General features: G+C 41.9%; 2 protein-coding genes across 2 annotated transcripts; one reads left to right on the forward strand and one right to left on the reverse strand.

Moving 5' to 3' along the window:
* Nucleotides 1-18,514: 18,514 nt before the first annotated feature.
* LOC105492905 (lactalbumin alpha) lies at nucleotides 18,515-20,919 on the forward strand. Its single transcript, XM_011760279.2, has 4 exons — nucleotides 18,515-18,726; nucleotides 19,353-19,511; nucleotides 20,001-20,076; nucleotides 20,587-20,919. Exons 1-4 carry the CDS (start codon nucleotides 18,594-18,596, stop codon nucleotides 20,645-20,647), a joined length of 429 nt encoding a protein of 142 aa, XP_011758581.2. The 5' UTR covers nucleotides 18,515-18,593; the 3' UTR covers nucleotides 20,648-20,919.
* A 5,003-nt stretch (nucleotides 20,920-25,922) lies between these two features.
* LOC105492906 (olfactory receptor family 5 subfamily BS member 1) lies at nucleotides 25,923-29,028 on the reverse strand. Its single transcript, XM_011760280.2, has 2 exons — nucleotides 28,256-29,028; nucleotides 25,923-26,085 (listed from the first exon to the last, which is right to left on the reverse strand). Exons 1-2 carry the CDS (start codon nucleotides 29,026-29,028, stop codon nucleotides 25,923-25,925), a joined length of 936 nt encoding a protein of 311 aa, XP_011758582.2.
* Nucleotides 29,029-69,625: the final 40,597 nt, after the last annotated feature.

Genomic DNA, 69,625 nt, shown 5'->3' on the forward strand with positions numbered 1-69,625 from the left:
TTTCTCTGCAACCTCACTACCATCTGTTATTTTTTTGACTTTTTATTAATAGCCCTTCTGACTGGTGTGAGATGGTATCTCATTTTGGTTTTGACTTGCATTTATTTGATGATTTGTTGCGGGAAGTCAGGGACTCCGAATGGAGGGACCGGCTGGAGCCATGGCAGAGGAACATAAATTGTGAAGATTTCATTTTAATATGGACATATATCAGTTCCCAAAATTAATACTTTTAAAATTTCTTATGCCTGTCTTTACTGCAATCTCTGAACATAAATTGTGAAGATTTCATTTTAATATGGACATTTATCAGTTCCCAAAATTAATACTTTTATAATTTCTTATACCTATATTTAATCTCTTAATCCTGTTATCTTCATAAGCTGAGAATGTACATCACTTCAGGACCACTATTGTGTTAAACTGTACAAATTGATTGTAAAACATGTGTGTTTGAACACTATGAAATCAGTGCACCTTGAAAAAGAACAGAATAACAGTGATTTTCAGGGAAACAAGGGAAGACAACCATAAGGTCTGACTGCCTGCAGGGTTGGGCAGAATATAGCCATATTTTTCTTCTTGCAGAGAGCCTATAAATGGACATGCAAGTAGGGAAGATAACACTAAATTCTTTTCCTACCAAGGAATATTAATAATTAAGACCCTGGGAAAGGAATTGCATTCCTGGGGGGAGGTCTATAAATGGCCACTCTGGGAGTGTCTGTCTTATGCAGTTGAGATGAGGACTGAAATACGCCCTGGTCTCCTGTAGTACCCTCAGGCTTACTAGGATTGGGAAACCCTGCCCTGGTAAATTTGAGCTCAGGCCAGTTATCTGCTCTCAAACCCTGTTTTCTGTTGTTTAAGATGTTTATCAACACAATATGTGCACAGCTGAACATAGACCCTTATCAGGAGTTTTTGATTTCGCCCTTTGCCTTGTGATCTTTGCTTTGCCCTTTGCCTTGTGATCTTTATTGGCCTCAGAATCGTGTGATCTTTGTTCTCCTTTTTGCCATTTGAAGCATGTGATCTTTGTGACCTACTCCCTGTTTGTACACCTCTTCCCCTTTTGAAGTCCTTAATAAAAACCTGCTGGTTTTGTGGCTCAGGTGGGCATCACAGTCCTACTGATATGTGATGTCACCCCCGGAGAACCAGCTCTAAAATTCTTCTCTTTGTACTCTTTCTCTGTATTTCTCAGACTGGCCAACACTTAGGGAAAATAGAAAGAACCTATGTTGAAATACTGGGGGTTGGATCCCCCCGAAAATGATTAGTGATGATGAGCATTTTATCATGTTTGTTGGCTGCTTGTATATATTCTTTCAAGAAGTGTCTGTTCATGTCCTTTGCCCACTTTTTAATGGGGTTGTTTTTTCCTTGTAAATTTGTTTAGGTTTCTTATAGATGCTGGATATTAGACCTTTGTCAGGTGCATAGTTTGCAAAAATTCTCTCCCATTCTGTAGGTTGTCTCTTTAATCTGTTGATAGTTTCTTTTGCTCTGAAGAAGCTCTTTAGTTTAATTAGGTTCCACTTGTCAATTTTTGGTTTTGTGGCAATTGCTTTTGGGAACTCAGTCAAAAATTGTTTTTCAAGGCCAATGCCACAAATGGTATCTCTTAGGTTTTCTTTTAGGATTTTTATAATTTAAGGTCTTACATTTAAATTTTTAATCCATTTGAGTTAATTTTTATATATTGTGAAAAATGTTATATATTGTTAATTTTTATATATTGTGAATAAGGGCCTGGTTTTATTCTTCTGCATATGGCTAGCCAGTTATCTCACCACCATTTGTTGAACAGTGACTCCTTTCTCCTTGGCTTGTTTTTGTTAACCTTGTTGAAGAAAAGATGGTTGTAGGTGTGCAGTTGTATTCCTGAGTTCTCTCTTCTGTTCCATTTGTGTACGTATCTGTTTTGTATCAGTACGGTGCTATTTTGGTTGCTGTAGCCTTATTGTATAGGCTGAAGTTGGGTACAGTGATGTCTCTGGCTTTATTCTTTTTGCATAGGATTGCTTTGACTATTTGGGCTCTTTCTTGGTTTCCATATGAATTTTAGAATAGTTTCTTCTAATTCTGTGAAGAATGTTAGTAGTTTTTTTTTTTTGTTTTGAGATGGCGTCTCATTCTGTGACCCAGGCTGGAGTGCAGTGGCATGATCTTGGCTCACTGAAACCTCTGCCTCCTGGGTTCAAGTGATTCTCCTGTCTCAGCCTCCCAAGTAGCTGGGACTACAGACACAGGCCACCACACCGAGCTAATTTTTGTATTTTTAGTAGAGACAGGGTTTTACCATATTGGTCAGGCTGGTCTCGAATTCCTGACCTCAGGTGATCCACCTGCCTTGGCTTCCCAAAGTGCTGGGATTACAGGCATGAGCCACTGCACCTGGCCTGAATGTTAGTAGTTTGATAGAAATAGCCTTCAATCTGTAAATTGCTTTGGGCAGTATGGTCATTTTCACGATATTGATTCTTCCAATCTGGGATCATGGAATGTTTTTTGTGTTGTCTCTGATACCTTCTAGCAGTGTTTTGTAGTCTTCTTGCAGAGATCTTTCACCGCCTTGGTTAGCTGTATTCCTAGGTATTTCATTTTCTTTGTGGTTATTGTAAATGGGATTGTGTTCTTGATTTACTCTCAGCCTGGGCATTATTGGGTGCAGAGATGCTACTGATTTTTGTACATTGATTTTGTGTCCTGAAACCTTGCTAAAATTGTCTGTCAGTTCCAGGAGCCTTTTGGCAGAGTCTCTAGGATTTTCTTTTTTCTTTTTTTTCTTTCTCTCTTTCCTTCCTTCCTTCCTTCCTTCCTTCCTTCCTTCCTTCCTTCCTTCCTTCCTTCCTTCCTTCCTTCCTTCCTTCCTTCCTTCCTTCCTTCTTTCTTTCTTTCTTTCTTTCTTTCTTTTTGAGACAGAGTCTCTCTCTGTTGCCAAGGCTGGAGTGCAGTGGTGCGATCTCGGCTCACTCCAAGCTCTGCCTCCTGGGTTCACACCATTCTCCTGCCTCAGCCTCCTGAGTAGCTGGGACTATGGGTGCCCGCCACCATGCCTGGCAAATCTTTTGAATTTTTAGTAGAGATGGGGTTTCACCAAGTTAGCCAGGATGGTCTCGATTTCCTGACCTCGTGATCTGCCAGACTTGGCCTCCCAAAGTGCTGGGATTACAGGCATGAGCCACCACGCCCAGCCCCTCTAGGATTTTTTAAAGATAGACTCAGTCATCAGCAAAGAGAGATAGTTTGACTTCTTCTCCAATTTGGATGTCTTTTATTTCTTTCTCTCGCCTGATTGCTCTGGCTAGGATAGTACTATGTTGAATAGGAGTAGTGAGAGTAGGCATCCTCATTCTGTTCCAGTTCTCAGGGGAATGGTTCCAGCTTCTACCTGTTCAGCATGATGTTGGCTGTGGGTTTGTCATAGGTGGCTCTTACTATTTTGGGGTATGTTCCTTTGACGCCTAGTCTGCTGAGGGTTTTTTTTTTTTAAATCATGAAGTGATGTTGGATTTTACTGAAAGCTTTTTCTGTGTCTATTGAGTTGATCATATAGTTTTTGCTTTTAATTATGTTTATGTGATGAATAACATTTATTTATGTATGCTGAACCAACCTTGCATCCCAGGAATAAAGCCTACTTGGTTGTGGCTTTAACTAAACCACAAGGGTTTAGTTAAAACTCACCATAGCGGTGAATTAACTCTTTGATGTGCGGCTGGATTCAGTTTGCTAGTATTTTGTTGATGATTTTCGCATCTATTTTCAACAGAGGCATTGGCCTGGCATTTTCTTTTTTTGTTGTGTCACTACCAGATTTTGGTATTATGCTGATGGGTGGCTTCAAAGAATGAGAGAAGTCCCTCCACCTTGATTTTTAGAAATAGTTTCAGTAGTATTGGTACCAGTTCTTCTTTATATATCTGGTAGAATTCGTATGTGAATCCATGTGGTCCAGGGAATTTTTTGGTTGGTAGGTTTATTTTTATTACTGATTCAATTTCAGAGCTTCATACTGGTCTGCTCAGGGGTTCAGTCTCTTCCTGACTTAATCCTGGCAGATTGTGTGTTTCCAGGAATTTATCCATTCCTCTAGATTTTCTAATTTGTGTGCATAGAGTTGTTCATAGTATTATCTGAGGATCTTTTGTGTTTCTGTGGCATCAGTTGTAAAATGTCATCTTTGTCAGTTCTGATTATACTTATTTGGATCTTCTTTTCTATTTTTCTTTGTTAGTCTAGCTAGTTGAAACATTTTCTCAGCGTTTACTTGTCTGAGAAGGATTTTATTTTTCTTTCATGTATGAAGCTCAGTTTGGTGAGATATGAAATTCTTGGTTGAATTTCTTCTCTTTAACAATGCTGAGAATAGGCCCCCTTCTCTTCAGGCATTTAAAGTTTCTACTGAGAAATCTGCTCCTAGCCTGATGGGATTCCCTTTGTATGTGACTTGACTCTTCTCTCTAGCTGCCTTTAAAATTGTTTCTTTTGTGTTGACCTTGGTGAATCTGATGACTATGTACCTTGGGGATTGTAATTTTTTATAGTATCTATCTGGGGTTCCCTGTGTTTCTTGGACTTGCACGTCAACTTCTCTATCAAGATTAGGTAAATTTTCATGGACTGTATCCTCAAATATACTTTTCAAGTTGCTTATTCTCTCTCCTTAGGAATGCCAATGAGTCATAGATTTGGTGTCTTTACATAATCCCATATTTCTCAGAGGTTTTGTTCATTTTTCTTAATTCTTTTTTCTTTATTTTTGTGTTAGTTGATTCAAGGAATTGGTCTTTGGGCAATGAAATTCTTTCTCCAGCTTGGTCTATTCTGCTGTTACTACTTTTCATTATATTATGAAATTATTGTAGCGAGTGTTTCAACTCTAGAAGTTCAGTTTGATCCTTTCTTAAAATGGCTATTTCATTTTTACCTCTTGGATTGCTTTACTGGATTCCTTGGATTGGGTTTCAACTTTCTCCTGAATGTTGAGGAGCTTCCTTGCCATCCAGATTCTGAATTCCATGTTTCTATGTTTGTCAATTCAGTTATTTCAGACTGCTTAAGAACCATTGCTGGGGAGTTAGTGGACTCATTTGGAGATAAGGGAGTACTCTGGCTTTTTGAATTGCTAGAGTTCTTGCTCTGATTATTTTTCATATAGGAGGGTTGATGTTCCTTTAATTGTGGCATAGAGTATATTTAGTTGGTTTCATTTCTGGATGCTTCCAGAAGGCCAGGGCTCTCTGTACAGGATCTTTATGTGTGGGTGAATTCTTGGGCTTGGTTTCACAGGTAGATATTGGAAGGATAATTTTTCTTGTTGTAGTTTGGGCTGCAAACCAGTAGATGACGCCTAAGAGTAATGGCGGGTAGCTAGGCTAATAACCAGGCATATGAGTTTTGTACTTCCTCACGTTTGCAGGCCTGCTCTGTGTAGCTGGCAAGAAGTGATGACCCCCTCACCAGGTCTGCTCCTGGGCTGTGGGGGAGTTCCCTCTGATCACCAGCGCAGCACTCATGTTTATTTTGTTAGGTGTTTTGGGTCTAGGGGGCCCCCTTGGCCAGAGCCTGTGACAGGGAGATATGTTACACCCCTTCTGGACCGGCCTTGTGGAGGGAGGTACACCCTGCTCCCACCCACCCCTGGAACCTACGTGTCTTGCCCGTCTCAGTGCACTGCGAGTGGGGGCTCGTACCTCACTCCAGTGTGGGCCACAGATCTTGGCTTTGTACTCTCGAGCTGCTCTGGAAGCACCAGATGTCCCACAGCTTGGGGTTGGCTTCTGGCTGCGCTGAAAGATCTGATGTGCTCCTGGTTTACCAGGAATTTACTCAGGTGGAGCAATGCATTGAGGCGGGGCTGTGGTGGCTGCACTGCCCCACCCCTGTGGGGCAGCTGGGCTTGGGCCCTGGGAGGGGCTGGAGAGCAGGAGGGCTTGTGGAACAGACTTGCCTTACTCCCATGGGGAAGCTAACCCTATCCTCTCTAGGCTAGAAGTCAGTGGGAGCCAGTGCCTCCTAGAGGGGGATGGGGAGCCCTAGGAGATGGGTGTCTATGACTGATCTCTGCTGGAGCTGCCCAGCACACAAAAATTCCCAGGCTCCACACTATCTGAAGATCTGTCTCTTCCTGTTCCCTGGGGAGATCCCCCTGCCAGCTCACACATCCATGGGGGATGCGAGGTCCCCTGTAGCTAGGATCCCAGATGTCCACGGCAAGAGTGAGCCGTTCCTCACCTCTTTACCAGGAGCCTTTCAGGGGTGGAACTAGCCCTAGCATTTAGGTCCCCTGTGCAGGGTTCCCAGCTTCCTCCCTCTTCAGTCTTGGCATCAATGCTGCCTCTCCATCTACTCTTGGCTTTTTCTCTCCAGAGATCTGTCCAAATTATGATGGTTTTCTTGATAATTAGGTCTCTCTTGTGGGAGCAGCACTTCTTGGCTGCATCTAGTTGGCCATCTTGTCCGCCCTCCTGTAGGAAAAAAAATCTATACCTGTTTTCTGTTCTCATTATTTTCTGCTTTTTATTAGTTCCTCCGTCTTCATACTTGAGTTCATTTTCTTCTTTTTAAAAATTTATTGAGATGGGTGCTTAGCTCATTAACTTTCAGACTTTCTTTTTTAGTATCCTCTGCATCTGGGGCTGTATATTTTCTTATATATCCTGTTTGAACTGCTGTGTTATTCTGAATATTTCATTACCCCTTAAAAAAAAAAAAAAAAGAGGAATCAACAGGTCAGAAGCAAATAAGCATTTACTCAGAAATGAGGGTTGCAACCCAGGTGGCAGTTAGAGGCTGCATCACCTGAGAGGAGTAAGGAGGTTCACATTTATAGGAATTCATTTAGATTACATAAATGTTCAAATTATTTTATTGGCGGATTAAACAAAGAAGTCTTTAACCATTAGTAGAAGGGTGCATTTGCATCAGTTAGGAAAAACCTATATGCATGCTACAGCCTGATGATTTCTTTTTGCCCAGAAAAGTCAATGCACTGAGAACAGCAGGTGTTACAGCAAAGAGGTTACTAATCCCAGGGCCAGCCAAGTGAGAAGGACAAAGATAATTCTCAAATTTGCCTCCCTGAGAATTTGGAGGGGAGGGATTTTCAGGGATAGTTTGGTAGGCAAGGGGTTAGGGAATGGAGAATGCTTATTGATTGAGTCAGGGGTGAAATCACAGGGGGTTTAAGCTGTCTCCTTGCATTGAGTTAGTTCCCTGGTGGAGGTCACAGGACTAGTTGAATCAGTTTCTTGATACGGGTAACAGTTTGGGTGGTGCCAGCTGGTCCATTAGAATGCAAGGTCTGAAAAATACCTCAAACAACAGTCCTGATGTTATCTATTGGAGCAATTGGGGAGGTTACATCTTGTGACCTCCAGCTACATGACTCCTGAACCATAATTCTAAACTTATGGCCAATTTGTTAGTTTTATACAGGTAGTTTCAGTCTCCAAGCAAGGAGGGGCTTAGTTTTGGGAAAGGATTGTTATAATCTTTGCTTTAAAGGTAAACGGTAGGCCAGGTGTGGTTCTCACACCTGTAATCTCAGCACTTTGGGATTATATCTGTGTGCTGCTTGGATTCTCTTGCTTTGTATAGGTTCTGGGAGCAGCTCCTCTAGAATTTTGGTGATTTATTTTATTTTATTTATTTATTTTTTTAGTGGAGTCTTGCTCTGTGCACTCAGTGCACTCAGGCTGGAGTGCAGCGGTGTGACCTCAGCTCACTGCAACCTCTGCCTCCAGGGTTCAAGTGATTCTCCTGCCTCAGCCTTCCAAGTAGCTGGGATTACAGGTACGCACCACCATGCCTGACTAATTTTTGTATTTTTAGTAGAGACGGGGTTTCACCATGTTGGCCAGGCTGGTCTCGAACTTCTGACCTGAAGTGATCTGCCCACCTCGGCCTCCCAAAGTGCTGGAATTACAGGCATGAGCCACCATGTCCGGCCCTGGAGATGTTTCTGTTTTTTCATGGGGAAACTTAAAAGAAGTTTAGTGGTGTCAAAGTTGTCAGAAAGAGTTCTCATGTTTGTATACCTGATAACAAAACCATCCACTATCAGAGGCAGGAAGATCTCTTGAGCCCAGGAGTTTGAGCCCAGCTTGGGTAACATAGTGAGCCTTTGTCTCAACAAAAAATAAAAAAAATTAGTCAGGTACGATGGCATGCATTTGTGGTCCCAGCTACTTGGGAGGCTGAAGTGGGAGGACTACTTGAGCCCAGGAGGTCAAGGCTGCAGTGAGCAGTGATTGTGCCATAGTACTCAAGCCTGGGTGACAGAGCAACCCTCTCTCTTTCTGTGCATGTGTCTCTAAAGTTAAACTATAACTTTCAGCCTTTCTTTTTAAATATCCTCTGCATTTAAGGATATATATATATTTAGCTCCCATAGTTAGCTTGGCCTACACCAGGAATGAACAAAGAGAGCTTGTGAGGTTAGAGGCAGGATTGAGTCAGCTATGTCAGATTTCTCTCACTGTCATAATTTTAGCAAAGGTGATTTCATGGAGTGTTCCTAAAGATAAGGACCAGTTTCCTTGTCTTGTATATTGTTAAGAGTATGGTTGTTTGTGAAGGAAATGTTTTTCATAGTTCCTTTGTGGTCTCAACATTCATCAAACAGTTCAACATGGAGTCAGTAGCCTAAGATGGAGTCACTGATGTTAAGTCTGAAACATTGCTAAGTTCACAGTTTCTAATGTCCTGGTCGTGTTAAAAAAATATGTATTCTGCAGTTATTTGATGTAATGTTGTATATACATCTATTAGGTCAAGTTTATTAATTATATTGTTAAAATACTGACTGGTTTGATCTTATCAATTATTGAACGATTAAACCCTTGCTTTGAGTTCAATTTTCTCTTCTTTTTTTTCTAGTTTCCTAAGGCAGAAGCTTAGATTTCTGATTTGATACTTTTCTTCTTTCATATAGGAATTTAATGTTACAAATTTCCTTTTAAGCACAGCTTTAGCTGCAGCCCACAAATTTTGATATATTTTCATTTTCATTCCACTTAAAATAGTTCTTAATTTCCCTTGAGGTTTCCTCCTTGACAATTAGTTATTTAGAAGTATGTCCTTTAACTTCACAATATTTGGGGGGGATTTTCCAGATCTCTTTCTGTTATTGTTTTTTACTTCAATTCTTTTGTGATATTTTAGTCCTATTTTTTATTTGTTATTTTCTTATTCTATTTTGTTTCTATATGGGTTTGGAATCTTTGTTTTTCTATTATTTTACTAGTTTACCTGAAAATTTTAATAATGCATTTTTAATAAACTCTGAAGTTAATTAGTATCTTAACTATTTTCCTGTAGAATGTAAGGCCTTAGGAAACTTTTACGCTAAATATTCCCCAGCTTACTTACTTCTATTTTCCATCATTTTAATTTTGAATATCTAACTCCACAAAGCAGTGATTATCTTTTGTTATAGGTCAGGCTCCCCTGAGAAACATTCTGCAATGGAGACTGGTGTGCAAGTTGATTAGACAGTGGTTTTGGAAGCAATATCTGCGTGTGTTTGTGGGGTGGGATGGTGGCAGGCTGAAGGAAGTAGGACTGGTGACAGGGACAACCTGCACTCTGGTGCAGTCACAACAAAGTGCTCAGCCGATCTTGTGGGAAGTTGTGGAGCTGAGATGACCCTGCAGACTTGTCTCTCACTGAGGCAAAGGGGCGCTCCCTGTGAGAGTAATTCTCAGAGAGGGATTCATTTGAGTGTTATCAGCAGATAGCTCTCCCAGCAGCCGGGGGAACCACTGCTTTAATCCTGAGACGGGTGGAGGGAATCTGGTTGGTGCACCATAGCATCCACTGGAATCCATTTGTGTGCTGCTTTGACCCACTTGCTTTGCATAAGTTCTGGGAGCAACTCTTCCAGGATTTTGGTGGTCTTTTCATGGGAAAAAGTAAAAGAAGTTTACTGGTGTGCAAGTTGTCAGAAAGGTTCTCATGTTTGTATGCCTGATAACAAAACTATCACAAGAGATGGCAACAATCACAACCTTGCAAAGTCCATTGCAACCTTACACAAAAAATACTTCTGCAAAGGCATTGCCCAGCAACCGTCTGTTCAGCCTCGAACTGGCGTCACCCTTGTTATTGACCCTGATAGCCAAGGATAATCATCTCATTTCTGTTTTTGTTTGCTTGAGATGAGGTCTTGCTCTGTCACCCAGGCTGGAGTGCAGTGGCATGATCTTGGCTCACTGCAACTTCCACCTCCTGGGCTCAAGAAATTCTCCCACCTCAGCTTCCTAAGTAGCTGGGACTACAGGCACGCACCACCACGCCTGCATAATGTTTTGTATTTTGGTAGAGATGGGATTTCGCCATGTTGCCCAGGCTGGTCTCAAACTCCTGAGCTCAAGCAATCCGCCTGAACCTTGGCCTCTCAAAGTGCTGGGATTACAGGCATCAGCCACCATGCCCTGCCAATAACTTCAAAACAATTGTGTAATCCTCCTCATTTTTTCTTTAAAAATTTTTATCTTCCTTACCTCCCTGAATATATACATAGTTTATTATGGCATATGTATTCCCATTGCAAAGCCTTATTGCCAAATAAATACCTTTTTCTTTTAGAAGGTCTCTCTCTGTTATTTCGTTTAACAGTGGGATAAATTACAGCTCCCACTGCTACAACTGGTCTCTAGGCTTCACTTGTCCCTTACCACTCATTCTAGCCTCCTCTTATTCTAGAGTAGTATTGCTGCTAGTCTAGTGACTTACCTTGTAGTCTGATTCAGATCTTCATTCTTAAAGTTCTGAAAGCCTGGTTACCTTTCCCTTCTCAGGTTGTAATTGCTGAGTTTGTAATTTACAATAAAAGTTGGGCCGGTTGCGTTGGCTCACGCCTGTAATCCCAGCACTTTGGGAGGCCGAGGCGGGTGGATCACGAGGTCAGGAGATTGAGACCATCCTGGCTAATACAGTGAAACCCCGTTTCTACTAAAAGTACAAAAAAATTAGCGGCGGGTGGTGGCGGGCGCCTGTAGTCCCAGCTACTCTGCAGGCTAAGGCAGGAGAACGGCGTGAACCCGGGAGGCGGAGCTTGCAGTGAGCCGAGATCGCTCCACTGCACTCCAGCCTGGGCTACAGAGTGAGACTACGTCTCAAAAAAAAAAAAAAAAGTTGGGCAAGGAGGCCAGGCACAGTGGCTCACGCCTGTAATCTTAGCACTTTGGGAGGCCAAGGTGGGTGGATCACTTGAGGTCAGACATTCGAGACCAGCCTGGCCCAAACATGATGAAAATACAGAATATTTTGTATTCTACTAAAAAACAAAAATTAGCTGGGCTTGGTGGCGTTCGCCTGTAATCCAAGCTTCTTGGGTGACTGAGGCACAAGAATCGCTTGAACCCAGAAGGTGTAGGTTGCAGTGAGCTGAGATCACGCCACTGCACTCCAGCCTGGGTGACAGAGCGAGATTCTGTCTTAAAAAAAAAAAAAAAAAAAAAAAAAAAAAAATTGGGCAACGAAGTGCCAAGAGACACCACAATGGATCATCTGGATGCCAAACATATTCTTGATCCCTAATCTTGATGATTAGGGTTAGTCATCCCTCCCAGGATAGTGAGTCTTTCATGCTTGTTAGTCTCTTAGCATGAGAAATGTGAAGCTGCAGCTGTAGCTTAAAGTTTAATGGGACACCCACTATGTTTCCTAGAACTGAGAACTAATATCTCTTAGCTATAGAGCTCAATGTGACAGGGACAGGAAGTATAGATTCCCAAAATGGGTCATTAGGAGTGATGGTGAACAGGGCAGTTTTATGTGTACCCCTGGGTTCCCCAGGTTCATGTATTCTGTGTATCAGAGATAACACCATACCATGGTCATGTGTACTGTCATGGAGAATGGCAGCCCATTTCCACAGGGTTTCCAAATCCCATTTTAGAGCTTGCTGCCTGGAACCACTTCCAACACCAACTGTTTCAGGTCAGATTTCCTGGATAACAGACTCTGAGATGGAGATTTGCGTGCAGGAAGTTTACTGGGAAATGCATGTGGTCTCAACACCTGTGAGGTGAAGGATTGAAGAGAGCAGGACTAGCCAGAAGAAGGTGAATTGTGATGTAGCCATAACAGAGCTTCAGTTGATTTCATAAGAGCCTCTGGAGCTGGGATGGCTGTGAAAAATTGTTCTCCATTGAGGTAAAGGGGCCAAGTTTCTCTACCCACATCAACCAGCCACTGGATGTGAACTGCTTCTGGGAAGTAAATGTGCCCCTTGGGCAAGGTGGCTCTTTTCAATGGATGGGAGTTGGTTCTCCTCACTTGGATTCATAATGGTTCATTTTGTGTTTGGTAATTTTCTTTTTAGGGACAGAGTTTCACTCTGTTGCCCAGGCTGGAGTGCTGTAGCATGATCGTGGCTCATTGTAACCTGGGCTCAAATGATCCTCTCATATCAACCTCCTGAGTAGCTGGGGCTGCAGGCATGTGCCACCATGCCTGGCTAACTTTTAAATTTTTGGGAAATAAGGATGGGGTCTCACTATGCTGTCCAGGTTGGCCTTTAACTACTGGCCTCAAGCAATCCTCCTGCCTTGGCTTCCCAAAGCACTGGGGTTACAGGCGTGAGTCAATGCATCTGGTTGATGTGTTTGGTATTGTTTTCTGAGCTCCTAGTTAGTTAACTTAATCTGTGGAAATTTCAAGGACCTCCGAGGAGGATTGCTTATGCTTCTTCCACATCTCAATTTAGTTTATTTTCTCAGCTTGGGATTTCCTTGACTAGATGTGGTTATGTTAGCATGAACTTCAGGCCTGAGTGAGAACAGGCCAGTGATTTTACACTCTTATGGGAGAATATTACTATTACACTATTATTATTGTCGTTAATTATTTTCTGGCCTGAGCTGTGGCAGAGGCAGATAGCTTTTGTGGTGGCTTCCCTTTGCTCGAAGACAAATAATGAAAAGAAAGAGCCTACCTATCACTTTCTTAGATTGTAGGATTATAAACCTAGAAACTCCCAAATGCTAGTGAAAAAATACTAGAATTTATAATATTTTGGCAAGATGGCTGTGTAGAAGATACATTTGCAAAAAGTATCTGTTCTCTGTACTATTTATAAGCACTTAGAAGTCGAAAGGGGAAAATATCTCATTCACATTAACAACTGAAAGTGCCAAATATTTAGAAAACAATATAATAAAAAAGGCATTGAATCATATGAAGAACACTATAAAATTTTAGTGAAATGTACAAAATAGAATCTGAACAAAGGAAAACTACATACACCCTGAGATTTAAAATGTAATATTACAAAAGGTTAGTTTTCCAAAAATTATTATGTATATTGACTGTATGATTATGTATGTTGTAATCCCAGTTCAAGTCTCAACAGACTTTTGGTGAAAATTGATTAAAATATATTAAAAATTTCATGAAAGAATAAATTGGAATAGGTTTATGAGACAGAACATACAAATGTGGCAAAACATTGACAGTGAGTGGTTAGATAGGAAAGATACATGTGAGCTTATGATAATATTCTACAACTTTTCTGTAAGTTTAAATAACTTTTTTTTCCCTCTTTTTATGAGAAGGAGTCTCGCTTTTTTGCCCAGTACAATGGCAGGATCTCGCCTCACTGCAACCTCTGCTTCCTAGTTCAAGCGATTCCCCTGCCCGAGTAGCTGGGATTACAGGCATGTGCCACCACGCCTGGCTGATTTTCCTAGTTTTAGTAGACACAGGGTTTCGCCATGTTTGTCAGGCTAGTCTCAAACTCCTGACCTCAGGTGATCCACCTACCTTGGCCTCCCAAATTACTTTTGAAAATAAAAAGTTTAATTAATCTTTTCTTAAAAAGAGGATAACAAGGAAGACTTGTTATATCAGACAGCAGAACATAGCAAAAAGCTGCCGCAATGAAATCAATAAGGTATTTGTGTCAGAATAGACAAATATGACAAGTTGAAGAGAAGACGAAACCCAGACAGAATTGCAGATGGATTAAAAATTAAAAATGAATAGCAAAACAATATGTATTTATATAAATACAACAATGGATAAAAATATGGACTAAGATACGGTAGATTTTTTTCCCTTGTTTGTTTTTTAAATTTTGGAGGGTACATCATAGTGTATATTTATGGAGTACATAAGTTGTTTTGATACAGGCACGCAGTGTGAAATAAACACATTATGGGGAATGGGGTGGTAGATTGTTAATATGAGTTGCCAGGATGATGTTTGGTAGGGAAGAAATGAGGAGGAAGAAAGGGAAACCACTCCTAAAAGGAAAGGAAAAACTACCACGTTAACAAAAAATACGATGTAGGATTCTATCAAAGGTGTTGATGTAAAATTATGTAAATATATGTTTATTTAAAAATAAACATTTTATAAATTAAAAATGAAAAATCAATTAAAATTTGCATAGAAATTTTGTTAGCTTCTTGGTAATTACATGTGTATCGGTTTTTTTTTTTGCTAATATTCAGTTAAAAAGGTAAAATTTAGTATCTTTTAAAATCATTTTTGTGTTATAATTTATATTTCCATGATTGCATTTTTTGGCTGATACTATCCCCAATTCACACAAATGAATCTATGGTTCAGTTAAGTATAAAAGCAGTGATATAAATAGTAATGCAAATATAGCAACCCAAAATAAGCCCATATAATTGCAAGCAGGCCTTTCCTGTGGGATATAGAATGTGAATCTATAATGCTAAGTAACTTTGTAGGGACTTTTGGACAAGCAGCTGAAAAAGAAAAATGCCAATAAAAATCACTCCCTCTCTAAATCTTAATTGCTTTAATTAACTCTTTAATTTGGTTAAACATTTGCATGAAATTTGGGTTTCAAGATCTAGCATCATTGTCTATCTAGTGATAATTTTCCTGAATTATGAGAGAAAGTAGAACAAGATGAGGACATAAAAGTATTTCAAAATAGAGACAGGGTCTTGCTCTATTGCCCAGGCTAGAGTGAGTGGCACAATCAAAGCCCACTGCATTCTTGAACTCCTGGGCTCACGCAATCCTCCCACCTCAGTAGCTAGGAGTATAGGCATGTGCCACTCCTGAGTAGCTAGGGCTATAGGCACGTGCCACTATGCCTGGCTAATTTTTATATTTTTGTAGTGACAGAGTCTTGCTATGTTGCCCAGGCTGGTCTCCAACTCCTGGCCTCAAGTGATCCTCCTGCCTCAGCCTCCCAAAGTGTTGGCAGTATAGGCATGAGCCACTGCAGGCACAAGGTGAGGATATTAACTGTAAGATGTAATGGCCATTATTACTGTGGATCTCAGGGTGTTCCTTCTAAATGGTAGGCCTCAGCTCTGTCTAGAAATGCCAACTCACCTACAGACTACAGTTTCACATGGAAAACGTGCCTTGAAACACATGCTTTCAATTTTTTTATTTTTAGAAATAAAGACTTTTATTATTATTATTATTATTATTATTATTATTTGAGATGGAGTCTTGCTCTGTTTCCCAGGCTGGAGTGCAATGGCGCGGTCTTGGCTCATTGCAACCTCCACTTCCTGGGTTCAGGTGATTCTCCTGCCTCAGCCTCCTGAGTAGCTGGGATTACAGACTCCTGCCAGCTTGCTCGGCTAATTTTTGTATTTTTAGTAGAGATGGGGTTTTGCCATGTTGGTCAGGCTGGTCTCGAACTCCTGACCTCAAGTAATCCGCCTGCCTTGGCCTCTCAAAGTGCTGGGATTACAGGCGCGACCCCACCATGCCTGGCCTGAAATTTTTATTTTATAAATAAAGAAATTTATTTTTAGAAATAACGTTTTTATTTTGTTCATCTCCAAAAAGGTGATTTCTGGTTTAAGAAACCTGGGTTTTTTCCCACAGCATCTGAGAGAATGAACGTAATTTTTAGTTTATTTTTAACAAAACCCAGGTAAGTTTACTGTAAATGCCTCGTCACCATCTTGATTCAGCTCTCGACCTCCATGCAGAGCACCCTGAGTAAACCTCTCTGGAAAGGGAGATTTTGGCAGGAGCTTTCTTCCTGGACAGGGAGAGCTGAGTGGGAGCTTTCTTCCACGAGCTGTGCTTAACCTCTTTCCACATACTTCCTCTTTCAGTGCTGTGATCATTGTGTATTGTTCTCCTTTGGACAATCTCCAAGAGGCTGCATCTTTCTCTGGATGTTTGCAGTTGTTTCCATTAGACACTTTCTATCCTCTTTTTCAGATGACTCCCAGGTATCCTATTTTACAAACATTTCTAGGGAAATAATGGTTCCTTTTGCCGGAGGCATGTTTATTTTCTTTTCTGCACTTAGTTGTGATTCTTGACCTGTATGCTGATTTTTATTGCTTACAGCGAAGGGCCGAGGTATAATCAAATTACAGGCAAGCAGGCAGCTGCCTTAGGTCTTGACTTGGCTGAAAGTGTAGAAAACCCCTGTGATTCTTGAGACCCTGGCCCACCATTTTACTCTGTCACAGGTACTTAGTCCATAGCCTAGGGCAGGAGGCATTTTACACAAGACTCCACTATTGGAAGGACTAGTCCTCAGCACAAGCTTTTCTTATCTGTCCCTCTCCCATATGGTTCAAGGTCACCCTCAGCCATATTCTCAACAAAGCTTAGCGTGATAGAATTCCCATTCCTGTCGTGTACCCTTGCAGTGCCTCTAGGTGGAATGTGGAGAAATGGAGTGGCTCCACTTTTGCTGTGTTTCTGAACATGTATCTCTTGCTATCAGGACTTTCTGCTCATCCCTCCTGGCACACCAAGATCCTCCACCTTCCCTTCACTCCTGCCACTTCATATACTGGTTATCCATGGTATAGAAGACAGGATTAAACTGAGAGGACTTTTCCCTGACTCTGAATACATGTAGGAGATAATGATATGGAAGACCATCAGTTTGTAAGTCTTAAACAGATTGACTGAGATAAATGTTCCCTGACACATAAGAAATCAAGTTGCTGGGCGCAGTGGCTCATGTCTTAATCCTAGCACTTTGGGAGGCCGAGGAAGGCAGATTGCCTGAGCTCAGAAGTTCGAGACCATCCTGGCCAACACGGAAAAACTCCGTCTCTACTAAAAATACTAAAATTAGCCGGGCATGGTTACACATGCCTGTAGTCCCAGCTACTTGGGAGGCTGAGGCAGGAGAATCACTTGAGCCTGGGAGGCAGAGGTTGCAGTGAGCCAAGACCGCGCCACTGCATTCCAACCTGGGTGACAGAGTGAGACTTGGTCTAAAAAAAAAAAAAAAAAAAGGAAGAAGAAAGAAGAAATCAGGTCAGGTTTAGAGATGAGGATAAAGAAGATGAATGGTGGCATGAAGGAGCTAACAGCTACTTGTCACCATAACATGAAGCTTGATGCCAGCAAATTAAAGGAACTATTCAGAACTAGTATCCTTAGCTCTACTTACTTAGGGGCACTGACCTTATAGAGGTTCCAGACATAAGCTTGTTCAGCCTTGAAGTCCAATCTTTCCACTGGCTTGCATCTTTCCCACTTTCCGTGGCCAACTCTGAGGTTGTCTACAAGTTATTAGTCTTAGATTTATGTAATGTCTCAATGCCAATGTAGTATTTGGTTATTTATCGTAGAAGTGGTTAGGGGTGGGGAATCTGATAATAGCTAGATTCTTTTTTCTTTTAAAAAAAGGCAGGGTCTCACTTTGTCTCCCAGGATGGATAGAGCGCAATGGAGTGAACATGGCTCACTGCAGCCTCGACTTCCTGTGCTCAAATGTTCCTCCTGCTTTAGTCCCTGAAGAAGCTGGGACTACAGGCACATGCCACCATGCCCAGCTAATTTTTGTATTTATTTATCCTTTTTTTTTTTTTGTAGAGATGGGGTTTTACCATGTTGCCCAGGCTGATCTCAAACTCCTGGGCTCAAGTGATCCACCAGCCTCAGCCTCCCAAAGTGCTGGGGTTACAAGTGTGAGACATTGTGCCTGGCCTAGATGCTTTCATACAGGCTTTTCAATTATGCATTTTCCTTAACTAGGAAGTCTTAGGATCCAAGTTATATCTGATTGTTGTAGTCTACATTCCCATATTCTATTTCTATTTCTGAGCCTTCAGTCATGAGCTCAGAACTCATTCTGGGCTTTGTTACATGGCTGCGTTGGTTGGAGAAGTGCCAGCTTTGATCCTGGGACTGCGGCATGTGATGACATACACCCTCTCTCCACATTCTGTGTGTCTCTAGCGGGGAGGGGGAAGCTGGCCATAGAACTTTATTGTATTTTCTGATTACTCACTTATATTGCCCCCTATGGCCTTCTTTGTTCCTAAAGTAACCAGAGACAGTGCTTCCTAGAACCAACCCTACAAAAAACAAAGGGATAAACAAAGCCAAATGGGAAGCTGGATCAAGGTTTGAACTCTTTCTGGGCAGAGAACAATACCTGGTATGGACTAGATACTGGGAGAGGGAAAGGAAAAGTAGGGTGAATTATGGAAGGAAGCTGGCAGGCTCAGCGTTTCTGTCTTGGCATGACCAGTCTCTCTTCATTCTCTTCCTAGATGTAGGGCTTGGTGCCAGAGCCCCTGAGGCTTTCTGCATGAATATAAAGAAATGAAACGGAGTGATGCTTCCATTTCAGGTTCTTGGGGGCAGCCAAAATGAGGTCATTTGTCCCTCTGTTCCTGGTGAGCATCCTGTTCCCTGCCATCCCGGCCAAGCAATTTACAAAATGTGAGCTGTCCCAGCTGCTGAAAGACATAGATGGTTATGGAGGCATCGCTTTGCCTGAATGTGAGTTCCCTGCTTCCTTGTTTCATCTGTTCCTCATGTGATTCTCGCCTCCATTCCCTCTTTCCTCCACTTCGTTCCTCCGCTTTTACTTAATTATCTAATCATCCTCTTTTCTGCTCATTTGCATACTCTTATTTCATGTATGTATGTATGCATGTATTTATTTATTTATTTTTGAGATGGAGTTTCACTCTTGTGGCCCAGGCTGGAGTGCAATGGTGTAATCTCGGCTCACTGCAACCTCTGCTTCCTCGGTTCAAGTGATTCTCCTGCCTCAGCCTCCCAAGTAGCTGGAATTACAGGCACCCACCACCATGCCTGGCTAATTTTGTACTTTTTGTAGAGACAGGGTTTCACCGTGTTGGCCAGGCTGGTCTCAAAGTCCTGACCTTGTGATCCACCTGCCTCAGCCTCCCAAAGTGCTGGGATTACAGGTGTGAGCCATTGCGCCTGGCCCCATTTATTTTCCTACCCTTTCTTTCTCTTATTGTCTGATTTTTTTGGGAATTCTCCTTTGCCATCTTTGGAGATTGGCTGGAAACCATTTTTATGTCTTAGAATTACAATTCCTCCTGTATGCGGATCCTGGACATCTCTGTGGTATCTCTTTCTCATCTTTCCCTCAGTCATCTGTACCATGTTTCACACCAGTGGTTATGACACACAAGCCATAGTTGAAAGCAATGGAAGCACAGAATATGGACTCTTCCAGATCAGTAATAAGCTTTGGTGCAAGAGCAGCCAGGTCCCTCAGTCAAGGAATATCTGCGACATCTCCTGTGACAGTGAGTAGCCTCTATAACCCTCTTTCTCTGTTTTTCTGAGGCCTGCCCTTGGGATAATCTCCTTTTTAGTGCCAAGCAGACCTCGGGCTTCGTTGCCTTGGCTGGGCTCTACAAAAATTGTGGGACTTGAATTGGCAGTACTGGGTAAGAAGCTGTTTGGATTCTTCATGGTCATCAAATCCCCAGACAGTTCCCTGAGGTTCGGGGGTAGACAATCTGAGCAGTCTGAGAGTCTTGGAATCTTATTCTCTGCATTTTCAGGGTAAGTCAGTTGATGAAGCTGATGATTCCTCCAGAGATATCCCAGGGAAACGAAGGAAGTCCCTACCCAGGGTTAGACATTACCACATTGGTCCTTTCATATAAAAAGACAACAGGCACAAGCCTTGAGTTTAGAGAACCCACTGGATCCAGGGGTTAGGGGAACTCAGTGAATTTCTGGGTAATACTTCTCAGCTCTCTCATTCCTTTCCCTGTAACTCCTGCCAGAGTTCCTGGACGATGACATTACTGATGACATAATGTGTGCCAAGAAGATCCTGGATATTAAAGGAATTGACTACTGGTGAATCCTTATTCTATTATTTCCCCATCCTCCTCCTTACCCCGTTAGCCCAGCACCCCTTTCCTCTTACCCTATCTCTTGGTCATTTAATCTAGAATACAGTCTCTGAAACAAAACTTACCTAGAGACTCAGGTTTCTGTTATTAAGCCTCTCTTGCTCCACTCCTTGGTAGCAACTTTCCTAATAAGGGGTTGCCTAACGGAGGGCTCAGACCCAGGCCTCCTTTCACTTAGATTTGGACATCTAATTCCACTTGCTTAGTTCTATGCCCTCAAGCAAGCTGTTGGTCTCATTGCATCTCTTTTTTTAACCCTACAATTTTCTTGGATTATTTTTTTATGGACTGTATTCCACTTGATGGCTTGTGTCCCTTGACATCAGGTCAGGAATGTCTTTCTGTAATTCTCATCCACACTCTTTTACTTCAGCCTTCCTGGGAATGAATCTAGATGGAAATTCAAGCCAAGATTCAGTCAGCTAACTCACCTTGTCCCTTTCTCCATTATCAGGTTGGCCCATAAAGCCCTCTGCACTGAGAAGCTGGAACAGTGGCTTTGTGAGAAGTTGTGAGCATCTGCTGTCCTTGGCATCCCTGCCCACTCCACATTCCTGGAATGCCTCTTTCCTAATGCCACCTCGGTTTGCTTCTTTCTGTTGCCCCAAAGCTTATCTGTCTCTGAGCCTTGGGTGCTGTAGTGACATCACTGAACTCTTGAGGACTATTTTCCGGAGATGCCTGAGTGGTGCACTGAGCTCTAGAACCTTGCTCAGTGCCCCGATGGCGCTTTCACTACAGCACAGATTTCACCTCTGTCTTGAATAAAGATCCCAATTTGAAGTCACTGGCTGTGTTTTTTTTTCCCCCTGGAGGGAAGGGGAAGAAATAGGATGAGTAGGTGGACACCAAAGCCGTAGGTCATAGCCACCTTCTGTCTCTACTGAAGAAGTAGACTGAATTTACAATAGAAAGGTGAAGGTTACTTTCTGCACCAACTCAATGTGACAAACTTTTATTGATCACCTAATCTATTCAAGGAACTGTAGAGGGATCCAAAGTTGGCTGAATACTGGCCGGGTGTGGTGCTCCCTCCTGTAATTCCAGCACTTTGGGAGGCTGAGGTGGGCAGATCGCTTGAGGTCAGGAGTTTGAGACCAGCTTGGCCAACAGCGAAACCCTGTCCCTACCCAAAATACAAAAATTATCCAGGTGTGGTGGCAGGTGCCTGTAATTCCAGCTACTCAGGAGGCTGAGGCAGGAGAATTGTTTGAATCTGGGAGGCAGAGGTTGCAACGAGTTGAGATCATGTCATTGCACTCCAGCCTGAGTGCTCCATCTCAAAAAACTAAAACAACAACAAAAAACAAAAACACAAAGTTGGCTGAATGGCCTTTTCCCTCAAGGATTAATGCAAGAGATAAGATAAACATTAATAAATAGTTACAATATAAGGAAGAGAGTTATAAGCATCATGAGAGAGGTTAGAAATGTTCTCTGGGCATTCACAAAAGGAAAGATCATTTATATTTGGAGGGGATGTTGGGAAAAAGGAATCAAGAAAGGGTTCCTGAAAGGGAGAGCATTTAGGCTGGTTTTAAAGTCTGTGTGGGATTTTGACAAGTGGAGATGTGGGGTGGGAAAAGGAAGAGCATGGGTGGGAACCCAAGAATCTGAAATGGGTGACTTGAGGGGGTTGAAGGATTTCTTTATCCTTCATGAGGAGCTGTGAAAGGAACTCTTCCTGTCTCTGGAAACCAGAGAGAGAACAGGGGCCTTGACAGTGATGCTGAAGAATCTGAGAACATGGGACCTTTTGGTGTGAACTCTCCACTCCATTATTTCTTCTTGTGCTTTACTTGTTTTTAAGGAGAATGTTTGCAGGACTTCATTCATTTAAATAATTATGGGATATGTTAAAGAAGAATTAGGACATTTGGGTCCTAAAATCTGTTTCTGCTACTTTTTGATGGTCTGAACCTGGGCAGGTCATCTCCATTCTCTGTACCTCAGTTTCCTCATCTTAAAATGAGGATTTTGGTCTAGATAGTTTTCTGAGATCACTTCCTGCTTTAACAATCCAGCATTCCAAACTACAGTTTAATTTGTCACACTCTGAATGAACTGAGAATGACATTCGCATTGTTGCTCAGCTCCACAGCCCTGGCCTTCATCCCACAGAGAAGACGGGAAAGTTCACCTGTGAGGGCAAGTACACCGCACATGAGTTCATGATCTTCAGGAGCCGTTGCTGAAGGAACTGACAGTAAGAGATTTATCTGTAGAGAGAACCTCAGCCTGAGGTCAGAAGATCAAGAACAGATAGAGGCCGGGCGCGGTGGCTCAAGCCTGTAATCCCAGCACTTTGGGAGGTCGAGACGGGCGGATCACGAGGTCAGGAGATTGAGACCATCCTGGCTAGCACGGTGAAATCCCGTCTCTACTAAAAAATACAAAAAACTAGCCGGGCGAGGTGGCGGGCGCCTGTAGTCCCAGCTACTCGGGAGGCTGAGCCAGGAGAATGGCGTAAACCCGGGAGGCGGAGCTTGCAGTGAGCTGAGATCCGGCCACTGCACTCCAGCCTGGGCGACAGAGCGAGACTCCGTCTCAAAAAAAAAAAAAAAAAAAAAAAAAAAGTTAAAAGAAGCCAGGGAACTGGCATGAAAGACATCTTTTTCTTTTTTTCAATTATTCATTGGTTACAGTGGGTTATGATACAAATGTTTATAGATGCGTACTCTGTACTAGTACTGCAGAGCAGTTTTTCTGTGTTTCTACTCAGTTTAATTGTAGTGTGTTGAGTTGTAAAATAATTCATGTATTAAATCAAATAAACAAACAAAATGCCATGTTCTTTGGTTCAAGCAACACTACAAAAGGCATTTGGGGTCTGCATTTGGAATTCTCAGGCAAACTCTCTCTTGTTCCTAGTCTGTACTTATTTTCCCCACACTAGCTTATGTGTATATATTTTTTGAGACGGAGTTTTGCTCTTGTTGCCCAGGCTGGAGTGCCGTGGCATGATCTCGGCTCACTGTGACCTCCGCTTCTTGGGTTCAAGCGATTCTCCTGCCTCAGCTTCTGGAGTAGCTGGGCATAGGTGCCTGCCACCATGCCCAGCTAATTTTAGAATTTTTAGTAGAGATGGGATTTCACCATGTTGCTCAGGCTGGTCTTAAACTCCCAACTCGGCCTTCTAATGTGCTTGGATTACAGGTGTGAGCCACAGTGCCCGGCCTATACATTTTTTAATTTCAATGTCTAATATGGTGTCCACTGAATTATGAATTCTTTTGAGAAAATGAATCAATAAATCTATATTTGGAGGGGATGTTGCCTCCTTTATCCAGTGAGGTATGGCTGGATCAGCTTCATGGCATACACACCAGTAGTCTTCTTCACCTTCTCCTCCTCCTAATTGTAAATGTTGAAGGTGTACAACTTGATGTTCTGTTGTATGTATACACTTAAATGATCACCACAATCAAGCTCATTAACATATCATCACCTCACGTGATAACTTTTCTTTTTCTTCGGGCATAGAAGCAGGCTTGATAGATGCAGTTCTCTTGGCATTTAGGTAGAAGCAGGACAGGAAACTGCTGTTCTCTTCCTGAGAACTTTCTCCAGAGCCAGATAGGAGGCAGCATGGCAACTAAGCATCTGTTTTGCTTTCTCTACCTCCTTATCTTTCCTTTAGGCCTAAAATGAAGCTCTAAGCCAAGTAAAGGTCTGAAGTCATCCAGACTAATGTGGAAGCGGGGAGGCTCCAGGGAGTGGCTCTCAGACAGCAGACCATTTACTGAGCTCTGCGTGAGAAAGACTCGAAATGGTTCACAGCAATACAGAGTTTTGTTCTCTCCTCTTATCCTGCTTTCTCCTCCCTGCTACTTTTCCCTGACACCTATCTTGTTATGAAGACAGGAATTGTATTAGATAAAATCAAATATTTTTTTCTTTCTTTTTGAGATGGAGTTTTGCTCTGTTGCCCAGGCTGGAGTGCTGTGGCAGGATCTTGGTTCACTGCAACCTCCACTTCCTGGGTTCAGGCAATTCTCCTGCCTCAGCCTCCTGAATAGCTGGGATTACAGGCATGCGCTGCCACGCCCAGCTAATTTTTGTATTTTTAGTAGAGATGGGGTTTCACCATGTTGGCCAGGCGGGTCTTGAACTCCTGCCCTCAGGTGATCTGCCCTCCACCGCGCCTGACCTCTTTTTTGTCTTTTTTTTGATGGAGTCTCTCTCTGTTGCCCAGACTAGAGTGTAGTGGTGCAATCTCAGCTCACTGCAACCTCTGCCTCTCTGGTTCAAACAGTTCTCCTGCTTCAGCCTCCCAAGTAGCTGGGATTACAGATGCCCACCACCACGCCCAGTTAATTTTTGTATTTTTAGTAGACATGGGGTTTCACCGTGTTGGCCAGGTTGGTCTTGAACTCCTAGCCTCAGGAGATCCACCCACCTCAGCCTCCCAAAGTGTTGGGATTACAGGCGCGAGCCACTGTGCCTGGCCTCAAATATTTCTTTTTATGTTTCTTCTCCCACTTCTCCTTCTCTCTCATCCTCCACTTTTTTCATTTATTGAACATTAATTAAGAGCCTATTAGGTGACAGGAGGTACTAGATATTGGGGATACAGAAGCTATTAGAGGTTTTGCTTTGAAGACCCTTATACTTTAGAGGGGGATACTCCCCTCTTCCCATTTCCTGAGATCATGCAAGAGAAAAGACTTCAGGTGATCCATATTAATTCCTTCCTTCACTGCTTGATTTGTCACCAAATGGTTATTAAGGATACACTGTTTGCTAGGTGCTATTTTATTTATTTGTTTATTTAGAGATGGGGTCTGACAACATTGCCCAGTCCAGAGGGCAGTGGCTATTCACAGGTGTGAGCACAGCACACTATAGCCTTGAACTCCTGAGCTCAAATGATCCTCCTGCTTCAGTCTCTCGGGCAGCTGGGACTACAGGGATGTGCCATCACACCTGGCTTAGGCTCTACTTTAGCCGCTACTTGTTAAGGATGAAGACAGGAGGAGACACTCTTATTTTATTTGATTTCTTTCTTTCTTTCTTTTTTTTTTTTGAGACAGAGTGTTGCTGTGTTGTCAGGCTGGAGTGCAGTGGTGCGATCTCAGCTCACTGCAACCTCTGCCTCCCGGGTTCAAGCAATTCTCCTGCCTCAGCCTCCCGAGTAGCTGGGACTACAGGCGTGAACCACCACACCAGGCTAATTTTTGTATTTTTAATAGAAATGGGGTTTCACCATATTGGCCAGGATGATCTTGATCTCCCGACTTCGTGATCTGCCCACCTCAGCCTCCCAAAGTGCCAGGACCACAGGTGTGAGCCACCACGCCCAGTCTATTTGATTTCTTTCTAAGATGTTATGGGATGTAGATCTTTAAAAGGACTTTTTGGCATGAGAACAAAAGAGGAGTTGGGTCACAGTGCCAAGATGGGACTATCCAAGAATGCAGAAAGACATTTGCTAGTGGTCTGATATGTTGATTTACCTTTTGTGCATAGACATAAGTAAAAGTGAGAGGGAGAGGCAGGAAGAAGAGAGGTAAAAACAGGCAAGAAATGAGAGGAAAAAGCATTAGCTATAGAAATGGCCAGGGATGCCCTGAGAATTTTCTTGTATAATGACTGGGCCCCATCTGATGGGTGTTACCTGCTCTGTGACAGTTTCCTCATTGCCTTTGGCTGAGAGCAGGGCATTGGAGGAAGAGAAACTAAGGTCTCTGTTTTGGAGAGAGATGAATGCTGAGGTAGCTGAGTGGTGATAGCTCTTCCTCCGTCCTTTTTCCCCATTACTTTTCCTCCTGCGGAGGCAGGGGCATTGGGCTACAAGGGAAGCCTGGACTTCCTGGCCAGCATCCTCCCCAGAGCCACCTTTACCTCCTGGTTCTTCAGACTGTAGATGAGGGGGTTCAGCAGCGGGGTTATCACACTGTACTGCACGGAGAGCACTTGCTCTAGGGCTGAGCCGGATGCTGGAATCATATACCTTGAAGGGAATTGGACAGAAAAGCCACTCATGACAATGGTGACAATACTTACTGTTGGCAGCAACAATTCAGCCCCTCCCTGCAAAGACTCCCCTCCCTGCAAAGGAGGTCTTCAGAGCTGACTTTCTCTGGTGGCAGCATCTAGAAATGGCTGATCTGTGAAAAGTCAGTCATTTCTGCCTTCAAACACTTCCAAACGTAAGTGAGCTCACACAGAAAGTTATAGGAGCTGCCCCGAAGAACAGGCAGTTCTGCAGCATATCAAAGGCTGTGGGTTCTAATAGAATTAATATTTAGGACAGATAAAAAGTAAAAAAAAAAATAGAATTAATAATAATTTCATACACTTCCATAGCATTTCATACTCTTCAAAACATTCTTCCTTAATAGCTATGATGATTATATGAGCAATTTTTCTCTTTTTCCTGTTTATACGCAACAGTACAGAAACACAATGTTCTCACCTTGTGATGACTGTTCATGTAAAACTGTACACTCAGTTTAAAATGTTGTCATTATTCCCAACTTTTATGGCCCTGGGAATTACCCTCAGAATCCTTGCCTATTATTTTTATAAAGTTGAGTGGCCTATTATTTGTATAAAGTTGTCCTTTTAGTTGCATTTTTCTTTGGTTTGGAAAAGAAACCAAAACTGGTAAAATGGGAGATGAAAATGTGTTAAGCACATAATATGATTCCAAATTATAAGATTAAAATCTTGAGTACATTTTGCTAAGTACCACTCGGAGTATCTTCCAAAGACGCACTAGTATTATTATTTTTTTGCAGTGGCACCGTAGTTATCAGAATAGACTATCCCAAGGATATTCCTTGTGGGTTCCAATGTGTTTGGTTATTTAAAAAAATAGTCATTTTACTGTTATTTTTGTCTTTTAACTTATTCTTTCTAACATTTCTGTGAAGTAAGTAGTCACATCCTTTATGGCAGATGAGGAAACCGAGACAAAGGGAGACGAAGAGATTGGTGTACAGCTCAGTTGAGCTCTCCTGGGCTATTTATTTATTTATTTTTCTTTTACTTATTATTTTTTCTTTCCCAGCCACTAGACTACAGGTACTGGACTATTCTTATCATCCATTTCCATCCTTGGCTTCTCTCTGAATCACAGGCAGGTGAGAAAAGTATTGAACAATTTGTGCAAATCCACCTTCAATTTACTAGTAAAAGCACAGGCGTCGATTGTTTTGTCTCCTAGTGAGGGAGGGCTAGGCAGCCAGAGCTGTCGATGTTTGAGAAGCATGGTAAGGAAGGGCACGGATCTTGGTCCAACTTGTGGCTCCATTACTAGCTTGTTCTAGGACTGCTGAGAAATTACCTGATTACTTCCTAAACTCAGGTTCTTTACCTAAAAGTGGGTTGATAATATTTCTCTTGTAGTGTGGTGCATGCTAAAATTGACTTGGCAATGTAAAGCAGCTGGTGTACAGTAAATGGCTAGTAAATTGCTACAACATACGTAAGCTTTGGCGACATCTCCCAGTAGGAAATAAAGATGGCATACTTTTCAAAGACAGGCTTTATTTTTTGTCTAGCACTGAATAAAAATCTAACAAAGGTTCTCTGATTTCTTTTTGAGAACTCCCAAATCTTAGGTTAATGAAGTAGAAAAATCTTTATCTTGGTCTAAACTCATTTTCCAGAATGGACAATTGAAGCCTTAGAAGGAAAATAGATTCTGTTTTTTTTTTTTTTTTTTTTTTTTGAGACCTAGTTTCACTCTGTTGCCCAGGCTAGAGTGCAGTAGGGCAATTTCCGCTCACTGCAACCTCTGCCTCGGAGGTTCAAGCAATTCTTCTATCTCAGCCTCCCGAGTAGCTAGGACTACAGGTGCACGCGACCACACCTGGCTAATTTTATATTTCCAGTAAAGAAGGGTTTCGCTATGTTGGCCAGGCTGGTCTCCAACTCCTGGGCTCAAGCGATCCACCCACCTCGGCCTCCCAAAGTGCTGGGGTTACAGGCATGAGCCACCGTACCCAGCTGAAAATAGATTATTTGCAATGCATATAGCTAGTCCCTGGTAGAGCCAGAACTAGAGCCCAGGCCTTTTGAATGTCTTGCTATTTTGTAAAGCTCTATTCTGCCAACGGAGACCACCTAGGGTAAGGAATATCCCACATTTATATTCGGGGTATAGAATGACATACCTGAGAACTCCTGAAGTATAAAAGATGGTGACCATAAGGAAATGGGAAGAGCAGGTGGAAAAGATCTTGTTCCGACCTGTGGCAGAGTTGATCCTCAGGGCTGTTGTGATGATACAGCTGTAGGAACCCAGCAAAAGGACAAGGGTGCCAAGGCCCAGTACTGACATGGTGGTGAGAATGGAGGCGATGCTAGTGCAGGGGTTGGAACAGGTCAATAAGAGCACCGGAGGAAGCTCGCAGGCAAAACTGCGGATGATGTTAGGGCCGCAGAAGTGCTGCTGAGCAAGCAGGAGGGTGTTAATTAGGCCAGTCCCGATTCCTATGGCCCAGGATGACCCCACCAGGCCAGCACACACCCTTCTGTTCATAACCACCACATACAACAGCGGATGACACACGGCCTGAAACCGGTCGTAGGCCATGACCGAGAGGAGGCAAGCCTCAGTAGCTCCAGAAAATATGACCAGGGAGATCTGGGTGAAACACTCAAGGAAGGATATTGTCTTCTCCTTAGAAAGAAGGTTCTCTAGCAGTTTAGGCACAATAATTGAGGAATAGAAAGCATCCAGGAAGGAGAGGTGTCTCAGGAAGAAGTACATGGGGGTGTGGAGGTGGGAATCAGTACTGATCACCAGCACCATCAGCAGGTTCCCCAGTAGAGTCAAGAGATAAATCGCCAGGAACAGAACAAAGAGCAGTGCCTGAACCTGAGGGTTGTTGGACAGTCCTAGGAGAACAAACACAGTGACTGTGGTCATGTTGCTGACTTCCATGGAGCACTCAAGTTTCCCTTTTGACTGACAAGAACTGAAAAGAATGCTCCAATGGGTTATCAGTGTCAGGGCATGCCCGGGGATGAGGCATTGGCAGTAAAGCTTCAGGGCAGACCCAGGACAGATTCTGTAGTGGAGGCAGCTTTGCCATGTCAGGCTGCGTCAGTCCTTTCCAGCTTAGGGCAGTAACTTATTTGCCATAGTGGAGAAGGTGGGGAGGAAAAGTTCAGAGAATCAGACCTAGAAAGGAAGAAGAGAGCAGGGATTATTCAGGCTGGAGAAGGAAGCGAAGGGAGTTGATACTGAGAAGTGCTATTCTCTACTTCCAAAAGGAACTGAGCTTAAACCACAGGAGGGCTAACTGGTATAGTGAATAAGCAATAAACATTTTGGCTGATCATCTGGATGGCAGACCATGATGAGTGTCTGAGTGTCTGATAGAAGTATTATGAGACTTGGTCATGGTGCAAGTTCTCTCTCGGCCACTGTAAGCTCATAAGCCACTTAAGTTTCTAAAAAAAAAAAAGTCTGGGAAAAATAGATGGTTTCTAAAGTTCATTCCAGATTAGATTTTTTTTTTTTTTTGAGACAGAGTCTTATTCTTGTGCCTAGGTTGGAGTGCAGTGGCACAATCTCAACTCACTGAAGCCTCCGTCTCCTAGGTTGAAGCTATTCTCGTGCCTCAGTCCAGCTTAGATTTTTTAAAATTTAATTTTTAATTTAATTTTTTTCTAGAGATGAGGTCTCACAATATTGCCCAGGCTAGTTGCAAACTCCTGGCCTCAAGTGATCACCCCTCCTCAGCCTCCCAAAGTACTGGGATTACAGGTGAGTCACTATACCTGCTACCAGCTTAGAAATTGAAAAGATGGGGAAACAGTCTTCCTGGGGTGTTTCTGGTACTAAATAGAAGCCCCTTCTCCCCTTCTGTGTCAATCCAAGCAGAAATGACACATGAGTGTATTGGTTTCACAGAAGCCAGGCAAGGGGAAACCCTTGAATAGAAATGAAGACTGTGAATGTCAGGCCTCTGAGCCCAAGTCAAGCCATTGCATCCGCTATGACTTGCACGTATATGCCCAGATGGCATATGCCCAGATGGCCTGAAGTAACTGAAGAATCACAAAAGAAGGGAAAAATGCCCTGCCCCGCCTTAACTGATGACATTCCACCACAAAAGAAGTGAAAATGGCTGATCCTTGCCTTAAGTGATGACATTACCTTGTGAAAGTCCTTTTCCTGGTTCATCCTGGCTCAAAAAGCTCCCCCACTGAGCACCTTGTGACCCCCACTCCTGCCCACCAGAGAACAACCCCCCTTTGACTGTAGTTTTCCTTTACCTACCCAAATCCTATAAAATGGCCCCACCCTTATCTCCCTTCGCTGACTCTCTTTTCGGACTCAGCCTGCCTGCACCCAGGTGATTAAAAAGCTTTATTGCTCACACAAAGCCTGTTTGGTGGTCTCTCCACACGGACGTGCATGACAGTGAACATCAGTCATTTCAAGGTCTTCCCATTCCAGCGTTTCTGTGAATGTGTGATGTACACTGTTTTCACTGCAATTTCAGATCTTAACATGGGCATCTACAAAGACTGTGCTATTTTTTGGAATATTTGGAAAAAGATTTGAAAAAAGCCAAGTCAAACTTGGATCATTTTTGTGCATCACAGGGAAGTTAAAGACCAGAAATAGGGGTGAGAGATAAAAGAACAACTGGCAAAATGGACAGTTACAGGATTCAGTCTAGATCAGAGGAAGGTAAAGTGGCTAGTCCCCCTCCCCTTGATGGTTAACTCAGGAAGGTTATCAATGAGAATCTGATCTGGATTCATGACTTGTACCCTCGTGGGTTCCCAGAGTGGGTAGTTTTAGGAGAAGATTGATTTGAATGAGAAGGAAATTTACCTTCACCTGGGCTCCCTAGGCCAACGAGATGCCCTGAATGAAGGATCCCTGTATGGCATCCTTTCCAAGAGTGGAGCAAAAGCCACAGATAGGAGAGGGCTCTGTGGGCTTCCCTCAGCTTTGTCCTTCCTTTAGAGAATGCAGAGGTGAAACTTCTGAGCAAGGAAATATTCCCATAGCCTTTCTGTCCAGGGGGAAGCCTTCAATCTACCTCCCAAATAACAATGGCCAGAGGGACTTCGTCTCAGCTCTAGGCCTTGGAGAGTGAGGGAAGTCCCTGGAGGGGTCCTTAAGCATGAGGCCTGTTCTCATTCTGAATGGGCTCTCCAGGGCCAACTACTTCTCTCTTGTATCATTCTTGTTTCAGTGGTTTGCATCATCAAGAGGGCCCTAGGATGGCCAATAATTTCATTTTTTCAGGTCTACTGTTATTTTTTAATGTATCTTTGAAAAAAAAATTTTTATGGTATTTTCAACTTACACACTATTCCCATTGAGCATGTATGGCAGCTTAACTACACGAATATAAAGTTTAAGAAGCCAAAACTAATCTAGCTTTGTTTTTAAAAAATTGTGCTATTGTTATAATGGTTAACAAAGTGAGGAAAAGCACCACTCAAATCACAATGTTACAATCTCTTCATTCAGTTGGATTATGGGTTGGTCAAACATTAGACTTCACACAGGCATAGCTATGATGCAGTGATTCCTCAGAAGAAGATGAAATTCTCAAATCACATACTACCTCATATGTAATATTAGAAGCAGAATTTAACATTTTCAACATAATACACCATAAAAGCCAGGACTAGTTCTTATCTGATCCCCACCTTGTAACTTCAGTAACCAAAGACATACTGGTCTATAATGAATTATTTCAAATTAACTAACCAGCCTTCCTCAGAAAGAGGAGATTCTTTTTGATGGAGAGAAATGTTAATTTAAGTCTGAACTGAGAAATCTGCTTAACAGTTAGAACTTAATTTGTATTTCTGCATTTAAAAAAAGTTTAGGCATTAACAAGTGTTAGTTAACCCTGAGGAACCATTTTAGTTTCCAAAAAGCCAATCTAAATCCCCCAATAAAAGAGAACCCCATCTGCTCAAATATGTGAGTACTTCACTCCAGAAGCAAACTCCTCTGCATTTGGATTGATTGCTATGCATCACAGGGTCTTTTAGAGAGGAGTCATCATTGATAATAAGGTCATTCAACAGGTCTTGGATTTGGTCCACATTTTGTGGGAAGTCTTGAACTGGAATAAACTACTCATGTTCTTCCCCTTCAGCATTTCTTGGAAACAGTGTGGTAAGAGTTATTAAGAAATTATTTTAGGCAGATAGAGAGGAAAAGGGGTCCTTGGAAAGTTTTGATGTCTTTTAAAGCAGCTCCAGAAATGTTTCTTGTCTAGCAGGAAAGCCCTGGCTCTTAGAGCCAGGCTGGCAACCTTTGACATGCAAATGCAAGGTGTGCAACCTTTGATATGCAAATACAAACCTTTAGAAATTGGGTCCACCAAACATGGCGATTCCCACCATTGTCCTCTTTCCCTTGTCCCCTTATGTGCCTGGCAACATGGCCGCCCCCACATATCCCCATGTGTGCAGAACATCATGGCGCCCTGCCTTTGCATGTTAAAAGGCTAGAGTGGGAGGGCCAGTTTTTTTTGCAGGCTATGTGAATGATGTACCTGGTCAAACCAATCCCCTAAGCCCTATGCAAATCAGACACCATCTCCTGCAGCCTCTTCATATACCTGGCTGGTTTCCACTGCACTTGGGGTCTCCTCTGTTGGCTTTGGAGACCTCCTCCCTCTGTTTCAGTACAGGGGAGCTGCTTCTTTCTTTCTTATCCCTTCTTTCTTGCCTATTAAACTCTTCACTCCTTAAAACCACTCCATGTGTGTCCCTACTGTTTTATCTAATTCGGCATGGGGACCAAGAACCCTGGTGTTTCTCTACTCATGGGAGCCATATCATTTTGGTGCATTCACTGGGAATCTGAGGTACAGCCTTCGTTGGAGTGGTGAGTATGAAAGCAAGCTTAAAACCTGTTCTATCATTCAGAGGCGCTCTTAGCCTCTATATTAGAATAAATCAAATAAATCAATGGGCATCTGTCAGCCTAGTACATATGCTTAGCGTTGGTTGCCGTACTAAAGACACAGATATGAAGCTTTCTGGGGAGAACATGGAGAACCCCCCATTACCCACAGGTATTGATAATGTTGGCCATGTTTGAACTAGCTTCTTTTTACAGGAGACTTTGCCGTCATGCGAGGCTGGGAAAAGTTCTGAGGCAACTGAGAATTCCAGGCCAGGGCCTGGTGTGATTCAAATGCCTCTGGACCAAATGCAGCCTCCAACAGTCCATTCCAGTGTTGGTAGAGAATCCTCAACTGTCCTGTTGTAAAACTCTTCTTCCTTCTCTATCCGTGGCCTCTTACTCTTTCTCTGTGTGAAATGTGCAAGGATTTTTACAGTCTAGGAACAGCGTTTTCTCCTTTTCCCCTGAGGTGAGGTTACTTGCTGTGACTTCTCTGGTGAGCACATGGTATTTCTAAGCCACCTAGTGGAAATAAAAATCCTCTTCATGAGACACATTGCTGGTTCTCTGCACTACACTGCACCTTTGGAACTTTTCTATTTTGCACTTTTCTGCTGCTACTTCTGTGGGTGGGAAAGCTCTGCTTTTAGCAGTTAAGAGTAAGATGTCTTTCATAGCCAAATTTTAGTCTTGCTATTGTCCCACTGGCAGGAAAATGGCTATTTGGTTTCTACATTCCTTTAAGGCACCTATTGTGTCTCCTATTAAGACTACTTAATTAGCAAGGGAATTGTAAGTCTGGAAGTTAACCAGAACCATTCTTCTATGGGTAAGTGCTTTAGTATGGACCATAATAGCATATAGAGTTCAATCTAGCATGCCCCCTCGTTAAAGGGGGCTTGCCCAATTATGTGGTTTTTCTTGAAATCCTTTTTTTTTTTTTTTTTTTAAGACACACAGGCGACAGAAATGTAGGAGGTCAAAGGGAAATAAAAGGCAGAGGACTAAGACCTCTTGGGCACAGCATGACTAAGGCCCAAAAGTATAGTTCCTCTGGTGTCATGGCTTGGAGGGTCATGCCTGCACTCATGGGTGGCACATTTAATGGGTGCCAGGGATTCAGGAGCCAAGGAGAGAAAATAGTTGGGGGGATGCCTCCTACTGCTTTCTCCTCTATCCTGGATCACATACCAAAAGGAAGGAAACTAAAAGGATGCTTTTCTTCTCACTTCTTTTTCTAGATGGGTAACAGATCATCTTCAACATGCACTCCTCTGGAGTGTATTTTGAAGCACTGGGACTTCTTTGACCTTAAAACTTTGAAGAAAAAGTGGCTTAATTTCTTTTGCACAAGGGCATGGCCTTTTTACTAGACCTTTGCAAGTGTTGCAAAATCAATGCAACTCTTTTAGCAACCATATTGGGCAGGCCAATATGTAAAATAATTCCCCAAAATTAAAAAAGTAACTTTCAGGGAAATAATCTGAGTGTCCCCCTTATTTGGGGCCCCTTCACGTTCCCTTCTTATTGCAGGACCTTAGCCAAGTAAAGGAATCTTAGGCCAATTTTCTGATAATACTGATAGGTATATAGAAGCTTTCCAAAGTTTAACACAGGGATTTGACCTCTCATGGAGGAATGTTATGCTGCTCCTAAGCCAAACCCTAACTGCAGCTAAAACAGGAAGTTCTGCAACAGGAGAAAATTTTGGAGATGAGCAATATGTCTCCTATAATAGGCCAAAAGGGAAAAGAGAAAATAGAGAAGGCAAAGAAATAGGGGAAACACCATTACAAATAGGAAAAGAGGCAATACCTCTTGACAACCCTAATGGAAACCCCTCTCCATGGTGTTTTTCCTTCTTTCATGGTTTAAAAAGTCTTCTATCTCTTTTATGTTCCTACCTGGAAAAGTTAATTTTCCAAACCTTAAAAATGTTTGGCTTAGAGTTGAGCTGGGGGAAGGGAACCCAGAAGACTAATATGTTCACAAAAGGGTAAAAATTTCTACCAGTCAGGCTTTTGTCTTCTCTCTCCCTGTGCAAAATGGCAAAACGGATAATAAGAATCATTGTTGGAGAGGTTCCAAGATGGCTGAATAGGAACAGCTCCAGTCTAGAGCTCCCAGTGTGAGTGACGCAGAAGATGGGTGATTCTGCATTTCCAACTGAGATACTAGGTTCATCTCACTGGGGCTTGTTGGGCAGTGGGCGCAGCCCATGGAGAGTAAGCTGAAGCAGAGTGGGGCATCGCCTCACCCGGGAAGTGCAAGGGAGTCAGGGAATTCCCTTTCGTAGCCTAGGGAAGCTGTGACAGACAATACCTGGAAAATCGGGACACTCCCACCCTAATACTGTGCTTTTGCAATGGTCTTAGCAAACGGCACCCCAGGAGATTATATACCGTGCCTGGCTCAGAGGGTCCCATGCCCACGCACCCTCACTCACTGCTAGCACAGCAGACTGAGATCGAACTGCAAGGCAGCAGCGAGGCTGGGGGAGGGGCGTCTGTCTTTGCTGAGGCTTGACTAGGTAAACAAAGTGGCCAGGAAGCTTGAATTGGCTGTAGCCCACTGCAGCTCAAGGAGGCCTGCCTGCCTCTGTAGACCCCATCTCTGGGGGCAGGGCATAGCTGAACAAAAGGCAGCAGAAACTTCTGCAGACTTAAACGTCTCTGTCTGACAGCTTTTAAGAGAATAGTGGTTCTCCCAGCATGGAGTTTGAGATCTGAGAACAGACAGACTGCCTCCTCAAGTGGGTCCCTGACACCCCAGTAGCCTAACTAGGAGGCACCTCACAGTAGGGGCCGACTGACACCTCATACGGCTGGGTGTCCCTCTGAGACAAAGCTTCCAGAGGAAGGATCAGGCAGCAACATTTTTTTTTTTTTTTTTTTGAGATGGAGTCTCGCTCTGTCACCCAGGCTGGAGTGCAGTGGCCAGATCTCAGTTCACTGCAAGCTCCGCCTCCCAGGTTTACGCCATTCTCCTGCCTCAGACTCCTGAGTAGCTGGGACTACAGGCACCTGCCACCTCGCCCAGCTAGATTTTTGTATTTTTCAGTAGAGACGGGGTTTCACCATATTAGCCAGGATGCTCTTGATCTCCTGACCTCGTGATCCGCCCGTCTCGGCCTCCCAAAGTGCTGGGATTACAGGCTTGAGCCACCGCACCCAGCCCAGGCAGCAACATTTACCGTTCTGCAATATTTGCTGTTTTGCAGCCTCTGTTGGTGATACCCAGGCAAACAGGGTCTGGAGGGGACCTCCAGCAAACTCTAACGGACCTGCAGCTGAGGGTCCTCACTGTTAGAAGGAAAACTAACAAACAGAAAGGACATCCACACCAAAATCCCATCTGTATGTCATCAACATCAAAGACCAAAGGTAGATAAAACCACAAAGATGGGGAGAAAACAGAGCAGAAAAGCTGAAAATTCTAAAAATCAGAGTGCCTCTTCTCCTCCAAAGGAATGCAGCTCCTTGCCAGCAATGGAACAAAGCTGGACAGAGAATGACTTTGACGAGCTAAGAGAAGAAGGCTTCAGACCATCAGTAATAACAAACTTCTCTGAGCTAAAGGAGGATGTTCGAACCCATCGCAAAGAAGCTAAAAACCTTGAAAAAAGATTAGACGAATGGCTAACTAGAATAAACAGCATAGAGAAGACGTTAAATGACCTGATGGAGCTGAAAACCATGGCATGAGAACTACATGAAACATGCACAAGCTTCAATAGCCAATGTGATCAAGTGGAAGAAAGGGTATCAGTGCTTGAAGATCAAATGAATGAAATGAAGTGAGAAGGGAAGTTTAGAGAAAAAAGACTAAAAAGAAAGGAACAAAGCCTCCAAGAAATATGGGACTATGTGAAAAGACCAAATCTACGTCTGATTCGTGTACCTGAAAGTGATAGGGAGAATAGAACCAAGTTAGAAAACACTCTTCAGGGTATTATCCAGGAGAACTTCCCCCATCTAGCAAGGCAGGCCAACATTCAAATTCAGGAAATACAGAGAATGCCACAAAGATACTTCTCAAGAAGAGCAATTCCAAGACACATAATTGTCAGATTCACCAAAGTTGAAATGAAGGAAAAAATGTTAAGGGTAGCCAGAGAGAAAAGTCGAGTTACCCACAAAAGGAAACTAATCAGACTAACAGCAGATCTCTCAGCAGAAACTCCACAAGCCAGAAGAGAGTGGGGGCCAATATTCAACATTCTTAAAGAAAAGAATTTTCAACCCAGAATTTCATATCCAACCAAACTAAGCTTCATAAGTGAAGAACAAATAAAATCCTTTGCAGACAGGCAAATGCTGGGAGATTTTGTCACCACCAGGCCTGCCTTACAAGAGCTCCTGAAGGAAGCACTAAACATGGAAAGGAACAACTGGTACCAGCCACGGCAAAAACATGCCAAATTGTAAAGACCACTGATGCTAGGAAGAAACTGCATCAACTAATGAGCAAACTAACCAGCTAACATAATAATGACAGGATTAAATTCACACATAACAATATTAACCTTAAATGTAAATGGACTAAATGCTCCAATTAAGAGACACAGACTGGCAAATTGGACAAAGAGTCAAGACCCATCAGTGTGATGTATTCAGGAGACCCATCTCACATGCAGAGACACACAGGCTCAAAATAAAGGGATGGAGGAATATCTACCAAACAAATGGAAAACAAAAAAAAGTAGGGGTTGCAATCCTAGTCTCTGATAAAACAGACTTTAAACCATCAAAGATCAAAAGAGACAAAGAAGGCCATAACATAATGGTAAAGGGAGCAATTCAACAAGAAGAGCTAACTATCCTAAATATATATGCACCCAATACAGGAGCACCCAGATTCATAAAGCAAGTCCTTAGAGACCTACAAAGAGATTTAGACTCCCACACAATAATAATGGGAGACTTTAACACCCCACTGTCAACATTAGACAGATCGAGACAGAAAGTTAACAAGGATATCCAGGAATTGAACTCAGCTCTGCACCAAGTGGACCTAATAGACATCTACAGAACTCTCCACCCCAAATCAACAGAATATACATTCTTCTCAGTACCACATCACACTTTTTCCAAAATTGACCACATAGTTGGAAGTAAAGCACTCCTCAGCAAATTTAAAAGAACAGAAATTATAACAAACTCTCAGACCACAGTGCAATCAAACTAGAACTCGGGATTAAGAAACTCACTCAAAACAGCTCAACTACATGGAAACTGAACAACCTACTCCTGAATGACTACTGGGTACATAACGAAAAGAAGGCAGAAATAAATATGTTCTTTGAAACCAATGAGAACAAAGATACAACATACCAGAATCTCTGGGACACATTTAAAGCAGTGTGTAGAGGGAAATTTATAGCACTAAATGCCCACAAGAGAAAGCAGGAAAGATCTAAAATTGACACCCTAACATAACAATTAAAAGAACTAGAGAAGCAAGAGCAAACACATTCAAAAGCTAGCAGAAGGCAAGAAATAACTAAGATCAGAGCAGAACTGAAGGAGATAGAGACACAAAATATCCTTCAAAAATCAATGAATCCAGTAGCTGGCTTTTTGAAAAGATCAACAAAATTGATAGACTACTAGCAAGACTAATAATGAAGAAAAGAGAGAAGAATCAAATAGTTGCAATAAAAAATGATAAAGGGGATATCACCACCGACCCCACAGAAATACAAACTACCACCAGAGAATACTATAAACCCGTCTATGCAAATAAACTAGAAAATCTAGAAGAAATGAATAAATTCCTGGACACATACACCCTCCCAAGACTAAACCAGGAGGAAGTTGAATCCCTGAATAGAACAATAACAGGCTCTGAAATTGAGGCTATAATAAATAGCCTACCAACCAAAAAAAGTCCAGGACCAGACGGATGCACAGCCCAATTCTACCAGAGGTACAAAGAGAAGCTGGTACCATTCCTTCTGAAACTATTCCAATCAATAGAAAAAGAGGGAATCCTCCCTAACTCATTTCACGAGGCCAACATCATCCTGATACCAATGCCTGGCAGAGACACAACAAAAAAAAAAGAGAATTTTAGACCAATATCCCTGATGAACATCGATGCAAAAATACTGGCAAACCGAATCCAGCAGCACATCAAAAAGCTTAACCACCATGATCAAGCTGGCTTCATCCCTGGGATGCAAGGCTAGTTCAACATACTCAAATCAATAAATGTAATCCATCATATAAACAGAACCAAAGACGAAAACCACATGATTATCTCAATAGATGCAGAAAAGGCCTTTGACAAAATTCAACAGCCCTTCACGCTAAAAACTCTCAATAGACTAGGTATTGATGGGATGTATCTCAAAACAATAAGAGCTATTTATGACAACCCACAGCCAAGATCATACTGAATGGGCAAAAACTGGAAGCATTCCCTTTGAAAACTGGCACAAGACAGGGATGCCCTCTCTCACCACTCCTATTCAACATAGTGTTGGAAGTTCTGGCTAGGGCAATCAGGCAAGAGAAAGAAATAAAGGGTATGCAGATGACATGATTGTATGTTTAGAAAACCCCTTCATCTCAGCCCAAAATCTCCTTAAGCTGATAAGCAACTTCAGCAATGTCTCAGGATACAAAATCAATGTGCAAAAATCACAAGCATTCCTTTACACCAATAACAGACAAACAGAGAGCCAAATCATGAGTGAACTCCCATTCACAATTGCTACAAAGAGAATAAAATACCTAGGAATCCAACTTACAAGGGATGTGAAGGACCTCTTCAAGGAGAACTACAAACCACTGCTAAATGAAATAAAAGAGGACACAAACAAATGGAAGAACGTTCCATGCTCATGGATAGGAAGAATCAATATCATGAAAATGGCCTTACTGCCCAAGGTAATTTATAGATTCAATGCTATCCCCATCAAGCTACCAATGACTTTCTTCACAGAATTGGAAAAAACTACTTTAAAGTTCATATGGAACCAAAAAAGAGCCCACATTGCCAAGACAATCCTAAGTCAAAAGAACAAAGCTGGAGGCATCACGCTACCTGACTTCAAAGTATACTACAAGGCTACAGTAACCAAAACAGCATGGTACTGGTACCAAAACAGAGATATAGACCAATGGAACAGAACAGAGCCCTCAGAAATAATACCACACATCTACAACCATCTGATCTTTGACAAACCTGACAAAAACAAGAAATGGGGAAAGGATTCCCTATTTAATAAATGGTGCTGGGAAAACTGGCTAACCATATGTAGAAAGCTGAAACTGGATCCCTTCCTTATACCTTATACAAAAATTCAAGATGGATTAAATTCAAGATGGATTAAAGACTAAATGTTAGACCTAACACCATAAAAACCCCAGAAGAAAACCTAGGGAATACCATTCAGCACGTAGGCATGGGCAAGGACTTCATGTCTAAAACACCAAAAGCAATGGCAACAAAAGCCAATATTGACAAATGAGATCTAATTAAACTAAAGAGCTTCGGCACAGCAAAAGAAACTACCATCAGAGTGAACAGGCAACCTACAGAATGGGAGAAAATTTTTACAATCTACCCATCTGACAAAGGGCTAATATCCAGAATCTACAAAGAACTTAAAGAAATAATACAAGAAAAAAAAATCAAACAACCCCATCAAAGTGTGGGTAAAGGATATGAACAGACACTTCTTAAAAGACGACATTTATGCAGCCAACAGACACATGAAAAAATGCTCATCATCACTGGCCATCAGAGAAATGCAAATCAAAACCACAATGAGATACCATCTCATACCAGTTAGAATGGTGATCTTTAATAAGTCAGGAAACAACAGGTGCTGGAGAGGATGTGGAGAAATAGGAACACTTTTACACTGTTGGTGGGACTGTAAACTAGTTCAACCATTGTGGAAGACAGTGTGGTGATTCCTCAAGGATCTAGAGCTAGAAATACCATTTGACCCAGCCATCCCATTACTGGGTATATACCCAAAGGATTATAAATCATGCTGCTATAAAGACACATGCACATGTATGTTTATTGTGGCACTATTCACAATAGCAAAGAGTTGGAACCAACCCAAATGTCCATCAATGACAGACTGGATTAAGAAAATGTGGCACATATACACCATGGAATACTATGCAACCATAAAAAAGGATGAGTTCATGTCCTTTATAGGGACATGGATGCAGCTGGAAACCATCATTCTGAGCAAACTATCGTAAGGACAGAAAACCAAACACTGCATGTTCTCACTCATAGGTGGGAAATGAACAATGAGATCACTTGGACTTGGGAAGGGGAACATCACACACCGGGGCCTGTTGTGGGGTAGGGGGAGCCGGGAGGGATAGCATTCGGAGACATACCCAATATAATTGATGAGTTAATGGGTGTAGTACACCAACATGGCACATGTATACATATGCAACAAACCTGCACATTGTGCACATGTACCCTAGAACTTAAAAGTATAATTTAAAAAAATGAAAAAATAAAAAAACAGAAAAATAAATCTGGTCTACAATGGCAAAAAAAAAAAAAAAAAGAGAATCATTGTTTATATTCCTTGTAAATTTATAATTAATGAAAAAGAATTTGTGAGGTTGGTCTTAAGCTGTAGACAATCTGGTGTACTTTGCATGTCTTTCTCAATGGTTCTGTCAAAAAGGGTATCTTAGGTTAGTATGCAGGCCCCGGACCCCATAAGCCTGCTGTTCAAACCAGCCCAGCAAAACGATCAGTAACAATCTTGGGTACAGGCGTCCATCTTGTTTCATGTCCTTGGGAACATAACCTGTAACCACATGGCAATACTTTTGAGGCAGAAATTATAGAAAGAAGAAAATAAATAAAAAGAAAAAGAAATAAGGTTTCCTATATTAGGCTGACTCACCCCCGAGGCAGCAACAGGCACAGCCCAGACCCAGGAAATGTCTTGATAATACTATCTAATGTGCCCCGAAGACTCTCCCAGCACTCCCTCAACACAGAGAGAAGAATAACAAATTTTCCTTTCTCTTATGGTATGAGTTTATAGATTCCTGTTCACTGTAACTAGTAACTTCAATATATTCTGTTCTAGCTACGTGGTGTAGTGGAGGTCATGAGATGCCTGAGCAGGCCTGAGCTACAGTCCCCTGGGTGCCATAGTGAAGTTTATGAGATAAGCCCATGCAAGGCAGTAGACAACAACCATCTGGGTGGCATAGCAAGATGTCATGTGTAATTCTAGGTTATGCACCTGTCACAATTTGATTAACTGCCTTTGTTCTGCCTCTGTATCCTGGCTTTTGCACCACTATGCTTTGTACCACCATAAGCTTGTTTCAAACTAGCCAATCCCCTTTTTGAAGTGTGTGTAAAAGCCAAGACATGTCTTTGTTCTTGGACCAGTTTTTGGATGTTAAGTCTGCTGGGTCTGAGTGCACTGAATAAAGATCCTCCTGTATTCACCCCGAGGTCTCTCTGGTTCTCCTGATTCCTGTAACACTTTGTTTTGGTCTCGGTTATTTTACAATGGTGGCTGTCTTCTTGTGTTAAGTCAGCTCTTGAGTAAGGGCTACAAAGTCAGATAAGCCAGTTTGTCAGTCTAGGTGGTGCCAGCTGATGTATCAAGGGCAGGGTTTACAAAATATCTTAAGCACTGATCTTGAGAGTAGTCTAGGGAGGGTGAAATACTGTAGCCTCTAGCTGCATAACTCCTGAGCTATGGTTTCTAATCTTATGGCTGGCTTCTTGGTCTGACCCCAGGCAAGAGGGAAGTATATCTTAAGAAGAGGCTGTTATCTTCGTTTTAAACTATCAACTGTAAACCAGCCTCCTCCCAAAGTTGGTTTAGCCCACACCCAGGGATGGGCAAGCACAGCTTTGGGGCTGGAAACAAAATGGAGCTGTTTGGGTCAGGATCTCTTTCCCTGTCTCAGTCACAATTTTGCAATGACAGTTTCAAAAGCTGCCTATCACCCCTTTGAAAATACTTTGTACACTCGTGGTTAAGTCATACCCTAATTAAGGCTTGTTGGTTTCACCTGTGAGGTTACTTTTTGTAAACTGGTAAAGTGCAAAAGCTGAAAATCTTAACTGCTTTGTGTGGCTAAAGTCGAGTAACAAGGGATTTTTAAAGGATTTTCTTAAAGAGTGCTCAGCTTGGCCGGGCGCGGTGGCTCATGTCTGTAATCCCAACACTTCGGGAGGCCGAGACAGGCGGATCACGAGGTCAGGAGATCGAGACCATCCTGGCTAACACAGTGAAACCTCGTGTCTACTAAAAATACAAAAAATTAGCTGGGTGTGGTGGCGGGCGCCTGTAGTCCCAGCTACTCTGGAGGCTGAGGCAGGAGAATGGCGTGAGCCCGGGAGGCAGAGTTGCAGTGAGCCGAGATCTGGCCACTGCACTCCAGCCTCGGTGACAGAGCAAGACACTGTCTCATTAAAAAAAAAAAAAAAAAAAAAAGAGTGCTCAGCTTAATTAAAAGTGGATGTTCAAATTACAGGTATATTTAAAAGGCCTTTATGTTTTTCTCCTCTTGGATCTTGCTTTTCTAGAAAAAGTCTCCTTTCTTTTTGGTTGAATGAATTATTTTTCTTCAGTTTTTGCCTTACCACTCTTAATGCATGCATGAGAGGTAACTTCTGGTAACATGGGACGCCTTGGGAAAAACAGGAGGCACCACAGACCCTGTTTTGGGAAAAAAACCTCTGTTTTCCTCATGAAACTCCCCAAATCAAAAGCAGATAGTTACCTCTCAAAATCAAAGACTCTGTTCTGTTATGTATCATGTTATCCACCATTTGGAGTTTTGGGGGTATCAAATTACTTCACATTATGAGAGAGCTTTGGTGTGTAATAAGTAGGTAAAAAATACACTGTCTATATACGTGTTGTGTGTAATGTCTATAGAAACAGCTCTAATTGGCTTAAGTAAAAATAAGCACTTAAATAAGATACTTTTCAGTTCACATGACTTTAAGAAATAAAAACAGTCTTAAGGATTATTGGTAAAATGCAAATGTCATCAAAATGCAAATAGGTGGTCTAAATCACACTACCTAGATACTAGGTTTACTAAACGTTCCAAGGTTGTGTACTGACGACTTTACAGATGGATAAGGCCTGGGATACATGGAGCTAGATGCTGAAAAGTCAGACTTTATCTGCACTTCTGTCTGGGTCCTAGGATCCACATCTGGTGCATAATTAAAATTGCTTACTAACCAAGTTTTTCACCAAAAATAAAAGTTGAAGGATAAAGTTATTGTAAACCATGGAGATAAATAAACTTCTTTGTCAGTCATGTTTTTAACTGTAACTATCCTGGAAATTTTGTCATTCATAGACAATTGTTGTCTTGCTTTGTTCCTTCTCAAAAGATGGTTTATAATCAAGGTATATTAAGAACTTTAACAAATGTTCTCAAATGCAGGTTTTTAACAGCTTTGAAGGTTGTAACATTGAAATAAGAAAAAAGTTATGGGACTCATAAAGAACTAACATGTTCAAAAATATAAAGCAAAACAAGAGTTAACTAAATGGACGGCACTCAGAAAGTTAAAGCATCTTTTTTGACTTTTGCTTGAAATATTGCTAATCCTTGTTTTGTTTTTCAGAGTCAAGGAAACTTATTTGGAACTATTTATGGCCTTTAATAATTAAGTAAGGTATACTCCTGTGAACAAAATTTGGAGCATGTTTGTTTTTCTTTGCCTGGTTACTTTAGAATTTGAAAACTATCTGTACTCTTAACTTATGGCAATATAGTTGTTTGCATCAGTGCAATAAGAATCAATTTTTCTTTGTCAACAGGACACAGTTGGAAAAACTGGTTATTTTACCAAGGCTTTGACTGAAAGAGTGTGTTTCCCTTTAAGGAATCAAGCGTGACATGCAGAGCCAATAAAAGCCCCTTGGGGAGAACTGGTCTCATACCTGGTCTACACAGTCCCTGCACAGAGTTCCTAACCTGCGGTCAGTAAAGAATGTCACTTTCTAACAGGTCTGGGAGCTCTGAGTTTTTATCTTGGAACCTCAAGAGCAGAGGATCACCCAACTTACAGGTATTTAAGGATACAAACCCATGCCTGGGCTCAGTTTTAAAGGTCTTATCTGAAATGCCTTGTGGAATAGAGTTTCATCAAAGCCAATCCAAAAGGCCTATGTAAAAATAACCATTCTTGCTCCATTTTATGCAAATAATCAGGCCAAGTCTAAAACTAAAGTTTATTCTATGAACAGCACACACAGTCCTATCATAATTTGTTTTTATTTTTTATTTTTTATTTTTATTTTTATTTTACCAAAAATGAGAACTGGAGAGAAAAATTGTGCTCCAAAGCTTATCATACATTTGTCATTAAGTTCTAGTCTCATTAATTGTTTTTAAGCTTTTGGCCTGCATTTTAGACTAACCCTGCTTATTCCTGTGAATCAAATGGTGATCTCCTGCAGCTTGGAAGAAACAAAGGGATGGGTAATGTAAAAATCTAGATCAGTATGCTAGTTCTGGGCACTTATCCTGCAAATTCTGCTACCAGGTAATTAAAGTAAGTAGGGTGCCCATAACCTGGAGGTTTCCTTGTTTGAGAAAATAAAACCAAGGAGCTTCATAAACCCCCAAAGGGAAATTCTATATCTTGGTGAGTAAAATTTTAGATGGAAATTATCTACTTCACCACACTTGTGGGAATTACTATACCCACTCTACTATTTGCCATAGGGTTACAGGTACTTAAAGATCAAATCAAAATTATTGACAAGCTCAGGGAAAATGCAGGCTTCAGTCCCGGGTGGCTACAATCCCTCTTTTAATGAATTCCAGTCTTTTATTATTTATTTATTTATTTATTTCACTCTTATTGCCCAGGCTGGAATGCAATGGTGTGATCTCGGGTCACTGCAACCTCCGCCTCCCAGGTTCAAGCGATTCTCCTGCCTCAGCCTCCCCAGTAACTGGAATTATACACCACGCCCAGGTAATTTTTGTATTTTTAGTAAAGATTGGATTTCATGATGTTGGCCAGGCTGGTCCCGAACTCCCGACCTCAGGTGATCCACCTGCCTCAGCCTCCCAAGGTGCTGGGATTACAGGCATGAGCCACTGCGCCCAGCTGAGCCACTGTGCCCATCCTCCAGTTTTCTTTATGGGATTAGTTAACCCCTTTATTGAGCACTCTCTTTCTTATATGCCTTGTATTAATATTTGGACCCTGTATACTCAATACTATAACTCAAATTGTTTCTTCTTGCCTAGAAGCAATCAAACTCCAAATGATGCTGCAAACTGAACCACGAATGGAAACAATGTTCTTCCGAGGACGGGTAAATCAACCCCAGGAGAAGCCCTGGCTGCTGTTCCCCATTCGACGCCCCTTATCAGCAGGAAGTAGCCAGAAAGAGACACTGCCCAAAACCCCCTAACAGCAGTTAAGGTGACTTCTTCACAGGGCGGAAGGTGGCAGAAGTTATTAAGAAATCATTTTAGGCAGATAGAGAGGAAAAGGGGTCCTTGGAAAGTTTTGATCTCTTTTAAAGCAGCTCCAGAAATGTTTCTTGTCTAGCAGGAAAGGCCCAGCTCTTAGAGCTGGGCGGGCAACCTTTGATATGCAAATGAAGGGTAGGCAACCTTTGATATGCAAATACAAGCCATTAGAAACTGGGTCCACCCAACATGGCAATTCCCACCATTGTCCTCTTGCACTTGCCCCCACATGCGCCTGGCAACATGGCCACCCCCACACATCCCCACGTGCATAGAACATCATGGGGCCTTGATTTGCATATTAAAAGGCTAGGGTGGGAGGACCAGTTTTTTCACAGGCTACACGAATGACATGCCTGGTCAAACCAATCCCCTAAGCCCTATGGAAATCAGACACTGCCTTCTCCAGCCTCTTCATATACCTTGCTCGTTTCTGTGGCACTTGGGGTCTCCTCTCTTGCCTTTGGAACCCCCTTCCTTCTGTCTTTGTACAGGGGAGCTTCTTCTTTCTCTCTTTTCCCTTCTTTCTTGCCTATTAAACTCTCCGCTCCTTAAAACCACTCCACGTGTGTCCGTGTCCTTTTATCTAACTCAGCATGAGGACCAAGAATCCTGGTGTTCCTCCACTCATTGGCACCATGTCAACAGTATTCCATAAGTTCTTCCCATAACTCCTTTTCTGTTTGTCTGCTGAATTCCTCTTCCTTTTCCATTCACATGTATTCTGCAAATGGATTGTCATGTTCGTGTTAATAGTCACATCAGCATTCTTTCAGGGTTGGGTTTTGTTTTTTTTTTCGCTCCTGTTGCCCAGGCTGGAGTGCAATGGCACAATCTCAGCCTCACAGTAACCTCTGCCTCCTGGGTTCAAGTGATTCTCCTGCCTCAGCCTCCCCAGTAGCTGGGATTACAGGCATGTGCCACCACACCTGGCTAATTTTGTATTTTTAGTAGAGATGGGGTTTCTCCACATTGGTCAGGCTGGTCTTGAACTCCTGAACTCAGGTGATCCACCCGCCTCAGCCTCCCAAAGTGCCGGGATTATAGGTGTGAGCCACTGCACCTGGCCGGTTGTTTTTAACCTAGTGCTCCACTGCAGGGATGGCAGCCGGGCATCCCATCAGCTTCTTCGGATCCACAGGACACCCACCCTCTGCCCAGGTTGATGTGTGCTTCCCGTGTGCCTCCCTTCTCCAGTGGGTGGCAAGTAATTTATAAAGATACAAAGTATAGAGTTCTAAGATTTCCTAGTTCTGAAGCTTGGAATTTCCTCCTTCCCTCCCTCTCTTCCTCTCTTCCTTCTGTTGGGGCTCCAAAAATGATACCCCAAGTGTGGTGCTTTGATATACTGTGTACTTTGAACTAAACTGCCTCAAGACCAAGCTCTCTCTGACCTTCCCCCACCCACTGTCTCTCCCTTCTCTTTCTCTCCTAAAGCACCAGGAGAGGCTTTCTTTGAAGTTTCCCTTGTCTGACTAAGGGAAGTTCCTCCAGAAGAAATGTGATTGTCATGAGCCCCCTCCCTGGAATCTCAGAGAAGATTAACTCACATCTCAATAGAGACAAAAGGTCTCCATACCTGGGATACCTTGCCCAGACAGACTTTTCACTTAATTCTTCTGCAGGTTGATGCCTGATAGACTTTATCTGTGTTAAAAACCTTTGTTCAAGTGTAGTTACTGCCCCAGCTTGTTGTCACCACCCTCCAGGAGCCTTCAAGCCTCTATTTCTTTCTGTAGCTCAAAATGCTATTTAAGTTTCAACCATATGACTCTTCTTTGTTTATATTTTGTGCGGTTACTGTGCATATGCATGTAATAAATTTGTATGCCTTTTCTCCTGTTAATCTGTCTACTGTCAAGTTTATTCCAGAGGCTCAAATTATCAGACCTTCAGGGGTGAGGGAAAATTTCCTTTGTCCCTACACTTACTTCTTTCCTTTTCCTTTTATGTTTTAAATCATATTTATGTTTATAAAAATATGATGATAGAAAATGATATGAAGAAGAAAAAATTTATTATCTCATCCAAAATTAACCTTTTAGTTAGTGCAATTCAAATAAAATCTGAATGGATAAAAAATTTTAGGCTGGGCGCGGTGGCTCACGCCTGTAATCCCAGCACTTTGGGAGGCTGAGGCGGGCAGATCACGAGGTCAGGAGACCAAGACCATCCTGGCTAACGCGGTGAAACCCCGTCTCTACTAAAAACACAAAAAAATTAGCCGGCCGTGGTGGCAGCACCTGTAGTCCCAGCTACTCGGGAGGCTGAGGCAGGAGAATGGCGTGAACCCGGGAAGCAGAGCTTGCAGTGAGCCAAGATCGCGCCACTGCCCTCCAGCCTGGGCGACAGAACAAGACTCTGTCTCAAAAAAAAAAAAAAAAAAAAAAAATTTAAAAAATAAAAAATTGTGGTAAAAACTTTTTATTATGGAGTTAATCAGTTCACTGGCTCTTACCCAGCTTTGACCATATTGGAGCTGAAAAACATGAGCAGTCATGTATCTAAAACATGGTAAAATTCTATTACTGAAAGGTAGAAGGGAGAGCAATTACCAGTCTTTCCTTGGATGAGGATTGAATGATGGTTGAGTGAACAAGTCTCTAGGAAGTAACAAAGCAATCATATAAAAGGAACTGGGGACTTTCACTCTGGATGAAAGAGCCTGGCACCTCCCTTCCCTCTTGCTCTCTTGTTTCCTCTCTTGCCACGTGACCTCTACATGTGCTGGCTCCCCTTCACCTTTCACCATAAGTGGAAGCAGCCTAAGGCCCTCATGAGATGTAGATATCCAATCTTGTACAGTCTGCAGAATGGTGAGCCAAATAAAGCTCTTTTCTTTACCCAGTCTTAGTCTTCTTTATAGCAACACTAAATGGACTAAGACAGACATGGATTGAGATAGTAATATGACATTTCTTTTAGCCTATTAGAATGAATTGCAGTAATAGCTACTTTGATGTTGAGCTTTCTGTACATTCCTAAGGTAAACCCTACATAATTCTGGTGTGTTATTTTCTTTTTTTTTTTTTTTTTTTTTTTTTTGAGACGGAGTCTCGCTCTGTCGCCCAGGCTGGAGTGCAGTGGCGTGATCTTGGCTCACTGCAAGCTCCGCCTCCCGGGTTCACGCCATTCTCCTGCCTCAGCCTCCCGAGTAGCTGGGACTACAGGCGCCCACAACCGCGCCCGGCTAATTTTTTGTATTTTTAGTAGAGACGGGGTTTCACCGTGGTCTCGATCTCCTGACCTTGTGATCCGCACGCCTCGGCCTCCCAAAGCGCTGGGATTACAGGCGTGAGCCACCGCGCCCGGCCCTGGTGTGTTATTTTCTTAATATAATGTACTAGTTAGCTAATATTTATTTAGAATTATTTTGCCTATATTCATAAATAAAATAGACTTGTAATTTTCTTTTTCTGTATTTCACTCACCAGGTTTTGGAATTAAGATGACTGCAACTTCATAATTATCACTGGGCTTAAGATAAAAATAATCTTTTTTTTTGATTCGCTGTGTTTGGGGATGTTTTCTATAACAGCTTAGGCTTTACCTTCCTAAAACAGATTTCTTAACCATCCAGGATTGCCTCCAACATCCCACCAGCAAGAATAAAATTGCAATAAACGTTTTAATACATGTTTCCTTAAAAGTTACGTAACAACTTTTTTTTTTTTTTTTTTTTAGCTATATAACAATTTTACCAAGGTAAATAATTTCTGGGTCATACTCTATGTGTATATATATTGATTAAGTACTTTCGCATTGCAATAGTTGTATGAGTTTTCACTGTAATACTTGGGTTTCTCTATCACTAAGTACCAACTAACCAATATTTGATAGTCTATCAGATGTGAAGTGACATCTCTTTGATATTTTGATTTACATTTATTTAATTTCCAATGAGTTTGAGCATCTCTTCCTATGTTCTTTAGTTATGTGAGTTTCCTCTTCTGTAAATACTGCTTCTGATCCTTTGCCTTTTTTTCTGTTAGATTTTTCTCCCTTGTTGTTTGGAGTTCCTTGTATATTTTAGATTTACTTTCTTGTCAGATGTGTTGATACAGGCATGCAATATGAAATAAGCACATCCTGGAAAATGGGGTATCTATCCCCTCAAACAATTATCCTTTGAGTTATAAACAATCTAATTACACTCTTTAAGTTATCTTAAAATTTACGATTAAGTTATTGTTGACTATAGTCCCCCTGTTGTAATATCAAATAGTAGGTCTTGTTCATTTTTTCTTTTTGGAGTTAACCCATTAATCATCCCCACCTCCCCACTTGGCCCCCTACTACCCTTCGCAGCCTCTGGTAGCCATCCTTCTACTCTCTATGTTCATGAGTTCAATTGTTTTGATTTTTAGATCCTTCAAATAAATGAGAACATGCAATGTTTGTTTTTCTGTGCCTGGCTTATTTCACATTACATAATGATCTCCAGTTCTATCTATGCTGTTGAAAATGTCTGGATCTCAGTTTTTTTAATGACTGAATAGACTCCATTGTGTATATGTGGTACAACAGTCTTGATTACCATAACTATGTAGTAATTCTTAGAACTGGATAATGTGAATCTTCCAATTTTGTTTTTTTTTTCCCAGAATTGTTTGGGCTACCCTAGTACCTTTGCCTTTACATACTCACCAGTTTCCTCAGCGTAAGGTTTTGAATCTGTTTTCCTGGCTACAGTGGGATTGCATCAGTACCCTCAGAGTAGGGGCTTTGATGAATTTCCTGCTTCTGGTTTAGCCTTTTGTTCTATAGGGGAGATAAGAGAACCGGGTCTGGGAGGATTTAACAGTGGCTGCTGTTCTCCTACCCCAGCTAGAACTATGGGGAGAGATTTTCTTGAGAGCCTCATGGGGCTCCTGGAGGAAAAGACTGGAAAAAATTTGGGAACCTCTCTACGATTGTGACCGTCAGGAACTTTAAAGTCTCACACTACCATGTACTCAGTCACCACCAATTTGTCAAAATTTCCAGTTTTATCTTCTTACTTCTTTACATAACACCCAGCAGCTTCTGTCCTAGGTAAGCAAATGCTCAGGTTCTGTGTCTCCTTGCAGGAACCTGCCTCTCCAGATTGATTTCTGTATGGCCATCTGCCCTGTGACCTCAGTCCTCTTATGGTCCAAGAAAAGTTGCTGATTTTCAGTTTGTTCAGCTTTTTTTTTTTTGAGACAGAGTCTCGCTCTGTCACCTAGCTTGGAGTTCAGGGGCACGATCTCGGCTCACTACAACTTCTGTCTCCTGGCCTCAAGGGATTCTCCTGCTTCAGCCTCCTGAGTAGCTTGGATCACAGGTACCTGCCACCATGCCTGGCTAATTTTTGTATTTTTAGTAGGGACAGGGTTTTACCATGTTGGCCACACTGGTCTTGAACTTTTGACCTCACGTGATCTGCCTGCCTCGGCCTCCCAATTTGCTGGGATTATAGGTGTGAGCCACTGTGCCCGGCCTAGCCCTCTGCATTTTTGAGTGGAAACTGGAAGTCTGAGTTTTAAAATAATAAAATCAGAGCTCTTGGTTCCAGGATGCCTTTTGTTGTGCTGTATTTGAATCTCTGTAATTCCTCTACATATATATATATTTCGAGCTGGCTGCAGTGGCTCATGCCTGTAATCCCAGCACTTTGGGAAGCCTAGGCAGGTGGATCGCCTGAGGTCAGGAGTTTGAGACCAGCCTGGCCAAAATAGTTAAACCTCTTCTCTACTAACAATACAAAAAATTAGCTGGGCGTGGTGGCGGGTGCCTGTAATCCCAGCTACTCAGGAGGCTGTGGCAGGAGAATCACTTGAACCCAGGAGGTGGAGGTTGCAGTGAGCCAAGATCATGCCATTGCACTCCAGCCTGGGCAACAAGAGTGAAACTTCATCTCTCTCTCTCTCTCTCTCTCTCTCTCTCTCTCTCTCTCTCTATATATATATATATATATATATATATATATGTGTATATATATATATATATATATATGTATTTTTTTCCATGGTAGTTGTTTTGGTCCATGTGTATCTCCTTCAACATTTTTTAATGGGGTTGTTCTGATTATTCCTCTTGATGGTTCTCTCTCATTGCCTTTTCGTACTATGGTTTCAGTTTGCTCATTGTGGCAAAATACTGGCTATTTCAGTTCTTTAAGTGGTAACAGTCTCATGAGAGAAGAGAATCTCCACCCCGGAATTTCCGCCTGTAGTGTAGCAGCAGACAGGTTGCCAGTCCCACTTCCAGGCACGCACCTCTGCACTCCAATCTTATGCTTTCCCATCCTCAAGATAGGGAAAACTTCCTCTGTTTTAGTTCTTCCTTAGATGCTTGGGAGTCAGCTAGAGAGGTGTATTTACATGGGGCAATACCAACCTTTCACCTGTATGTCCATCACCCAAGTGCTAATGTTCCTGCAACATCCACGTTCAGCCTCTGGAGAGAAAGGCTTGCACATGCTGTGGCTGTGGCTGCTGCTGCTGCTGCTGCAGACAGGACTCCTATGGGACCTGGGGCTTTACCACTCCCACTTCCCGATTGCTCCAGCTGCCGCTTAGCTCAGGAAAGCCTTGGACCTGGGATAAGAGAGTATGGCGGGACAGGTTCATGTTAGATATAGATAATATTAGATATATTAATGGTCAGTCATGCTGCATCTTCAGTTGATTTTGCATATCATTAGCCTAATCCATTAAATACTAATTATATTATTTAATAGAAAAACCTATTATTTTCACTTCCAAGTTTTATGAGATTTCATTCAAGTCCTTGAGTACTTACGATTTATTCTCCCTCCAGATAAAATTTCCTCAAACCCAGATATCTGCTATATCCCCCTTTCTCAAAACCCCCAGTAAGTGCTTTGGTTATGGGCTTAGGGCAAAATAACCCTAGCTCATTTAGACTTCATTGCAGTCTGAATGACCAACCTACCATTTCTCCCCTTGGCTCATGACAAACCCTCCCTGCCAACCCTCTAGGCCTCCTTGCTGACCCCACACTTGCTATTCAGCTCCCACTAAACTGCAGACTTCCTGAGGGTGAGAGGAGTTTTTGTACTAATGATGACACTTAGACAGGACTCCACTGAGAAGACTACATGGACCCAAAATGACATCGCTTACAAATCTATGATTTGCAGGGAAAATGATACAAATATCGAAACAGCATTAAAGTAAGGATATGCATCACAGCCAAAAGCTGCCTCCCAGCAAGGAGACCTGGAGGGAGCCCTGGAGGGAGCTCCAATATTCTTCCCCCTACAGGGTCATACTAGCATGCGCTCACTCTCTTGATTAGAAACCACCAATGTGTATGTGAAACACATCAGAACCAGGAGCTCAGACATATCTGGGTATGTATGACATGTCCTTCCCTTGATCCAGTCTAGTGAACTAGCAGCTGCCCCATGAACTGTCCTTGCAAAGGCAGCAGACAACTGAAGATCCAGGGTAAGCCCAAATATTCCCTTAGGAGCTGGCAAACATTCTTCAAGGACAGGAACACTGCACCTTGATCTAAAACTCTCAAGAGCCATTTCAACAAGGGCTCAAAGGGAAGCTGCTTTTAACACTACAAAATGTCTCAATTATTTCACTTAACAACCCCTTACTTTCATGTTTCTTTTTGCCCTCCTTCCATTGTCAGTCAGCTTGTCCCACTTGAAATGTCTTTTTTTTTTTTGAGACGGAGTCTTGCTCTGTTACCAGGCTGGCATGCAGTGGCACAATCTCGGCTCACTGCAACCTCCGCCTCCAGGTTCAGGTGATTCTCCTGCCTCAGCCTCCTTAGTAGCTGGGACTACAGGCGCGCACCACCATGTCTGGCTATTTTTTTTTTTGGTATTTTTAGTAGAGACAGGGTTTCACCATGTTGGCCAGGTTGGTCTCCATCTCTTGACCTCGTGATCTGCTCCCCTCAGCCTCCCAAAATGCTGGTATTACAGGCGTGAGCCACCGTGCCTGGCCAATAACAACTCTTTATTAGCAAAGAACATAGAATAAACATCTTTACAACCAAAAAGTAATTTTTGCCATAAAAGGGTGGCATATATATATAATGGCTGAGGAATAAGCAAAACTTGTCACGTAAGGCCAGTAAGAAAATTCCAACAATTAACGAGAACATAATTTTCAATGGCCCATTAATTACAGAAAAATTAAACAACTACATCAAAATTAAAATTGTATTTCTAACCTACGTAATAGAAATACATTTCAACTTACCTAAATATCTTTTTTTTTTTTTTTTTTTTTTTTTTTTTTTTTTTTTTAGGACGCAGTCTCTGGAGTCTCGCTCTGTCGCCCAGGCTGGAGTACAGTGGAGCAATCTCGGCTCACTGCAAGCTCCGCCTGCCGGGTTCAAGCCATTCTCCTGCCTCAGTCTCCTGAGTAGCTGGGACTACAGGCGCCCACCACCACGCCCGGCGAATTTTTTGTATTTTTAGTAGAGACAGGGTTTCACCGTGTTAGCCAGGATGGTCTCGATCTAGTGACCTGGTGATCCGCCCCTCTCGGCCTCCCAAAGTGCTGGGATTACAGGAGTGAGCCACCGCGCCCGGCCCTAAATATCTTTTTAGTAGTAATTAGTCTCATAGGTATGGTCCAGTGTCACGTTGTGGTTGCCTAGGTTCCTATGGTTGGAGCGCCGTCTCCTGGACAGAGAGGGTGAAGCTCAGCCAAAGGAGATCTTTGAGCTTCCTTTTATATTTGCTAAGGTCGAATGCAGCAACCGTGGAACTGAATTTTAGTGGACCTGCCACCGGATTGAAATTTCCTGCCAGTTCATTTTACTAGCTCCTGAGGTTTCAGTTTTATAATTTTCAGATCTCACTGGGAAGTTTTATTATCAGCAAGTGATTTCAAAGCATGGGCTACTTCAAACTAAGGGCAAGTAGGCAACCACATGGCGTCAATGATTCATTTTTATCCTCTTTATCAGAACCACCCCTTTTCTATCTAAATAATGCCTACTTATAGTTTTAGCTAAAAATGAGTTGGGGAGACAGATTTCTAATCCCACATATGATGCCGGCTGGCGGAACTAATGGCAGCAGTTAGGCAGAGTGTAATGGCTAAATCCAAAACACTTAATTTAATTTTTTTTTAATTGCAAAGTCCAGAAACACTTCTGGTCCCTGACAGGACCCCAAATAATGATGCTTACTGACCTATGGTTATTTCGGGAAAAGGATACAACACAGCAGTAACTTCAAGTAAGGATAAATGTCACAGCCAAAGGCTGTCTCACACAAGGTGTCCAGAGAGACCTGGCATGGGTTCGAGTTGTCCTCTCTCTGTTAGGCCATGCCAGGACCTGCTTCACCCTCAGAGCAGGAATCAGCGATGGGTAATGAGCTCAGCTAACTGTAAGAGCAAGGCCTTCTCCATCTTATCCCCACAATATCTGGTGAATTCTATTATACAAGACAGGGTTAGTCAGCTGCCTTAGCACCTCGATGGTTTTTGTGTGTGACCAGGCTATAGTTTTCTTTTTTTTTTTTTTTTTTTTTTTTTGAGACTGAGTCTGGCTCTGTCGCCCAGGCTGGAGTGCAGTGGCCAGATCTCAGCTCACTGCAAGCTCCACCTCCCGGGTTCACGCCATTCTCCTGGCTCAGCCTCCCGAGTAGCTGGGACCACAGGCGCCCGCCACTTCGCCCAGCTAGTTTTTTGTTTTTTTTTTTTTTTTTTTAGTAGAGACGGGGTTTCACCATGTTAGCCAGGATGGTCTCGATCTCCTGACCTCGTGATCCGCCCGTCTCGGTCTCCCAAAGTGCTGGGATTACAGGCTTGAGCCACCGCGCCCGGCCAAGGCTATAGTTTTCAAGGGACTTGCAGTCTTTGCAGGACTGCATTGTAACACTTTTAAAATTCAAAATCTATAGCTTGATGATTGTGGAAGTCAAGCAACAAAATGATAAAATTTGAACTCTGAAAATCTGTAAAGACAACAGGTAATTCATCATTTTTGTCTCCTGTCCAAAGACACAGATGGCTCAGGGAGTAAAGGTAATGGCAATACAACCTTGCATTTTCTTTTTTCTTTTTTTGTTTTTGAGATGCAGTTTTGCTCTTGTCACCCAGGCTGGAGTGCAATGGTGTGATCTCAGCTTACTGCAACCTGCACTTCCCGGGTTCAAGTGATTCTCGTGCTTCAACCTCCCAAGTAGCTGGGATTACAGGTGCCTGCCACCACACCTGGCTAGTTTTTTGTATTTTTAGTAAAGACGGGGTTTCACCACGTTGGCCAAGTTGGTCTCGAACTTCTGATCTAAGGTGATCTACCCTCCTTGGCCTCCCAAAGTGCTGGGATTACAGGTGTGAGCCACCGTGCTTGGTCTAACTTGCATTTTCTTATCAGTGGTGTATTGTAATTTTTTAGCCCACAGACTCAGGTATGCAAAATGTAATTTTATTTTAAACAACTGCTACAGGTTGAGTATCCCTCATCCAAAATGCTTGGGAGCAGAAATGTTTTGGATTTCACAGTTTTTCAGATTTTGGAATATTTTCATCATACTTGCCAGTTGAGCATCCCTAATCTTAAATTCCGAAATTCAGATGCTCCAACGAGCATTTCCTTGGAGCTTCATGCTGGTGCTCAAAAAGTGTTGAATTTTGGAGAATTTTGGATTAGGAATCCTCAACCTGTATTAATTTATTTTTCAAGCTTCTGTTTATGTCTGAAGCAAAAATTTAATTCAGTCATGTTAAGTATGAACTCAGTGAAAAATTCTGTGATTTCTCAGTCATTTAAGTTTCATAACTATACATTAAGATTTCCCCCTTCTTGTCTCTTACTGGGGGTTGATGTTATGATGACCCTAGAGTAACTGTGGTGTTGGTGACCAAAGGCACCTACTCACTGGTGGCCTGCCTTGGTTCTATGCTGATTTCCTGCTCCACATGTGACTCCTCCCCTCTGGTCCTCAGGTGTGGCCCTCTGTCTCCTGGTAATCTAGCATGGCGTAGATGATCCTCATCCAGTTGCTGGCAAGACTGTCCATGGCATATTTGCTAAGTCAATTTCCTTTTGTTCTGGTCATAAGACCCTTTGTGGGTGTAGTATACTATTAGAGACATACTGTGGCTACAAGATTAGCAATAACCATAAGGCCCTCTCAAACTCACACGGGGCCTACACTAAGTGTCACTTAGCAGTATGTTGCAAGGTGGCTTGGGGATTTCCAACTCTGGCCACAGTATTACCAGGACAAGTTGCATCAGTGATATATAGTATAGGTCCTGTGAGATGTTTGAGTGGGCCTTAGTTGTCATTAATCTTACAGCTGCAATATGTCTCTTACAGTATACTATAGTGGGCTGCTAACTCTCCCACTGTAAGCTGACATTCTTTTTCTTCTGAGACGGAATCTCCCTCTGTTGCCTAGGCTGGAGTGCAGTGGTGCAATCTTGGCTCACTGCAACCTCTGCCTCCTGGGTTCAAGCGATTCTTCCGCCTCAGCCTCCTGAGTCGCTGGGACTATAGATGCGCGTCACCATGCCCGGCTAATTTTTGTATTCTTAGTAGAGACGGGGTTTCACCATACTTGCCAGGCTGATTTTGAACTCCTGACCTTGTGATCTGCCCTCCTTGGCCTCCCAAAGTGCTGGGATTACAGGTGTGAACCACCGCGCCTGGCCTGTAAGCTGACGTTCTTGCCCTACTAGTAGAGTCACTGCCTTCCCCTGTCATTCTAAGGCTAAGGGGAACTCAGGAAAGGATCTCTTACCTCGTATACCTGTACAATTCATTCTTCCATTTCTTGTTCATAGTGATTGCACCATATTTTTTAGGGAAGTTCTCAAGAGACTTGCCATTTTTCTGGGTCCCAACTAACCTTATGATGATAAGAAAGACAGAGGACATGTTTTGGGGTATGAAAACATGATGCTTACCATTTAGCTCATTTAGCTATGCTCATTTTTTCTGCCCAAGTCCACTTCTCATTTCTCTTTTCATGTACTCTTTAGGGACCAATCTGAGTGGGAACAGAGGTCAGGCCAAGGCTTAAGAATGGTGGCAGCAGGAGAACTCCCACTATTGCTAGTCATGCTAATTTAGCCTTTCCACCATTTTCCTTTCCAAAGTATCCTTTGATGGATACTTTCTGTGTAAAGGGAAAGGATACTTAATTTAAACTATTGATTATTCCACCACTTGAGCTCTAGGGCTAACCTAATAAATCAGAGTTAAGTAGAGAAGCCTGACCCTTCTGAAATGTCTACTGAATTCTATTCCCAAACCACTTGTATCACATGTAGTATGGTATCACTGGATCAGAAGGCAGTCAGTGAGTGCCTGCCTTATTTCCTCTCCCTTCTGACACTTATCCCCACCCCAAACACTTACAATCCTTTTCAAATGAGACTCAGTGTTTTTGTGGGGTCATTCCTGTGGGTCTGAGATGTAAATGCAGATACCTAGGCACAGTGACGGTCTGAGGGGTCACCTGAAGGCATGAAGCCTCTTGTCATTCAATATCCTCATTCTTAAATAGAAAGAATAAATGTCTTTTCAATATTTCATGAAATACACCAATACGTCCTTTCCCCCAGCTTTTATGAGGTATAATTGACCAATAAAAATTGTATATATTTAAGACATGCAAACTGATGTTTTTATATATGTATACATTGTGAAATAATCACTATAATGGAGCTAATTAACATATCCATCACTTCACAGAGTTGCCATTTTCTTTATCTGATTTGTGGTGAGGATACCTAAGATTTGGCCTCTTAACAAATTTCAAGTATACAACACAATATTGTTTTTTTTTTTTTAAATTAATTAATTAATTAATTAATTTATTTTTGAGACAGAGTTTCACTTTTGTTGCCCAAGCTGGAGTGCAATGGCGCCATCTCAGCTCACCGTAACCTCCACCTACCAGGTTCAAGCGATTCTTCTGCCTCAGCTTCCCTAGTAGCAGGGATTACAGGAGCCCGCCACCATGCTTGACTAATTTTTTGTACTTTTAGTAGAAACGGGGTTTCACCATGTTAGCCAGGCTGGTCTCGAACTCCTGACCTCAGGTTAACCGCCAGTCTCGGCCTCGAACTCCTGATCTCAGGTTACCCGCCAGTCTTGGCCTCCTAAAATGTTGGGATTACAGGCGTGAGCCACCGCACCGAGCCACAACACAATATTGTTAACTATAGTAGTACAGTATGTTAAATCTCCATACTGCTTTTCATAGAGGTTATACTAATTTACATTCCCACCAACAGTGTATAAGCATTCCCTTTTCTCTGCATCCTCACCAACATCAGTTATTTTTTGTCCTTTGAATTCTAGCCATTCTAACCGGTGTAAGATGATATCTTATTGCAGCTTTAATTTGCATTTTTCTGATGATTAGTGATGTTGAGCATCTTTTCCTTTACTTGTTGGCCATTTGTATGTCTTCTTTTGCAAAATATCTACTTACATCCTTCTTTCACTTTTTTTTTTGAGATGGAGTCTTGCTCTGTCAACCAGACTGGAGTGCAGTAGTGCAATCGTAGCTCACTGCACCCTCAACCTCCTGGGCTCAATTGATCCTCCCACCTCAGCCTCCCCAGTAGCTGGAACCACAGGCTCACACCACCATGCCCAGCTAACTTTTTAATTTTAATAGAGATGGGATCTTGCTATGTTGCCCAGGCTGGTCTTGAACTCCTGACTCAAGAGATCCTCTGCTTTGACCTCCAGATGTGTTGGGATTGCAGGCATGAACCACTGCACCTGGCCATTTGCCCACTTTTAAATAGGATTATTTGTTTTTGTTGTTGTTGAGTTGTTTGCATTCCTTGTACATTCTGAATATTAATGCCCTGTTGAATGCATACTTTGCAAATACTTTCTCCCATTCTGCAAGTTGTCTGTTTGTGTGTTGGTTATTTCTTTTGCTTTGAAGAACCTTTTTAGTTTAATTAAAATTTCATTTATCTTTTTTTTTTAATTGTTGCTTGTGCTTTTGAGGTCTTAGTCATGAATTCTTTGCCTAGACCAATGTCCAGAAGAGTTTTTCCTAGGTTTTCTTCTAGTATTTTTATAGTTTCAGTCTTTTTTTTTTTTTTTTTTTTTTTAGAGACAGGGTCTTGCTCTGTCACCCAGGGTGAGTGCAGTGGCACCATTGCAGCTCACTACAGCTTTGAAGACCTGGGCTCAAGTGATCCTCCTGCCTCAGCTCCCTGAATAGCTGGGATTACGGGCATACACCATCATGCTTGGCCAATTTTTATACTTTTCATAGATATGACATTTTCCTATGTTGCCCAGTCTGGTCTCGAACTCCTGAGCTCAAGTGATCTTCCTGCCTCGGCCTCCCAAAGTGCTGGGATTACAGGAAAGAGCCACGGTGCCTGGCCTAGTTTTAGTCTTTTAATTTAAGCCTTTAATCTATTTTGAGTTGATTTTTCTATATGGTGAGAGATATAGGTCCTGTTTCATTCTTCTGCATGTGGCTAATTTTTCCAGCACGTTTTATTGAAAATGGTGTCCCTTCCCCAGTGTAAGTTCTAGTTGGCTTTGTCAAAAATCAGTTGGCTATAAATTTGTGGCTTTATTTCTGGGTTCTCTATTCTGTTCCATTGGTCTGTGTGTCTGTTTTTATACCAATACCATGCTGTTTGGTTACCCTAGTGTTGTAATATATTTTGAAGTCAGGTAATGTGATGTGGGCTGCTTTGTTCTTTTTGCTCAGGATTCTCTGGCTGTTTGGGTTCTATTTTGGTTCCATATGAATTTCAGAATTGCTGTTTCTAATTCTGTAAAGAATGATGTTGGTATTTCAATAGGGACTGCATTGAATCTGTAGATTGCTTTGGGCAGTATGGTCATTTTGAGGATATTAATTATTCTGATCTGTGATCATGGGATGTTTTTCCATTTGCTTGTGTCATCTACAATTTCTTTCATTAGTGTTTTGTTGTTTCCCTTGTAGAGATCTTTCACTTCCTCAGTTAAATTTGTCACTATAGGTATTTTATTTTATTTTTGTAGCTATTGTAAATGGAATTGTTTTCTTGATTTCTCTCCTAGTTAAGTTACTATCACCATATAGAAATGCTATTAATTTTTGTACATCGATTTTGTATCCTGCAACTTTACCAAATTCATTTATCAAATCTAAGTGTTTTTTAGTGGAGTGTTTAGGTTTTTCTAGGTATAAGATTACATCATCAACTAAGAGAACCAATTTGACAATTTGACTTCATGTTTTCCAATATGGATGCCTTTTACTTCTTTCTCTTGCCTGATTTCTATGGCCAGGAGTCTTACAGTTCTATGTCAAATAGGAGTGGTGAAAATGGGCATCCTTGTCTTTTTCCAGTTCTTAGAGGAAAGTCTTTCAGTTTTTCCCCATTCACTTTGATGTTGGCTGTGGGTTTGTAACATATGGCCTTTGTTATTTTCAGGTATGTTTCTTCTATGTCTAGTTTATTGAGAGTTTTTATCATGAAATGATATTTAATTTTATAAAATTGTTTTTCTCCATCTATTGAAATGATCATATGGCTTTTGTCCTTCATTCTGTTGATATAATATTATCACATTTATTGATTTGGATATTTTGAACCATCCTTGCATTCCTAGTATAAATCCCACTTGATCATGGTGCATTATTTTATTTTTTTATTTTTTACTTTTATTTTAGATTCAGGGGTACATGTGCAGGTTTGTTATATTGATAAATTGCATGTCCCGAGGGGTTTGGTGTATGATTATTTTGTTACCAAATAGTTTTTCAATATTATCCCTCCTCCTTCCCTCTGCTCTCAAGTAGGCCCTGGTGTCTGTTGTTCACTTCTTTGAGTCCATGGGTTCTCATCATTCAGCTCCCACTTACAAGTGAGAACAAGCAGTATTTGGTTTTCTGTTCCTGCATTAGTTCGCTTAGGATAATGGCCTCCAGCTCTATCCATGTTGCTGCAAAAGACATGATCTCATTTCTTTATGTGGCTGCATAGTATTCCAGGGTGTATATGTACCAGATTTTAAAAATACAGTCTACTGTTGATGGGCACCCAGGTTGATTCCGTATCTTTGCTATTGTGAATAGTGCTGTGAGGAACATATGCGTGTATGTGTCTTTATGGTAGAATGATTTATATTCCTTTAGGTATATATCCAATAATGGGATTGTGGGGTTGAATGATAATTCTGCTTTAAGTTCTTTGAGAAATTGCCACACCTTTTTCCACAATGGCTGAAGTAATTTACATTCCCATCAGCAGTGTATGAGCCTTCCCTTTTCTCTGCAACCTCACAAGCATCTGCTATTTTTTGACTTTTTATTAATAGCCATTGTGACTGGTGTGAGATGGTATCTCACTGCAGTTTTGATTTGCATTTCTCTAATGATTAGTGATGTTGAGTATTTTTTCATATGCTTGTTGACCGTGTGTTATTTTCTTTTGAAAACTGTCTATTCACGTGCTTTGACTTCTTTTTAATGGGGTTGTTTTTTGCTTGTTAATTTGTTTAACCCTTTTCCTGTTTGCCCGGAGAATACTCACCAGCAGTGCTTGTGGCTGCAGTGTTTACCCCAAGATAACTTTGCCACGAAATAGCTTGCTTTTATTATTATTTTTGCATTGCTTTAGTATATCAACTTTGGAAACAAAGACATTGTTCTTTTAAAGCATTCTGTTTTTACTAGTGGTATTTCCATTTATGAAATATAGTAGTTCTCAATTGCTGCAAATATAAAATCCTAGAAAACATAGCATTCCTGTGTGTGATGTTAATACTGTTCTCAAACAGTTGTTGACCAAAGATTCATTTGATGAAACAGATTTTTCCAAAATAGGTGATTCTGATAATTCAGACAATTCTGTTAGTTCTGTTTATAAATAACTCCAAGAACAGTTGTTATATTTTATTTCCACATTAAAAGTCAGTCAGATTTGCTTCAGTCTCAAAAAGCATGTTTATGTAAAATTAAATGAGTGTCAGCAGCGAGTTGCATGTTTTGTTTCTAAGTGGGAAAAGGGTTAAATTCCTTATAGATTCTGGATATTAGACCTTTGTTGGATGCATAGTTTGCAAAAATATTCTCCCATTCAAAGGTTGTCTCTTTACTCTGTTGATGGTTTCTTTTGCTGTGCGGAAGTTCTTTCATTTAATTAGGCCCCATTTACCAATTTTTGGTTTCGTTGCAATTGCTTTTGGCATCTTTGTAATGTAATCTTTGCCAAGGCCTACGTCCAGAATGGTATTTCCTAGGTTATCTTCCAGAGGGTTTATAATTTTGGATTCTACATTTAACTCTTTAATCCATCTTGAATTGATTTTTGTATATAGTGTAAGCAAGCAGTTCAGTTTCAATCTTGCACATATAGCTAGCCAGTTATCCCAGCACCATTTATTGAGTAGGGAGTTCTTTCCTCGTTGCTTCTCTTTGTCAACTTTGTTGAAGATTAGATGGTTGTGGGTGTGTGGCATTATTTCTGGGCTCTCTATTATGGTCCATTGAACTATGCTCTGTTTTTGTATCTGCACCATGCTGTTTTGGTTACTGTAGCTCTGTAGTATAGTTTGCAGTTGGGTAACGTGATACTTCCAGCTTTGTTCTTTTGCTTAGGATTGCCTTGCCTATTCAAACTCTTTTTTGGCTTCACACGAATTTTAAAAAAGTTTTTTCAATTTCTGTGAAGAATGTCATTGGTAGTTTGATAGGAATGGTACTGAATCTGTAAATTGTTTTGGGTGGTATGAGTATTTTAACATTGATCCTTCCTATCCATGAGCATTGAATGTTTTTTCATTTGTCTATATCATCTCTAATTTCTCTAAGCAGTGTTTTAATTGTTATAAATATCTTTCTTCTCCCTGGTTAGCTGTATTCCAAGGAATTTTTTTTTTTTTTTTTTTTTTGTGGCTATTGTGCATGAGATTGCATTCTCGATTAGGCTCTCAGCTTGGATACTGTTGATGTACAGGAATGCTACTGGTTTTTGTACATTGATTTTGTGTCCTGAAATTTGTTGAATTTGTTTATCATATCAAGGAGCTTTTGGGCAGAGACTATGGGGTTTTCTAGGTGTAGAATCATATCATCTGCAAACAGGGAAAATTTGATTTCTTCTCTTCATATTTGGATGCCTTTTGTTGTTGCCTGATTGCTCTGGCTCAGACTTCCAGAACTATGTTGAATAGAAGTGATGAGAGAAGACATCCTTGTCTTGTTCTGGTTTTGCTTCCAACTTTTGCCTATTTAGTATGATGTTCATTATGGGTTTTCATAAATGACTCTTATTATTTTGAAGTATGTTCCTTCAAAGCCTAGTTTGTTTAGGGTTTTTGGCATGAAAGGATGTTGAATTTTATTAAAAGCCTTTTCTGAATCCATTGAGATGATCATGTGGTTTTTGTTTCTACTTTTGTTTATGTGATGAATCACATTTATTGATTTGTATACACTGAACCAACCTTGCATCACAGTGATAAAACTTATCTGATCATGGTGGATTAACTTTTTGATGTGCTGCTGGATTTGGTTTGATAGTATTTTGTTGAGGGTTTTTGCATCTATGTTCATCAAGGATAGTGGCCTGAAGTTTTGTCATTGTTGTGTCTTCACCAGGCTTTGGCATCAGAATAATGTTGGCCTCATAGAATGAGGAGTCCCTGTTCCTCATTTTTTTTTGCATTAGCTTCAGTAGGCATCATGCCAGCTCTTCTTTATACATCTGATGGAATTCAGCTTTGAATCTGCCTGGTCCTGGGATTTTTCTGGTTCATAGGCTTTTTATTACTGATTCAATTTTGCAATTTGCTATTCATCTGTTCAGGGATTTAATTTCTTCCTGGTTCAGTCTTGGGAGGGTATATGCATCCAGGAACATATCTGTTTTTTTCTAGGTTTTTTGCTTGTATGCATAGAAGTGTTCATAGTAGTCTGAGCATTTTTAAATATTTTTGTGGGGTTGGTGGTAACATGCCCTTTGTCATTTCTGATTGTGTTTAATTGGATCTTGTCTTTTTTCTTTATTATTCTATCTAGTAGTCTATCTATTTTATTTATTCTTTCAAAAAACAATCTCCTGGATTTATTAATCTTTTTGTGTGCTTTTTTCATCTCAATTTTCTTCAGTTCAGCTCTGATCTGGGTTTTTTTTTTGTTTGTTTTTTTTTTGTTTGCTCTTGTTCCTCTAGTTTCTCTAGGTGTGATGTTAGGTTTTAATTTGAGATCTTTCTACTTTTTGATGTGGGCGTTTAGTACCATAAACTTCCCTTTTAACATGGCTTTAACTGTGCCCCAGAGATTCTGGTATGTGGTATCTTTGTTCTCATGAGTTTCAAAAAATTTCTTGATTTCTGCCTTACTATTATTGTTTACCTAAACGTCTTTCAGGAGCAGTTTGTTTAATTTCCACATAATTGTATGGCTTTGGAGCAATCTTCTTAGTACTGATTTCTATTTTGTAGGGTTTCTGCTGAAAGGTCAGCTGTTTCCTGATGGGGTTCCCTTTGTAGGTGACCTGCCCCTTCTCTTAGCTGCCTTTAACATTTTTTGTTTCATTTCAACCTTAGAGAATCTGACGACTTTGTGTGTTGGGGGTGGTTTTCTTTTTTTTTTTTTTTGAGACGGAGTCTCGCTCTGTCGCCTAGGCTGGAGTGCAGTGGCCTGATCTCAGCTCACTGCAAGCTCCGCCTCCCGGGTTCACGCCATTCTCCTGCCTCAGCCTCCCGAGTAGCTGGGACTACAGGCGCCCACAACCGCGCCCGGCTAATTTTTTGTATTTTTAGTAGAGACGGGGTTTCACCGTGGTCTCGATCTCCTGACCTTGTGATCCGCCCGCCTCGGCCTCCCAAAGTGCTGGGATTACAGGCGTGAGCCACCGCGCCCGGCCGGGGGTGGTTTTCTTGCACATTATCTCACAGGGGTTTTCTGCATTTCCTGAATTTGAGTGTGGGCCTCTCTAGTGAGGCTGGGGACATTTTCACAGACAATATCCTCAAATATGTTTTCCAAGTTGCTTGCTTTCTCTCCCTCTCTTTCACCAATGAGGTATAGATTTGGTCTCTTTACATAATCCCCTATTTCTCAGAGGTTTAGTCCATTTTTTAAAATTCTCTTTTCTTTATTTTTGTTTGACTGATTGAACTTAGAGAATTTATCTTCAGGCTCTGAGATTGTTTTTTTAGCTTGGTCTATTTTGCTGTTAATACTTGCAATTATATTATGAAATTCTTTTTTTTTTTTTTTTTTTTTGAGGCAGAGTCTTGCTGTGTTGCTCAGGCTGGAGTGCAGTGGCACAATCTCGGCTCACTGCAAGCTCTGCCTCCTGGGTTCATGCCGTTCTCCCGCCTCAGCCTCCACAGTAGCTGGGACTACAGGCCCCTGCCACCACGCGTGGCTAATTTCTGTTTGTATTTTTAGTAGAGACGGAGCTTCACCATGTTAGCCAGGATGGTCTCAATCTCCTGATCTCGTGATCTGCCTGCCTCGGCCTCCCAAAGTGCTGGGATTACAGGCTTGAGCCACCGCGCCCGGCATGAAATTCTTGAAGTGAGTTTTTCAGCTCTATCAGATTGATTTGGTTCTTTATTAAAATGGCCATTTTGTCTTTCAGCCTCTGTATCACTTTGTTGTATTTTTTAGATTCCTTGGATTGGGTTTTGACTTTCTTCTGAATCTTGATAATCTTCATTCCTGTTTATATTCTGAATTCTACATCTGTCATTTCAGCCATTTCAGCCTGGTTAAGAACTATTGCTGGAGGCCGGGCGCGGTGGCTCAAGCCTGTAATCCCAGCACTTTGGGAGGCCGAGACGGGCGGATCACGAGGTCAGGAGATCGAGACCATCCTGGGTAACACAGTGAAACCCCGTCTCTACTAAAAATACAAAAACTTAGCCGGGAGAGGTGGCAGGCGCCTGTAGTCCCAGCTACTCGGGAGGCTGAGGCAGGAGAATGGCGTGAACCCGGGAGGCGGAGCTTGCAGTGAGCTGAGATCCGGCCACTGCACTCCAGCCTGGGCGACAGAGCGAGACTCCGTCTCAAAAAAAAAAAAAAAAAAAAAAAAGAACAACTATTGCTGGGAAACTAGTGCAATCATTTGGAGGTAAGAAGACACTCTGGCTTTTTGAGTTGCCAGAGGTCTTGTGCTGCTTCTTTCTCACATATGTGGGCTGATGTTCCTTCAATCTTTGAAGTTGCTGTCCTGTTGATGGGTTTTTTGGCTTTTATCTCCTTTGATGTCCTTGGGGGTTTGATTGTGTTATAAGGTGGATTCAGTTGGTTGGCTTCATTTCTGGAAGGTTTTAAGGGGCCAAGGCTCAGCTCAGCATTCCTGGGCTGCATGCTATAATTCTAGGGGGCTGGTACTGGGTCCCCAGATTTGTTCTCTGGCCTCTTCAGGGGCCTGCTGTGTTGGAAGGGCCGAGGTGTTCTGGGTCTGCTGGCCACAACACTCTGACATGTGGTGCTGGCTAAAGTATTTTGCCAGGGCAGTGGCAGCAGGAATAGTGCTCGCTAACGCAAGCCAGCAGTTGTGGTAGCATGGCAGGGTGCACACACAATGTCTCTTGTTTACATTTAAAGCAAATGTTGATAGGTAAGGACTTACTATTGTCATTTTGTTAATTGTTTCAGTCTGTTTTGTAGTTCATTTGTTTCTCTCTTCCTCTCTTGCTGTCGCCTTTTGTGTTTTAATATTTTTGTAGTGATATACTTTGATTATTTTCTCTTTATCTCTTTTGTATCTATTATAAGTTTCTTCTTTGTGGTTACCATGAAGCTTGCACAAGACTTCTTACAGTTTTAACAGTCTATTTTCAGCTGATAACCACTTCAATTGCATATGAAAACTTTATGTTTTTTATTTTATCTTCCATACTTTCATGTCATTGATGTCAGAATTTATTTTTATTAACAAATTTTTGTGGTTATTATTATTCTTAATACTGTTATGTTTTAATCTCTGTGCTAGGGTTAAAAGTGGTTTATACACAATTATTATTGCAGAATGATATCTGTATATTACCTTTACCAGTGAGTCTTATTTATTTATTTAATTTTTTAATTTATTTAACTTTAAGTTCTGGGATACATGTGCAGAACGTGCAGGTTTGTTACATAGGTATACATGTGCCATGGTGGTTTGCTGCACCTATCAGCCCATCATCTAGGTTTTTTTTTGTTTTGTTTTTTTGTTTTTTTTTTTTTGAGACGGAGTCTTGCTCTGTCGCCCAGGCTGGAGTGCAGTGGCGCAATCTCGGCTCACTGCAAGCTCCGCCTCCCGGGTTCACGCCATTCTCCTGCCTCAGCCTCCCGAGTAGCTGGGACTACAGGCGCCCGCCACTGCGCCCGGCTAATTTTTTTCTATTTTTAGTAGAGACGGGGTTTCACCATGGTCTCGATCTCCTGACCTTGTGATCCGCCCGCCTCGGCCTCCCAAAGTGCTGGGATTACAGGCGTGAGCCACCGCACCCAGCCCATCATCTAGGTTTTAAGCTCCACATGCATTAGATATTTGTCTTAATGCTCTCCCTCTCCTTGTGCCTCACCCCTAAAAAGGGCCTGGTGTGTGATGTTCCCCTCCCTGTGTCCATGTTTTCTCATTGTTCAACTCCCACTTAAGAATGAGAACATGCAGTGTTTTGTTTTCTGTTCCTGTGTTGGGATGCTGAGAATGATGGTTTCCAGCTTCATCCATGGAGTCTTATCTTTTTATAGTCTTATGTTTCATACTGCTGTTCAGTATCCTTTCATTACAGCTTGAAGGACTTCTGTTAACACTTCCTTTAAGGCAGGTCTAGAGGTGATGAATTTCCTGTTTATGTTTGGGAAAGTTTTTTTTTCCCTTTCTGTTTTCTTCTTCCTTTCCTTTCTTTTCTTTTCCTTTCTCTTTCTCCTTCTCCTTCTCTTTCTCTCCCTCTTTCTTTCTTCCTTTCTTTCTTTCTTTCTTTCTTCCTTTCTTCCTTCCTTCCCTTCCTTCCTTCCTTCCTTCCTTCCTTCCTTCCTTCCTTCCTTCCTTCCTTCCTTCCTTCCTTCCTTCCTTCCTTCTTTCTTTCTTTCTTTCTTTCTTTCTTTCTTTCTTTCTTTCTTTCTTTCTTTCTTTCTTTCTTTCTTTCTTTCTTTCTTTCTTTCTTTCTTCTTTCTTTCTTTCTCTCTTTCCTTCCTTCCTTCCTTCATTTCTCCCTCCCATCCTCCCTCCCTCCCTCCCTCCCTCTCTCTCTCT

This window comes from Macaca nemestrina, chromosome 10 (assembly GCF_043159975.1).
Source record: "Macaca nemestrina isolate mMacNem1 chromosome 10, mMacNem.hap1, whole genome shotgun sequence".
Taxonomy (NCBI): Eukaryota; Metazoa; Chordata; class Mammalia; order Primates; family Cercopithecidae; genus Macaca; species Macaca nemestrina.

Excerpts from the sequence above, each read along its gene's own strand:
- LOC105492905 (XM_011760279.2), top strand. The coding sequence starts at position 18,594 with ATGAGGTCATTTGTCCCTCTGTTCCTGGTGAGCATCCTGTTCCCTGCC. Across the intron at positions 18,727-19,352 it reads AGGCATCGCTTTGCCTGAAT|TCATCTGTACCATGTTTCAC; the intron begins GTGAGTTCCCTG and ends TCTTTCCCTCAG. Across the intron at positions 20,077-20,586 it reads ATTAAAGGAATTGACTACTG|GTTGGCCCATAAAGCCCTCT; the intron begins GTGAATCCTTAT and ends CTCCATTATCAG.
- LOC105492906 (XM_011760280.2), bottom strand. The coding sequence starts at position 29,028 with ATGGAAGTCAGCAACATGACCACAGTCACTGTGTTTGTTCTCCTAGGA. Across the intron at positions 26,086-28,255 it reads TATACTTCAGGAGTTCTCAG|GTATATGATTCCAGCATCCG; the intron begins GTATGTCATTCT and ends ATTCCCTTCAAG.